This window comes from Lonchura striata, chromosome 3, assembly GCF_046129695.1.
Source record: "Lonchura striata isolate bLonStr1 chromosome 3, bLonStr1.mat, whole genome shotgun sequence".
Taxonomy (NCBI): Eukaryota; Metazoa; Chordata; class Aves; order Passeriformes; family Estrildidae; genus Lonchura; species Lonchura striata.
The window spans coordinates 75,226,952-75,299,040 of record NC_134605.1 but is presented as its reverse complement, the minus strand read 5'-3'; the positions used below and the strand labels follow the sequence as shown (position 1 = coordinate 75,299,040).

Genomic DNA, 72,089 nt, shown 5'->3' with positions numbered 1-72,089 from the left:
GTCAGGAAAAAAATATTATTTTAATAATAAATAAATACAAATTAATACCATTTACAGATATGCAAAAATCAACAAGCAGTCATGCATGCTATTATGCAAATCAGAATATTTCCTCCCCATTTATATTTTAATCATCCATGAATAGCTAGAAACATATTATGGATATTCTGGACACAAAATACATTTTAGTACCAGCAATTTAATCATCATTTGTGGTCATAGATTAGAAATGAAGATAGAATATGGGAAAAAAGATTGCTGTGAGGAATCATTCGAACTGGCTATTAAGTGGGTTTACTAATTAAGTGCTAAGCAGGAGTGCAAGGTAGTGGCCTACTGACTGGCTTTGGACATCAGTTAGTGCTGGTTCTGGTCAGCTCTTCAGGAGGACTGAGTAGCTAGAGAGAACAAGACAGTTATTTGGAAGCAGTCCTGTTGAATGGAGATGTAAAAAGCAATGAGTTACATTATATGACACAAAAAAGTCTGGAAAGATTAGAAATCTGTGCCAAAACCAAACAGAGCAAAATTATTTTCTTCTTCCGAAAAAAAAAAAAAAAAAAAAGTCAACCTAATAAACCTGGGAAAATCCAATTAAAACCAGAAATACTCAGTCTGGTGGAGAAGTGTAGGTAAGATTAATGATATAGTAGTCCCAGGGGCAAAATCTAAAAGTGAATGAGACAGGGTTTGGCAATGTGATATGGCTGCAAAACCAATTGTGCTGGGTCACAGAGCTTGTGAAGGGCCTTGAGGGGAAGCTGTATGAGGAGCAGCTGAGGGCACTCACTCTGTCCTGCCTGGAGAAGGGAGACTGAAGGGACACCTCGCTGCAGCTACAGCTTCCTCATGAGGGGAAAAGAAGGGCCAGACACTGATCTCTTTTCTGTGGTGACAGTGACAGGACCCCAGGGAATGGCCTGAAGCTGTGTCAGGGGAGGTTTAGGTTGGACATCCAGAAAAGGTTCTTTCCCCACAGTGTGGTTGGGCACTGGAACAGGCTCCCCAGGGGAGTGGTCACAGCACCAGCCTGACAGAGTTCAAGAAGTGTTTGGACAATGCTCTCACACACGGTGTGACTTTTGGGGATGGTTCTGTGCACAGTGAGGAGTTGGACTTTGATGATTCTAACGGGTCCTTTTCAGCTCAGAATATTCTGTGATTCTGTGATCAATTTTCTAAAAATTTTTAAGAAATTGGAGTCTCATATATAATATCTTCTACAAATATGATCTAATTAATATTTCAGACCATGATAAATGAACAGCACAGTACACATCGCTATGTGAACATAATTAGTGCAATTATAGTTTTCCATATTCTTATAGAAATCAGGGATTTACATCCATTTTTATAACTAATAACTTAATATTACCAGAAGAGACAGACTATAGAAAGAAAATTCAAATGTGTGAAGTTTGGGAAAAGTTAAGGATAAAGATCAATGTAGAGAAGGCTAAATCCTCTTTTTCCAGTTTACTTAAAATTATAATAGCAATGTGTGTAAAAAGCATTTCATTAATATTCTCCAATAAGTTTAAATAAAGAAGCAATCTTTCCTGAGTGAAACAACTGCTAATCAAAAGCAGCCTAAATTTTTATCTCAGCCTGAGTTTTCATCTTTTCACACTGCATGAAATTCATATTGTAAATCCTTGATATCAAGTGAATGAGTATACCATGATGATATGGAACTTCCATTACAATATTGAAACATTTTACAACGGAAAACAATATACAGTTGTAATTTGCTTCCCTGAACAATGACTCAATACAGGGCAAGTTTTCTGTGAGTTATACATATTTTCTGATGAAATCACAACTAATACTGAAAGTACCACAACAAATATTCTATTGATGGAAGCTTCAAATTGTCTTTTCTCAACTGCTCAATCCATTTGATAAATAATCTTTGAGACAATAAAAGGCACAGACATATGTGTCTTCTGCTGCTAGATTTTATTTTCAGTGGAGAATTGTTAGCCAAGATGATTTAAAGATGTTACATGAAGGAAAAATACACAGTATTCCCAATTTCCAGTAACAAAACTCCAGGCTTCTCTTGTATTCCTTAAGCTAGCTAAAATATTTTTATAGCTAATCACTAAAATATTTTTCCATATTTTTCTGCACCTGTCCATAAAGGAAACTGAACACTGTCTCATCATAGCTGAGAAATTGAACAGTGTATACTACTTGCAAGAATCTACATAATTTGGAAAAAAACCTTCTTGCTCAAAATAATCACCCCTGCCAGGAAGCTTATACCACCTGGGGGGAATAGCCTGTATGAAAATATGCAGGCATCTGAACAAGTTACACAAACATTGGCATGGGTGAAATGACAGCTGACTAATAAGGCACCTCACAGTTGCTGAAATGCTGGCTTCCTTATGACTGTGGAATCAGAATTCTTCACTTTCAGACAGGAGGATTGTATTTTGAAGGAATCTGAAGAGATAGGGAAGAGGTAAGGAAGAGTGGTAGGAAACAGTGAAATATTCTCTATTTTAATTACCAATACTCTCTTAAGAGTTTTGACGAAAAGAAAATAAAACATAAATGAAACTATATCCTCTCTTCAGTAGTCTTTACAGAATTTTATTCCTGCCAATGACCTTAATTAATGGTTAAAAGGAAAATTTCTTCAAATATGCCATCACTGCCAACAGCCATAGTCCACAATTCTCTTACAAGCTTGAAAGTATTCAAGCCATTTAAATAAAATATTATATTCTAGTTCATTATGTAGCAAAAGAAAATGCAAATACTATCAATAAGGGCCTAACCTGAGAAGATACAGTTATATCCCATTATTTCTATACAATTCAGAAGAGAAAAAAAAATACTTGTGTGGTTATTTACTCTATCAACAGCTCCCCCCTACAAGTCAAATTGAAAATATTATAGATTCAAATTCATGGATACGTACTTTGGTTGTATAGTGACAGCCCTACAAAACTGGACTTTCCTATGGATGTGCATGTAACTCGCTGAGAGTTAAATGAAAAGTGCTATTAACAGCAATAGAAAACTACTCACAAACAGATGATAAATCTAGTAAGAACTGTCATTTTATTGTAAGAAAAATTATTTTGCATACTTCTCTATCTATATATCAATGCAGCAAGTAGTGTTAATATTATTCAAAAAGCAGTATCACTTAAAGATAGTCCTTATAACCAAGTGCTGCAACATGATGGCCTCAAAACTGACTGATTTTAAGACCTGGCTGGAGGTGTTGAGGGCTCCCAAAATTCCCATGTGAATTATTGCTTTTCCTATAGAATGCAGCCCAGGCTCCAGATTCCTGGGGGAAAATTCAAGTCTCAGCTGTTCCTTTTCTTAGAAGATTTTTTAGTGTCCTAAACACAGCTATCCTACAGTTTACTGCAATTTTATTCCTAAATATAATCCCAAACATAAAATAACTCTAGGCACTTTCCTTCTTCATTTTACCCAGAAAAGGATTTTCTCCAGGGGTAGATAAAGCCCAGAGGGGTTTTTATTTTCAGACAGCCCTTCTTCTGCACCACTCAAGCTGTACCTCTAGGCTTTTTCTCTCAATCAATGGAGTTGTAAAAGGAAGTGACTGGTGCAAAAATAATTGTTTCCTCAGGAATTTTTCATCTTCATTGGCCTTTTATTTTCTGAGGTTCATTTTCAGGGTTTGGGTTAAGGTTATTTTTGACTGAAAGTCCATAGCTACATTTGATCCCATCTGGATGGCATCTGACAAAGAAACCCATGGGCAGACTTTAATATTCTAATATTCTAATATTCTCCTTGGGAGAACACTGCATCTTTGCATGGAACACTATTTTTGGTTTATGCATCAGTCAAGCATTTATATTAGTGCCAGAGGAGCTTTAGAGACAAAGAGAAATATGAAATGAAGCTATAGTGAGGCTGCAATGTATCCTCCATTGTTAAGTAAGAACTGATACTACAACTGGAGAATTGCATTGTATTTATCTAATTGTTTGTCTGAATGGAAAAGGGATTCGTCTCCTATGCCCAGGCTAGGCTTAAGACACTCTGTTAATGTTAGATGTGTTGAGGAGAAGAATTAGCTTAGGACTTCAGTGAGACTAAGTCTGGAAAGGAGTTGTCAGAGGGAACTGTGAGTTCAAACAAAAGTATTCTTTTGGCCAGTTTTCAGTATAGATAAAGTCCATCTGGTCTTTTGTGACATTCACGTGACATGTAGGATTTGGTGTTAGGGCTTTGGTTACTGTTTTGAGAAAGACAATAAACAAATGACACTTTGGAGATATCTTTTACAGTTAAGACTTAAATGTAAATTTTTTTTTAGGAATATTTATTCTTTTGGCTGGAATATTAGCCCTGTCCTAGATCAAGCTACAGTTTGATCAGGGGAGGCTGGTAATGAATAGCAAAAGAACCCTGAAATTCTCCCATGAGCAAATTTTTGTCATGACTGGGCTGCCATGCTTTTTTTCTGAGGTTCCCTTTGCATTGGGCTTATGTTGAAGGAAATGTAATTTGTTTGAACATGTAAGATGTTTCCATTTTTACTTGCCTTAACCAACAGAGGCATGGTGGATCCATGTGCTCTGCATGGTACCACGAGTAAGGATTTCTTGTGCTAACCACTGACTTGCAGAGCAGGCATATATTCACTAAGGCTAAATGCAAAAATTGTGCAGGACAAAGTTATAAGGTCCTCTGTAAAGGAATGGCCTTTTCTTCCCCCCATTTTCCAACATACAGTTACAAATACTCTTATATTGTCAGCATTATTTCAACAACAAAAATCCTACATGTTCTTGTTTTGTAGGACACCATTTTCTTGAGTGTCTGTTGCATTACATGCATGTTGACACATAGGTCTGCTCCAGTTTTCTTTCAAGATCTGTAAAAACTGAAAAACCTTAGAACCATGAGTAGTGGTTAGAACTAACTGAATTTGTATTCAGTGAGTTTTGAAGAAATAAACAAATTTTATATAATTATTCTACACAGTTATTTAATTGTATAATTTGACTTACACTCAGCATCACAGCATCTATTTGTTTATGTTTGCTATATGCTAAAGCAAAGCATCAAACCAAAAGCTTTATGATTGTAAACCTAGCACACAACATAGCTGATATTTGAGAGAACATAAATATAACTTTTCTGTTGCTTCTGGCTGCATGGATAATTTTCCATAAACAAATTGTGGATGACTGAACAATGCTAGCCTGAACGTGCCTGTTTAGGAGATTTTTGTAATAAACCCCTTCTTTCTCAGGGAGATGCTTATGCCTTAGGCTCTCTGCAGTAAGAACCAAAATTTAATTTTCTTTACTTGAGGGAGCTCAGATTCTGTTTTTCCGTTTAGTTCACTAAGAGCAAGAGAGACCAGCATCTAAATATGACCATAAAGATTAGTGCATCCATACCAGGACCTGATTGAGACCCATCACACCTTCCTGTTTAGGTATGAGCAAATCAGTATAAGTGAAACAAGGAATCTCTCTGAAAGGCTCTGACATAAATAAGAATGGTTATGGCAGCAATGGTTATGGGAATAATCCTAAGAGTATTGCAGAGACAGCTCATATTTGGTTAGCTTCTTGAGACTACTTTCCACAAAGCTGACCCAGTTTATACGTAAGTTGCTTCTGTTTTATGAGCAGAGCATCTATTAATCAAGTCAGAATTCAGACCACTGTTTTGCCTTCTGCATCATGCATTACTCAAAATCCTCTTTCACATTGCGCATTACAATCTTTAGAATTTCAGAGACATATTTTGAGTAAAGTACATGAAATTAACTTGTATATGAAATTACATACAAAACTGCTGTTTTGTATGACACTATTTTTTTTGAGTCTCCCCATTTAACCTATTTTCATTATTATTTAAATATATGCATGTACAAAGTTCTTAACATCCTTGTATTCAGTACTGAATGTATTCAAAGGAAAGCATAATATACATGCACTGCACTCCAAGTATAAAATGAATGGTATAGAACTGCACTGTATCACTGGTCATATCACTAATTATTACAATGAAATTATTACAGAACAAGAAAACATGACAGAGCAGCATTAGCTAGATGATATTGAAAAGTTCTTCAGACTGTTTTCTAGTTGTCTAGAGTATGAGACTGAGGCAAATGTAGATATGTGGTGATGCCTTAAAGACCTAGAAACAACAGAGTTCCAAGGCAATATTAGTATAGGAGATAATATAAAGGTTGGTCTTTAATGAAGACCTCTAGGGGTAGATGTGGAAGAATGCCCAGCCTACGCAGGGTGAAAACAGTTTTATACATTTACCAAATTACCATAATTGACAAGTATTCACAATTAGAAGTATAGGTGATGAGGGAATTCCCCCGTCTGGTTAAACCTTTTTCTGGACACGCCCTCTGCCCCCTCTTGATAGTAGCTGTACTTTGCTTATGAAAAAGTGTCTGGAGAGAGTAGTTCATCCTTGCTTCCCAGAGAATTTAGTCTTGGACCCTCACAGCTTAGAGCCTACAAAGCTATGAATATATAGAGAGGAAATACAAAACCAGAAATAATCCTGGCATCAGTGGTATATTCTGTTGTTCTGACTGCACAGGAATTCTGAGAATTCTGCTCTGTAAATGTGTGCATACGCAGCCATGTGCTAATAACAGAAACAAGAACATTACAATGGAAATTCTAAACACGTTAGCAGCCAGAAAAAAGCATCTGCACCATTTTTTGAAAGTCCCATTTTTTGAAAGTCCTTGTCTGTTTGGTATTAACAAGAAGTATAGATACCTCCTGAGACAAATGACATTTTTAAGGATAAATATGAATTTCAGTAGCTGTTATTTTTCATCTTTTGTAGGTTATACGGAGTAACTTTCTATTTACAGGGGTATGGAGACAGGTGAGTAGGAGTGTTTGCTGAGTGCAAACAAAGGTTTATTGATTTTGCTTACATATCAAGCTCACCCCCTTCTCAGGGCCAATTCTGAAACATATAGCAAGTACAATTTTATCCTCAGTTTTAATTATGTGTCTGTATATGTATTTACACACATAAGTAAGGGCTTGGACTGGTGACCTAGCTACTCATCTTTGGCTTTTAGTTTCCCTGAGCAACAATAGTGCTGTGCTGTATTGTAACACCAGATCGTTACAAAATAAACTATTTTGGGACTGTGCTCATTGCACTTGGGGATCCAACTGTTCAGGCCTCAGGCAGTATCTGTACAAATGATGTAAAGAAATTATTTAATCTCTACTGGAAAGTAGAGAAGTATCACTGCAAACAGCTGAAAAGAGCCCAGGTAGTGAAAATGGTCTGGCTCATTCTGTATCAGGGCACAGGCTTGTCCATGCACTTGCCCTATGGCAATGGGGCTATAATTAGAGCTGTAACTGCTGGGTTAAAAGAGATGCTGCTATACTCAAACTCCTATTATGGGGAAAGAGGAAGATAACATATGAATGGGACTCAGAATGTATTTTTATTCAATTAAAAGTTTCACTAGTCTAACAGTCTAAGTTAGATAATTAATTGTCATGGTCGTCAGCCCATCAATAAGTTTTAATTGCTTTGACCTCCATCCATGCCCATTGGTCCAGGAGATGCAGTTAAGCTCCTTGCCTGAATTATGCTGTAGGTATGTTTGTGCTCAGCTATCTTAGTTGCTTGTTGCTTTGTGTCTCAGATCATCATTAGACTGCAGTAACATCCACCACACCTACACTTCTCTTAGAATGAATACTGTCCCTCTGCACATTGTTGTACCCAGCTTGAATATTATTTTTTGTGGTGAAAAATACTTAAAGAGCCATAGCTCTTTAAAAACCCAGTCTGGGTTTTTACAACTCTGATAAGGCATCATCTGCTAAAGCCCAAGCAGCTGAAGAAGAACCAAGACACAGAGGCACACCTTACCTTCTATGGCAGCAACAAAAATGCATATTTTCTACCCAAACATTGTCTTTTCTGTTTCAGACTGTAATGGTTCAGCACCCTGTGCTGCTCTCCATCTGTGCCTTAAGCTACAGTAAAGCACTGAACTATCATGGAAGTTATGTTAACAGGCTGATATGAATTTTTTCAACACCTGTACATTAACCACATTGCTAAGTTTTATAGGATGAAAAAAAAGAGCAGGAAAAAAAAAATAAGTGCTTTAAGGAAAACTATTCTACAGTGGTTATCACTAAGACATGTTTGAAATAAGCAGTTTAGAAAAACATCTAAAATTCACTCACAGATGCTGCCACCTAGAGTCTGGTATTATGACACAGTGAACACAAGGATTATAGAGTAACTTTCAGGCAGGAATTTTCAATTTGTGCGGAGGTGGAAGTGTTAGTTTCTGGGGGAGTAGGTAGCAGGAAAAGGTGAAAGAGTAGCCTAACAAGTAGAAGGCAATTTTAGACCTTGAAATTAATGTCTTCCTTCAGTAATGGTCAAAGTCCAATCTTACACTGAAAGGTGGAACAATAGAATTTAGCATGGGAAAGAAAATTGGACCTACTATTCTGTCCATTTATCAGAATACTTAAAATATGGATTTATTTCCAGTTCAATTTCCATGTCTGAAAAATAATGGTCAGCAGAATAAGAGATGTTCTAGTTGTGCAAACTTGCCTTCAGTTTTGATGAAAGAGCCTGCCAGTTCTCAAAAAGTCATAGAAAAGCATATTTAAGCTTCTCTCTCTCTCCATCAGTAGAATATTGCAGAAGACAAAATATCCCCATGAGGCAGCCTAACTGGAAATCCAAGGCAGCCTGGAAAATGAGCTATCCTGCTATGCTTTAGAAATTGCAAATAGCAGCAACCCAGTTTCTCAGCTAACCTGAAGGACCTGGCAGCATTTGCTACAAGATGTCTAATTCCATGCCTGGACTCTCACACAGTGTGTTATTTGTTCAGAAATGAGCTACAAACCTGGATCTCAATTTGCTCAACAGGATATGGTTTGACTAAATGTGTCTGGATGCATTTATAATGGGATTAGAGATTTCAATTAGGAGTCATTACAAAGCAATACTTTGTCATGCATACTTTAGCAAGCAGAACTAGGGCAAAAAATAGGGTTATGATGGAAAAGACTCTCTTTTCCCTCCAAGACATTGTTACTGCTTCTTCACACTCTAGTACTGTTTTTTTTCTCAAGTTCATGTTATGTTTCTTTCCTTTCTCTTTGCTGGCCTGTTGTCAAATTGATGGCTTCTAGTTCCACTGAGTTCTGAACATGGTCCCAGTAACAGGCTGATCTGCAATTCTTCTTCCTGCTAGCGAATGATACTGAATAGACCTTTACTATATTTGATTAAAGAAGAGTTAAGCCAATTTTTTCCATGTTGGTAGGGGTTCAGCTTGACTGAACTAAACCGGCACTGCCTTACCTTGTGTCTGTGCTTCATGGTGGAGAAAGGCTTGAGAAGACAGTGTCTGTTAAGTGAGCACCACAATCCTCCTAGCTGGTGACAGCTGAAAGAGCCAAAACCCAAAACCTACTGCTCAATAGGTGAGTAAGCCTCACTTACATCTGCTTTGTCAGTCTGTATCCCACAGAATCATACTGCAGAACCATGCACACACAGATTCTCTTTTCTCCAGGAAGCACTAGAGCTATGGCTAGCTTGGCCCCTTTGTGCAAAATTAAGGGTTTACAATATGGTTTGTGGTCAGTTCTCTTCTAATGGGGATTCACATCTCTGCCACCTGCAGTAGAGACTACTGTCATAGAGACATGTAACAAAGTGCAACTTACAACCATGCACCCGCATTTTCCTCCCACCAAACAGGATGACCTCACTCAAAATGGAATTGCTGCATAGCCTGCACTGCTCTCCAGACTATGTCCTGGAAGTCTGAAAAGATATTACCTGGAATGGGCTAAAATCATGAAAGAAAGAGAAAATCAGAAAGAGAATTAACAGTGCTGGACTTCACTTATATCTGTGCCCTGGACTTGAATAGTCTTGTGTCATCAGAAAGCAGGAACTCAAGAAAGCAGTGAAAATAGGTGTGCAACTGATTCTGAATAGGATGCCAGTTTAACAAAATACTGATTGTTAACTATGATTTAAGTGCTCATATCTTCCTGCGAAAAAATAAGAATGCGGAATGGCAAAGGTGAAAACAAGACAAAGCAGCTTATTCTCCCAGACTCCGTCTAAGGACATTGTTACTGAAACAAAAAATAATCACTTATGATAGGCAAGAGAGCAAGGTTCCAATGGGTTTTACAAGCATGATGTCAAGAAATCTATTCAGTCCCATACGGAATAATAGAATCACTGAATCATAGAATGGTTTGGGTTGGAAGGGGACCTTGGTGATCATCTAGTCACAACCCCCCTGCCATGGGCAGGGACACCTTCAGCTAGGTCAGGTTGCTCAGAACCCCATCCAATCTGGCCTTGAACACCTCCATGGATGGGGCATTCCCAACTTCCTTAAGCAATCAGTTCCAGTGCCTCATCATCTTCTCAGTAGAGAATTTTTTCCCAATATCTAACCTAAACCTACCCTCTTTTATTTGAAGCCATTCTCCCTCATCCTGTCACTATATGCTCTTGCAAATCTTGCCCTATCCTTCCTTACTGGCTAGAGTTACCTTTTCTCCTTATCTATCTTTGTGGCATTTTGGACATCTGGCCTGCTACTGTTATGATCTGTCAGTGATTGCACATGCTCAGATTTTATTCCAACCTACAGAACCAGTCTGCATCAGTTTGCACTGTACTGGAAACCCCGTTTGCATACACTGCTGTGCACTGGCACAAATAGTATGGAAATGACTCACAGGCAATGCACTACTTATAATTTTGCCAAATGGGGCAGTATATTGGCAATTTTGTTGCATCTGCCATGATATTCAGGCCAAATTTCTCTTCTGCAAGGAAAGAAAACTGTCTTCCAGACCAGATGAATTTAAAAGGAACTATGACAAATTCTGCTCATTTGTTCCACTAACACATTTCTATTCAGTAGTTACTATTTTATTTACATCCTTTAGCATAGTGAAGATCTGGTGCCTCTTAGTTCCAGTATTTTGGATAGCTAATACCAACCCATGGAATTGAGTGCACTACTAAGAAAAAAACCTCTTTTCTATAGGAACAGCACAAAAATATGCAGTTACTTAGCCTGGACTGATCACCTAGTTCCTTGTTAATCCTTTATTTGATGGAATTTAATTATTTGAAATGTACAGCAAAAAAAAAGTAAAAAACATGCCAAGTTTAGAGTATAGACAGACAAATGGAAAACCAACTGAGGAAGGAAGCACAAAAGAAAGTGAGAAATGCAGGTAACAATTCCAAAGGCTCACAGCAGACTCACATGATGAATTATCATTTACTGTCAAGAAAGGAGCTGACAATATCCTACAGACATATCTGATCATATCATTCAGCAAATGAGAGAGTGGGAAGAAAGATTGCTGACAAGTTGCAGTGACCTGAGATTAAGTTACCCTGAAAACCAGTCCATAGGGGAAATAAATTTTAAAGTTATAGGCATGTTTCTGAAAAGCACACACCTTTATAGCATTTTCCAGGATCACAAAGCATTTGATGTTAGAGGTGCATTAGACATAATTTTCAAAGGTCATAATCAGAACAAGTCTTAGTTAAATATAGGGTTATTAGACCAGACAATGTCATTGAAAAGGTTTCCTTCAGAAGATGTTTCCCTTATGTCTGAAATTAAAACTTGACCTGCAGCTTTTCCATTTTGCCCAACTTTCTAAACCCTCTCTAGACCTCTCTGCTTCCCGCTGGTCACCTCCAGGAAACCCCTCCAGGAGAAGGATGTCAGAAACTTACAGATCAGGAGCAAGACTGAGTATCTGATATGTAGGGTGGTCAATGAGTTCAGGGCAAATCAAGCAACCAGCAGATTGAAAAGGAATGTCTTAAATAGCCAGTGTGATTTTTCTGTTCAGGGAAAAAAGAGAGTCAGTGGAGCCCATATTCACTCTTCCTTTTCTCATCAGCCCCACAAACCCATATTTCCTAAGATTTTAAAGCACTATTTATAACAGTGCTTTTTTCCAGAGTTAAAACAGGGAAGTACAAATATGGTGGGATTCAAAAAAGTATAGGATCAACATGTATACACCAAAAGGTAGCTGCCTGGGAGAATTCAATGCCAGCACTAATGAGCAGTGATAAATTATTTTCACAACACACACAAGTTTTAATGCTTTAAATTGGAATACATTCAAGTATTAGGTGAGAGTTTTGGGAGAGCTTTAGGGCTTCGAGTTTTTTGCTTTCCTGTTTAGAGAAAATAGAAAGTATTTCCAAGACTGCATATTGGAAGAAATATTAATTTCTCTTCATCTTACAAGATCAGAGAAAAGAGTATTAGGTCTATGTCCTCAGTAACATTACATTAAAGCAGACAAGTGTTACTGAGGACATAGAACTGATCCACTGAGCAGTGCCAGAGCTGCTGTATTCCACATGGCAATACAATGAAGTTCATTGGAACCTCAGACGGCTCATATTTATTTCAGCCATCATTTTTTAGTGCTGTTCTAGATAATCGTTTTGATCTATAATTCCCTGGGTGGTTAAAAGCCGCTGATGTTCTCATATTTTCTACCAGTGGCTGAAATCTACTAAACCAACAGCCACTGTGGGGTGTTTGCTGGATGCACGGCTGGGGTTTTTCAGCTGCCAGCCTTTGCAACCAACCCATGATTCAATGAAGCTGAAAGACATCTGACTTTCAGCTAATGGAGTGATGCAGAGAGCATTTTTCAAGGAATGGGAAGGCAATCCCAGCAGGATTGCAGGCACACAAATGAAAACATTACTATTTTTTCTTTGGAAAGACAATTCGTTATGTAGTGAGGACATTTCATGGGCATACACTCCTCCATTGGACTTCACTGCCCAAATGTCTGGAAAAGCAGAGGCAAATACTGCTCTGGGTTTTCTGAGCCATTATTCCTCAATAAGTTGACAGTAAGACTGTGCTTAAAGTGGAGATAGGTTCACACACAACCTAACTCCATAAAGGACTGTTTTCTTAGTGTGTCCTTATTAAAGCATTTTAATTGCTCTTTACCTGACATCAGGTACTTGCAAAGATTCCAGTACTTTAGCACATTTATTCTTTCCTTATATTCATATCTGTTTTGATTTTTTTATTCAGTTGAGAGCTGAAGAACAGGAGAACAATGTTAGTGCCTTCTGGGCTAGCCGTAAGGAGAACTGAGATGATCAGTAAAAATTCCTAGTAAGCACTCTGTCTACAACTGAAGTATATAAAAAAAAGTATGACCAACTTTCTGCTCTAGGCCAGCTGTGCCTCTTCAATGCTCACAGCTTTACTATTGCTGACAATGCAATACAGACAGGCAACAAACAGCACTTGCAAGCAGAGCATCCCTTGGCTAACAGTAGACCGCATGATCCATAACAATTCAGTCCCACTGGGAAGCATGGGCAAAAGGCACTGTTGCAAGAATTACAAATTCTAACTTTTGATTCAAAGGAACTTCTATGATAGGTCTTGCATTTTAAAAGATCTGTTCTCTGGGAATGTGAATCTTTCCATCATATTCATGTATAATTTTGCTCAGTATCTGTGGTTTCAGATTTCCCTTTCTATTCCTCTTACACAATGTCAGTCCATTTGATTTGGCATTCATTCTACTCACCTCTGGAGTCATCCTAAGGCAGCTGGTTAGCCATGGAGAACATCATAAAATTAAAAACAGCAAACAAAATCCCAGAAAGGAATAGGTTGACTACCTCAGGATATTTCATTTTATATAAATAAGCAATGCAATTTAGATTAATGGAATGTGAAAATCCAAGCTTTGCCTCCAATTTGCAGATGTTACTTCATGCAGAAAAGAAACATGTTTAAGCAGGTAATTCTTTTGATGTCAGAATTAACTTATAAATGTATAAGTTATTTGTCCTCTACTTTCAATCAGTCTTCACTACTGTGAATTTATATTCTAAAAGACAGATCTCCGAGTTTCTGAAATGTTCGGGAATGAAAACCTGTACTATCACTGTTAAGCTCAACTACTCAAATTCATTGGCATTTATTTTACAGATTTCTTCTGTGAAAAATCCGAGACTAAAATAGTGGAACTTATTGGTAAATCATCCTAGATTTATCGGCTCAATGGTTATAAACATTACTTTGATTTCTGTGTACTCTGCTTTCCAGTCTTTTAAAAGTTATTGCCTCAGCTACCTGCAAGCTGCAATTTTGTTATGAAACCTACACACCTCATAGCCCATTGCAGAATAATCAGAGGTTTGTAAAAGCATATTCAATTCATTGGCACACATATTTTCTTTTATTAGATATTTTGCAGTTCATGACATGATGTTTTTTAACTATAGGGAACTAGAATGACTGCTTTAAGGTCTAGCTCCCTGATTTCATTAGATAAATTTTTTTGCAAGGAGAGGATGAAAGGTTGCTGATTTCCGAGACTGGATATATATTTGAGTTCATTATACAGCACTTGGATTAAAATATCACTACTACTACTACTGACTACACAATTAAGATTCTGTGAAATCCACTTCACTTTTTTCTCCATTTTTAAAAACTTAATTCCCATAAGATGATTTTTCCTTCATATTATGGTGGATTGACCCTGGCTGGATGCTGGATGTCCACTGAGCCACTCTGTCACCCTCTGTAGCTAGACAGGGAAATTTAACAAAAGGCTCATAGGTCAAGAGAAGGCTAGGGAGAGATCACTCAGAAATTAACAGCATGGGCAAGAGTGCCTTGACTTGGGGAAATTAGTTTAATTTATTACCAAACAAATCAGAGTAGGATAATGAGAAATAAAGACAAAACTTTAAAGAGCCATCCATCTATGCACCCCTTTTTCTGGGCTTAACTTTAATACCAAATTCTCTTTCTCCTCCCCCCCAGCAGCTAGGCGGGACAGGAGATGGGGCTGTGGCCAGCTCATCACAGGTTGTCGCTGCCGCATCTTCCTCCTCCACGGGGAATTCCTCACACTCTTTCCCTGCTCCAGTGTGGGGTCCATCCCATGGGAGACATTCCTTAGTGAACTTCCATGAAAACTGGCATATTACTCAGACTTTCATTCCATGACTTTAAAATTCTATTCTTGAAAGAATATCAACCTCCATAGCTTCAACCTTCATAGCTTCTGAGAGCACGTAAAGAGTGAAACAAAAAAAGCTGTAAAACCAGAAGGCAAATAAAGAGCTCAAAAAATTATTCCTTTAATAAAAAATAAATTAAAAAATATAGACAGAAAAGTAAAGCTCATCATTTTGGAGTTAAGTTCAAGTTCTGCTCAACATTAGGGACAACATTTGCTCACCCATTTGTCAAGGAAGTTGAGTGCCAGGTGTCTGTTTGTGGCTCCTGCCTGTAGCACTCCAGGTCATCGCTCTCCTGAAATGCCATTTCAGGAAAAAAAGCAAAAACAGGAGCCAGGTATAGGCATCTCCCACTCTTGTGGAAGATGCCTTCTCCCAGCAGGGTCCTTCTTGTAAAACTAAACATGCTCCCCATTAACCTCATGAGCACAGCTCAAGTAGCTGTGTGCAACACCATTACTTCCACATGCTCATTCTGCCCATGCCAACCCCACAGTAAACTCAAGTAAAACCGTAACTAGATATTGGTTACCAATTAAATAGATATTTCTAAATTTTACCTGGGGTGGCAGTCTCAGTTAGTGCTGAATAATTAAATGCATCACATATTTTCATTGTCCAAAAATACATTTAAGCTGTTCTAAGCAGCTTTGTTATGGATTCTCATGGCTGAGTAATGGACAAACTTGAACAACTTCCTGTGATACTGTTTTGGAAGCAATACTGAAAGACCAGTAGACACATCTACCATCTGTAAGCTAAATAAGTGCAGATTTGATGAAAAGATCAAGAACTTGTTAGCATATTCACAGCATTCTACATTCCAATTACAAAAGGGAAGATTCATATAATCAATTTCAGTCAACTCAAAGTTGACTACTTCAAAAAGAGTAACCTTAAGCCCTGCATGTACAAAGAGAATGACTGAGGCACCTCCAGTGGGTAATTCATCTCCTAATTCATTCACCCTAAATCTGGTGTTTTAGACAAGATGAATCACTCCATGCAGACACTCAATTCATTTCACTGACTCAAAACTCAGTGTTTAAACTTGTACAACTTCCAAGATTATAAGTCAGATAGGATAAAAGCTGCATAAATCATCAATAGATGATGTAGATATCTGAACTCAGATATCTACATAGGCATTTTCAATGGGGATATATGTCCAGAAACACCTAGATTCTTTAGGTTTTAGGATTTTTAGTATGTTATAGATGCATACAAGATGGAGGGTACAGGGTGTTGTCTTGAGCTCCTTTCTTCTTTTTTCTTCCTTCTTGGGTTTGGGTGGTATCTTGTAATTGGGCAGAAAAATCCACTTTGCAGGACTTCAGGGGTCAGTTATTGGGTTAAAAAGGAAAATAATTTAGGTGTCACTTCTTAATTGAGTAGCTTAGCTTTTTATTAGACTTAAAAGGCCTTGTAACAAGAGATTGTTAGCCATTTTTGTGCTGTTTATCCTGCATGCAGAGTCTGGTGCAGACAGTGTGCTGAAGTTTTGATAAGATAACAATAAACAGCAGCTGAATATCGAAAAAGTCCAATGCATCTCTCGTTCCTGACACAGAACTGCTCCAGGAGGGTCTCCCCTACCAGGGGAGTCCCCAGGGAGTTGCCTAACTTGGGGCCTGCAAACTCACACCTAGGAAATATTTTTCTTGCACGTGTAAACTGACGACAATGGCTGCAATTCCACATGAGGTCAAGTAAACTGGAAAGTACAGACATCCAATGCATATAAAATGCTTTCAGCTATTCAAAACACCAGCACAGGGTGGGTAAACATGACACAATACTTGAGGAATACACATATTTCTACAGGGGCTGTGAGAAAGCAGAAGAAATATTCCACAAAACCTAAATGACACTAGAGATCTACATATGTGCAGCTGAATCCTTCCCAAAGGTAGGTGCCTACAATTATGCTGCTTACTTAAGGTCTCACTACAACTAATAATTCATGGAGCCTAGAAAGCTTCATCTTACTGAGTAGATATTGACAGCTTGATTTCATTGCCCATCAGTAGACACCAAGCATTATTTCTGATGTCATAAGCTATTCAAAACTCATGACTCCCAAACATGACACAGGCCTTGGGGAAGACCAGTGTCCTTCTGGAGTGGTGGCTAGAGGTCAGCAGGGTATTTCTTTAATATCTCAAACAGCACTCAATATCTGTACAACCACCTCTCATAGCTGTTCACCTGAAGCTTCCTCTGTACTCCACTGACAATATCGACTCATTTTACTTGACTAAGCATAAGAACATACCACCTGAGATGTTTAAAAGTCTTCCATGTGACTTTCAGAAAAGCTAAGGACTCCTTCAGGCTTTTTGTTATACTTATCAGATCCATACAGGTGACAAATGTTAATCTCAGGCTGGATACCAAGCAAGATTTCTTATCTAATATTTAAAGTGAACTAACTAGGAGGTTCCTAGAAGAGATCAAAAAACAACAACAAAAAAAAAAAGGCATAAAATCCTTAGGGACTTTCAGTTGAGGGCATTAATCAAGACTATTCTGTTACTAGTAAGACTAAAATTTGTACTTGTGTTATGGAGCCAGTGTTATGCACAGTGTTTCAAATGCATATCAGTGTAATTTCTGGCTCTTCCTTAGACAACAATCTAACAAATAAAATCTCTAAAACCCATCCTAAAAACTGAGGAACATTGTTTTGCTATTTTGTACTGTTGCAGTTGTTTAGGTACTCTTCCCAAACCAAGCGTCCATTTTATTAAGTGAGATACATATATACAAATATATATATATATATATATATATATATATATATATATATATATAGCCAACAAAAGGGCAAATTTCTGCCCTAGGAACCTGCAGTCTAACAAGAAGACAAGACACAGCAGATGGAGACCAGTGAAACCATGACACATATTTATGTGTCAAGCGCTCTCTCCACACCAGCAATCTGTTAACTTTTTGTAAGAAAACAAAATTTCTATGAAAAGTGCATAGGTCGCAAACTGATATAAAAGCTTTTTCACTATTTGAAATTAAGTTGAAAAATCCATGCTCAGGATGGAGTTAAATAGGTTTGGTTTTTTTTAATTTTAGATTGCATCGAAATTGTACAATCTACTAATCTTGACAACACCTCCCAGTCCACAGTGAATGGGTAAGATGAATTAATGAATCTATGATTTTTTCCCACTTTTCCTTTTTGCCTTTTAATTCTCCTATTACTCACCAGCAGCAGTTTTTCTGTGCCCTTTAATTAGACTAACATTAAAAGATGGTGACTTCTATAGGAAAAGAATAAACTTTTTGTCCAAAATATTGAGACCATGTACAATGTGGAGATAACAGAAGAGGAAAATCTCTACAAACTAATTTTCTGAGATTTAACATTTACATTGGTTCTGAAAAAAGCAATTCAATAATAAATACATTGTGCGGAATACCAAAATCTAAGGCATCATTTTTGCCCTATATATATGACTCCTTAGGTTCAGTGGTTATCATTGGAGCACTTAGGAATATTATTCTACACAATTTTTGCAGATGCACAGAAGATTTTTTTCCTCAAACCTAATATCTGCAAATGTACATTTCACAGAAGTACATGAATTTAATTTTCTTTTTTTTTTTTAACTGTGCTGTTTCTAGTAGAAGGAAGAATTTGCTTCTCGGTGTGCATTGGTATTTCATAAAGATCCATCTAAAATATCTATTTGCAGTGTGCACAACACAAATGCACCCTCAAATAAAACAACATAGAACTGAATGAATTAATATGTTGAGCTAAAATAGGGTTGTTTTGCTTGAGCATGCCTATAATTTCAAAGGTTAGGTGCTGCACAAAGTTGAAACAAAGAGGAAAAAAAACTAAAAATCAGACTTCTAAGGTTCTCTCTGAAAAATACTTCTACTTCTTTGAGTCTGTTTAATTAGTTTTCTAGAAAGATATTAAAATTAACTTTTTCAAGTGATTTTATTGCTCAGTTCACAAAAGAAAAGTCAAAGAGTAGGATTGTTTATTTCAGTTACAAATGTAAGAGCAGTCAGGAAATAGATTAGTAAACAGCATGCAAGAACACAATCAGAAGCATTTGGCTACTGCAACCTGGCAGATTACCACACAGGATAGATCTCCTACAGTGATCTACACGCTGGACATTTTAGGCAACTGAGTCTCATCTCCCTTAGATAATTCCAGCTAAAACCAGTTCAGTTGTTTGCCTCATAACTCAAATCTTGAAATAGTTACAGAACCTCATTGTTATGTTGAACCAAATTTGTGTCTATCTTAATTATAGCTTTTCCCTATAGATCAGTTTTTTACCTTCTGATTAAAGGCTCCATCATATTTCAGGCTTTTAAAATTAAAGCCAGATCCTTTTTGTAAAACAGACCCTTCATTCCTTTGTCATAAACTGTACTTAGAGATCTTACAGGTTTTTTTCCTTTTTAACTTGGACAGTTAGAATTGTACATGATTATGACAAGCATTGTCCTTCACCAGGGCATTAACACTCCCACCTTTACCAGAAATATCTGGCCTCAAGCATCCTTGCATCATAGTAATCCTTCTCATAGTATTATACATTTTTAGGCCACGCTGATTCTGTGGACTAATTCAACTTAAGTGCTATGGTGACAAAAACATTGATGCTCATTAAGCCAATCTGGAAATTAGATTAAATCATACAGATATACTGATTCCAAAACATCTTTCTGGATGGAAGAGACCATGAGTGAAGAAGACAGTTACTACTTGTACTTTGAAATGAGGAACATGTAGTCTCCTGTGAAGTGGTATGAGCAAAGGCAAAGCAGTGATCTGAAGTTTCTATTCTCATTCAGAGATGAAAATATCCCAAGGAGGATGGGAGAGCGAGAGAAACTGCACTCAAAAGCCTTCTCTCCTGTAAAGTGATGGAAACCACATGGTTCCAAGGGGTAATTTCAGAGGTCAAGGCATGACAGAGAGACAGGTAGGCTTGAAACCTGGTTCCTTCCTTTCCATTAAAATTCCCCCTCCTGTGTGAAATACAGAATTCCATGTTTTTATGAAGTTCTCTCCCATTTTATGGCAACGGATTCCCAGCACCTTTAGAATCTGAACCCACACTGTGCTCTGAGCTGGCACCTCTGCTGATCTTTTCATACCTGTCAAGAAAATGCAAAACCTCAGTTCCTTGCTTTAGGATGAGATTAGTGACAGCTCAACTACAACATAATCCTCATACAAGTGAAGCATCACATAAAAGGCATTTCAAAACATACCACAGAGAAAAAAAGCACTCCAGGAATAAAAAAAGTTTGGTTTTCTTTTTATTTGTGCATTTGTCCACATTGCATTTTTAAATTATATTAACAATAAATCTGTACTTCTCTTCTGTCTTTAAGCACTATTATTTTAATTCTCCGGTTTTAAGTGCTAATTAAGTATTTGCTTGCCATTGGATTTTGAGACTTTCCGTCAACAAACTCCTTAAAATTTTCTCTGTTCCCCTTGATAGCATAAATGCTTGTTTATTTATGCAGCAACATATATTTTCTATTGTTGCAATACTTCACAAGGGCTTCTAACACACTATGAATAAAAATTTTATATACTACTTCAGTGCTTTGTTCCATAATAGCTCAGTATATCAGAGGAAGATATATCTAATGTTTGCAGTTTCTCACTATGACATGCTATGCTATTACTGACAAATCGATCCGATCCTCTATTTAGCATTATTCAAAATATCCAGCTAAATGACAAAATGAGGATTTTTACAGTGGCTTTTGTTTTTTCCATTTTTTTCTACAAACATTTAATTTTTAACTGGGCATATGGCTGAAAACTGCAGGAATACATGTCTCTTCCCTTGAATTATGTTCACAGATCAGGTCAAACAAATGGTTACTCTAAATTCTACATATTATGTTTAACCATTCCTCAGAAAAGATCAAAGGCAGTTTTGTCAAACACAATGTGGGAATTTGCTCATTTGAACACTTCAGTACATTTAGTCTTCTAATCCAAACAGAGAGAACTACCTTTCCAAACAAGGATATAAACTGAACTCAGTACTTCAAAGCTTAGCAAAACTCATTAGCTCTATAAATATATTAACAGAAAGTGCTAGTTAAAATAGTAAAACAAAACCATGATACTTATATGAATATAATTTTATGAGCACACATCTGAAACACATTAATAAAGTGTATAAATAAGGCTGGTGCTGATGCATTTAATACTCTCACTTGTGAGATTTTCCACATACATGTACCGTTTAATACCCTGTACGTCTAGAAATATTTTGTTCAGGGAAGCTCTTATTATTGAATATTCACTGCAAAGAAAGAAACAACTGAGTACCAAATTTCCTCTACCTACTGTTAGGTAGGTAATCACACTAATTAATTGAAAGTGGGTTGTTTCCTAACTGAACCAATTATGCAGAAAAGGCTGCCTGAGGTTGAGCGAAGCACCCTCCCATTAGCACAACTACAGTGCAAATAACTGGAAAAGAGAAAAGAGTGCACTGAAAACCAAAACATTATGCTATTTATAACTGTGCATTAAAAAGGGACTGTGAAAATGAAAAAAAAGCCAAATCTACACACAGCACAAACAGCCAGGGTGAAAACCCTTCTTCTAATGAAAGTCCAATAGGCAGTCACCATTTAAAAAAAAGCTCGTGCTTTATCCTGCCAGCTCTCTCTGATAAAAGAAGGGATCATTAGGCACCTGTTCCTTCATCAGAATCATCCTTATGAGTCACCACATCAAAATGGTTACTAATACTTTGTATACAATAAAAAAAAAATGAGATGAGAAGTAACCTTTTTGATTGCTAAAATCAAAATAAACACATTAATGAGCAAAACATGATAGCTAAACCATTCAAATTCACAAACTCACCTGTTTGGTAGGAAAAGATGTCCAACAAGTTTTGAAGATAATATCATGACATATGCAGAAGGAAAGAACCATTATCAAAATTTCTAATTTATACTCCATTTCATTCTCTGTATCAAAACCACAGACTGCACACAACCCAATTCCCCTGCAAATATCAGGTAAGGTTCCATTATGAGGTGTGACACTGCTCTTTCCGAGGAAAAGGAAAATATACCGTGCATATCAGAATTCCTCCAACTCATTTTTTAGGCCAAGCAAAAAGTTTTGTGATAAACCATACCTCTTAGAAACCTTGTTCTTCTCTATTTTTCATTACTCATTTTTCTATGTATTTTCTATATACTCCTAAAAATACCTGTTATATTACTATTAATTATTACATGAATACTAGAATACCAACCTTCATAATGTGCTTTATGTCATACAGGCAGCATTGATTCATTTTGAGAGGAGTAAGAACCTTATCTTTTGCTTTTATTGTCCCCAATTAAGACAGGGTAATTGATATTCCTAGAGTGAATCCATGCAATACTGTGCATGGCTTTCATAAGAAATTATTTAATTTGTGTCAATGGAATATAGCCATCAATCCATATTATAATACATATAATATTAAAATATTATATGTAAAAGTCTATTTAAACTTTTGCCCTCATTATAGCTACAAACTCCTTCACACTCATTTTATATACCTGTAACAATTAAATAAAAACATTTGTGCTACTGTGATAGTTCTGGAATCAGTGAACTCTGGAGACCTGCCGAAAAATAAGTGGTATCAACTTCATTTTCAGCATTATAGCCACGCATAAAACAGATGCTAATAACATCAGAGCTCAGTTAACTGCAAGAGATTTGTGCTAGTAAAATGAATCAGTTACTCTATTTTTAAAACAGGATTTAACTTTATTTATAAGCTGTCTAAAGAAAATGGATTTCTACAGAAAAAATAAATCTGAATTGGTACTTGAATAGCAATTAGGTATAGAAAATAGTAATGCATCTGTTGTGCATGTGTACATATATCTCAAAAGAAAAGGGTCCTTACAAAATTGTTTTGATTGTGGACTCAGAACCTGCAATTTGGAAATATCATATGCTTATAACTGTTGGGTATTTATGATTCATCTGCTTCTTTGCATGCTGGTGGAACATACCTCTAAGCGTAATAATTTTTTTAAAAAACCAACACAAAAAAAACCCCAACCCCCCCCACCCCACCCCCCCAAAAAAAAAAACAACTCATAAAAACCCAGCTCTGTTTACCAAAAATCTGGAATCATGGCTTGAACTAAAGTCATACACAGACAAGTGAAGGTCCACTTTGGAGTCTTAACTACAACACTCAGATTGGCCAGTCCAGAGATTTAGCTGACAGGGATTCCCTATTGCCTGGTAGAGTATACATATAATTAAAGGATTTCAAATCCATTTAAGATTAGGTAGGAGGAATACGGTTCCAAGTCCCTAGTTCTTTTTCCTGTTTTTCCCTATGGTAACCTGTTTCTATATCATCTTCATAAATACTGCACCCAAAATTGCCATCACATTTTTTCCCTATTCTTCCACTACACCCAGCTGAACTTCAGTCCAGGTTTCGCTAGCGGCAGCTCCTCGAGCGGTCACGCTGAGAGCTGGGCTCACAGCAGCGGCGCTGGCCCCGGCCCGGACCCGCCGCCGCGCCCGCCCGGCCGCGGCTTTTCGCTCCTTTTGCCGGGTTTAGCTTTTGTTCGTTCGAGTTTAACAACCGAGCCCGCAGGGGCGGCTCCTGGCCGCGGCTTTTCGCTCCTTTTGCCGGGTTTAGCTTTTGTTCGTTCGAGTTTAACAACCGAGCCCGCAGGGGCGGCTCCTGGCCGCGGCTTTTCGCTCCTTTTGCCGGGTTTAGCTTTTGTTCGTTCGAGTTTAACAACCGAGCCCGCAGGGGCGGCTCCTGGCCGCGGCTTTTCGTTCCTTTTGCCGGGTTTAGCTTTTGCTCGTTCGAGTTTAACAACCGAGCCCGCAGGGGCGGCTCCTGGCCGCGGCTTTTCGTTCCTTTTGCCGGGTTTAGCTTTTGTTCGTTCGAGTTTAACAACCGAGCCCGCAGGGGCGGCTCCTGGCCGCGGCGCGGCGCTGCGGGCGGAGGCCGGCGCCGCTCGCTGCCCGCCGCCGCCCGGCCGGGGCTGACGTGTCGCTGCGCCATGGCGGCGGCCTGGGAGGAGATCCGGCAGCTGGCGGCCGATTTCCAGCGGGCGCAGTTCGCCGAGGTAGCCCACAGGTGAGCCGGCACCGCCGCCTGCCGCCCCTTCCCCGGCGGCCCCCGGTGCGCGCACCCCGCGGGGCCCGGCCCGCCCGCTCCGCTGCCGTTCCCTGTGCCGCTGCTGGAGCTCCGCGTCCCCTGTGGGACCCCAGAGCACGGGAAGGCCCAGGGAAACGACTGAGTGTTTCACCCCTCGGTCTGCTTGACTAGTTGAGAGAACTTGCTGGGAAAACGTTGCCCAGAAGTTGTTTTTGTTAGAGAAAAATGAATCCGAAATGCGCAGAAGTAAATCAAAAGCGCACAGAAGTGTCATAGGCACGAATTCTTTAACTACAGGCGTTCCAAACTCACTAGCAGGAGCGCTGTCACAGCTGACAGGGCTGATAGCTGTCCAGGAGCCGAGTAAAAGTGTTGAGATAACCTGCTCGAGTGAAGCCATATGGATGATTTGGTGGGTGGTAAGCAGGATACAGACATTAATTTCTTTGCCTGAAAAAGTATATTCGCAAAGAGCTGCAAGCAATCTTCATTGTACTTCCTGTGTTTAGTGTATTTGAAACTTTAAAGGTAAACTTAGCAAGTACTTCCTTAGAATTAACCGCTGACTCCTTCTGCTTCTGAAAGATTGTCAGAACGGAACTGTATAGAAATTGTCACAAAGCTGATCGCAGAAAAGCAGCTGGAAGTAGTGCACACGCTTGATGGCAAGGAGTATGTCACTCCAGCACAGATTAGTAAGGAGATTCGTGATGAGCTTCATGTTTCTGGTGGTAAGTGTGGCATTTTCCTTCTTCCTTTGGATTTGGAAGTTAATTTTGAAGTCTACAGAAAGAATTTGACAGCTTTCAGTACCCTTAATCTTTCAGAAAAGGTCAGTTTGATTGATCCACACATTAATTCATCTGCTGCTCTTTTATTTTCAGATCTGTGTCAAGTTTTTAGATAAGCATTTCAAGATATACTATTTGGTTTATTTTTTACCCATGTGGAATATCTGACATAAAAATTCTATAAAAATCCTTTTTGAAGGAAATTTGGCGTTTTAATGCAGTTTAGTACTAAACTGTATTAGGCCAAGATGTTTGGCCTTGTCTTGGAATTTCAAAGTTATTCTCCTCTCACACCATTAGTGATAATAGTATTTGTAAGTTGTCATTGAGAAGTTCTTTTGATTTTGCCAATGTGAAGAGCCACTTGTATTGGAAGGTACGACTTAGATATATCTAAGGAAGCAAGTAAGGAAGTTCAGATAGCTTTTTGTCAATGGCTTTAATGAGCAGGCAGTGTATTGTACTTTGAGTTATTCTTAAGGATTAATTTCACAGTGTCATATGTTTAAAAAATTAACTTCTTATTATGTCCATACAGATTAGCCATTTTCTGACTGTTACCACAGGTTTGCCTCAGTTTGTGTTTTGCCATGGTGTATCATACTAGTGGGACAGCTTGGACTGAATTAAAATTTGCTGGGCTTTTTGTTAGTAGCATCATTCAAAAGTAGAAAGTTTTAGCAATCTCTAGGCACTCATGGATTAGTTTAATTGGTCTACAGAAAAAGAAATTTTATGCATAATGATCTGTACTTTATTCTAAATCTGTTCAAATATGTTTCATGTACTAAAAGTGTGTTTTAATTTTTCTTGAAGGTCGAGTTAACATTGTTGATTTACAACAGGTAACATTAGTAATAAAAACTTTATACTTCTTTCTTTTCTTCACTATGTATAGTGTGAATATGGAGTCCATTAGTTATACTCCAGCTAAATTATTTTGTTAAAGCAGAACAAATTTTATGAAGAGCTGGTAGCTCATGTCCAGGTAGTCCAGATTACTTAATCTGTCCATTTATTGCTTTATTGAAACCTCTCTACTTAGTGATAATCTAGGACTCCTGAAATCACTACTGATATATGCTGTTTTTGTTTATGAACTCTTTCTTTGTAAACTAAGGAGGGCAGAGAGAAAATAAATATGTTATCCATTTAAATTTAAAGGTGCAGGAGCATGCATAATTAACTTTGCATGCCTCTTTGAATCTACCCTCTTCCTTCATTATTCTTTGTCTCCACTAATCTTTGTCCTGCAGTAGTCTTCTTCTGGCTAATTTTTCCTTCAGGCTTGAACAAAATTACTTGGAAACAGAAAACCTTTCTGAAACCCAGTTTCCTATTTTATCTTACTGCTTTCTGGGTTTTTTTTTTAATTATTTAGGTTTATTTTAACCTTGTAACAGTTGCAAAGAGAGGTTTTTTCCCTAATGGATTGCTTCTTTAGTCCAAAACACAGATTAAGTGTGTTTGTATGCAGTAGTATAAAAAAATAAGAGCAGCTTTCCTCAAAACATAGGAATATGTAACTAATATCTCAATGTTTGAGAATTATTTTCAATTTAAAGTTCTGATAAGAGGTTTTGGTTTTTTTTTAGGTAATAAATGTGGACCTTCTGCACATTGAAAACAGAGCTAATGACATTGTTAAATCTGAAAAAGGTATTCAGCTTGTACTGGGACAGCTTATAAATGAGTGAGTACCTTCAGGAGAAATATGTATAATTCATACTGTGTTTATTTTTTAAAACACAGACTAAAAATAATGTCCAACTTTGTTGCTTCTGAAGTGAAATACATTTTTCTTGGCTGATCTTAGAGCTGCTACTTTTGGCAGGTGAGACCTATCTCAGCAAAACATCCAATGAATCCACGGTGTAAAGGCCCTATTGAACGTCCGTGTTCAGTGTCCTACATTTAAGAGGCTTCATTTCTCACCCAGTGTCTTTGTGTAGAGCAACCAGATCTCATTTGCTCTCTGGCTTTGCTGTCTGCCTCGGCTATTGACAAACCTTCTCCCTCTTGTTTTACCTGACAAGCCTAAGATGTTTGACCTAGTTTTTTCATGGCTTCCAGCACACTTAAAACCACTGAAGTAGTACTCTTACAGGGTTGTCCTTTTTATTGATTGAGCTTCAGGATCTGTTCTTGTCAAAGAATATGAAGTACCTGTCTCTCTTCAAATAGTTAAGACCTCTCTCACTTAGTTAAGGTGTTTCCCAATTTTCATCGACATGTTTTCCTCTTTCTCTTGCTTGAAGTTTTCATACAAGTAGATAGATGCCCCACCTTAATACTAGCTACCTGATTAGCAGGCTTTTTAAAAAAATATATACTTTTCACTTTTTACACATTTTCACTCACACTGTTCTCCTTTGTTCATTTAAATAACTTTTAGTTTATTTTTGAAAAGATGTAACAGAAAGAGGTATATTAAATGAGGTCAGTTATTCAGTATGTAATCTTGAGGCTGACTTTCAATGTCACACTTAACATGTTGTCTTCTTTTTTTCTTCTTTTTACTAAAGGAGTTATCTGGATCAATTAGCAGAAGAAATAAATGATAAACTACAGGAAACTGGCCAGGTGACAATTTCAGAACTCTGCAAGGCATACGACCTTCCAGGAGACTTCTTGATACAGGTGATGAAAGCCACCAACCTGGCAAATACAGGATTGGTTGTTCTTTCTTTATCTTTGCAATCCTTGGCCTGAAGTCACTATTTTGTACAAAATTAATACTAAGGTTAAATCCTAGTTTTTATGGTACATCTGCAAACTATACTTCAGTTTTCTGCAAAGTTTTCTGTCATTAGATACCCATATATCTGATGGAAGAAAGCATGCTTGGAGAAGCTCAATTCTTCTATTTACAGGCGTTATCCAGGCGTTTGGGCAGAATTATTCATGGACAACTAGACCAGGAAAACCATGGGGTGATTTTTACAGAAGCCTTTGTGTCCCGCCATCGAGCACGCATTCGTGGGCTCTTCACTGCGATTACTCGGTAAATTGCCATGCCTGCAACCACATATTAAAATATTTTTGCAACAAGTCTTTATGGGCCAGATTCACTTGTGATTGAAAAACAAAAGAAAGAAAAAGACCTATGGATAGATTTCCCTAAGTGTAGTTCAGTTCCTGGGACCAATTCTCAGTTACTTTAGACTCACTTGTTGGAAGTGGGGACTTTTCTTTTGAAAAACAAGGGAAGTACAACAATATACCCTATACAATATAAGTTAGTGTTTTGGCTGAAGAAAATGTTACTGTATAGTTCTTTTGTTACTTTGTGTAATATCTGTTCTCTTGTCACTCCACTGCTCCTTAGTCAGTTATATATTGATGTGGTCACTACATGTGATTAGAGATACGTTTTTCTTACTAAATCAATAACTTTGTGTCACTTCATAGGAATAGGAAAACTCAACAAAGCAGAAGTTTCCTTACAATAATTACATAGCTTTTGTGTTATCACTTCACAGAAATTCAGAATTAAACACTTGTAAGCTATTTTAAACATCAGTGTAGTACCCTGAGGCTATGTTAATCTATAGTAACCTCTGTCATTTCGGGATTGTCTACACCAGTTTCATATCATTAATTTATATTGCTTTGTTTTTCTTTTTTTTTTTTCCCGAAGGCCTACACCTGTAAGTAGCTTGATCACTCGGTATGGATTTCAAGAACATTTACTTTACTGTGAGTTTCATTCAAAATATTTTGTGTGTTTGTTAGGAAATCCATTCTTCTTTATTAAAACTGTGCTTTCAAAGAAGCTTTTTAGCACATAGCCTTAATTCTGAAATACAGAACAATGGGTTTCTCTTTAGTGTAGGAAGTATTAAACTCTTTGTGCTATCCGTAACTGAAGGGATGTTCTCTGTATGCAAAGCAATGAAAACATTTGTTGACGAGATACCTCTGGGGGCAGAATGATGCAAGAAGTACAGTACTTATTTATTCATCTCTTTCATTATTTGCCCTTAGCTACTGGCAGTTTTATCAGTGAAGCACACAAAATGGGACAGATTTTATGTAGCCAAATGGCATTAATTGCTCAGGATTTTATTTACTGACTTTTTCTGTGATCATGCAGGCTAAGCTTTTGTTATACTCTTAGTTAAATTACTTTGTATGCTGAGAGATAAAGCATATCCTTAAACTGTTTGCTTTTATTTTCCACAGTTCCTTTTCTAAATAGAAATGCATAAAGAATCCCTATTCAGCTGCTGAAATCTTTAGGCTCTACTTGTTTGTCACTTTGTATGCCCTCTCCTATCTCTCAAAAATGCTGCTTCAAGCATCATTAGTCTTCTGTGCTGCCTGACCAAGTGCTGCTGGTCTTTTAAAATCCTTTAATCTTTTTCTATCTCTTCTCATGAACCTTAATGCTTCTCTTGATTGAGTCTTTTTACTTTCAGGGCATTGCTCACTTAACTCCACTGTAGTATCTCTCTGCTTATCCTGTGTTCTCCACCACAGGCATATTCATTAAAAATTTAAATCTTAGCAGTTAAATAAAATCATATAAACACTCTACTTTTGCACGATCAATTTAAAATTTCCACCTTTTTTTTTCTTTTACGTGCCTTCCAAGTTGTCATAGATGGAAGAGAAAATCTATGAAACTGAATTATAATAATGTCTCAGTAGCCATCACATTTCAGTATTTGCTTACATCTATTTCAGATAACTCTTCCAAGTAAATCATCATGCTTTGATGATGTATAGTGTTAATTTGAGTTGAAATTCTGGTATTTTCCTGACACCAGTGAGCATCACAATAGGTAGATTGTAGACAATACTAGAAGTACTTCCAAGGGATTTATTTAGTGAGTTTGTTCATCCTTTTCTTTAGTTTTTCTTACTTTCTTTCATTAACACTGCAGTTTCTAAGTTTCAAAGAGCGTTTTATCTTTTTATTCACTGCCAGATTTTATTATGTCCATTTGCTGAGATACCATTTCCATTTCACAAATGTTGGAAACTTGAAAAAAACCTTTTAATGATGTTCCTTTTAACTTTTTATGCCTGTCACTGTTAGCAATGTGTTTAAAAGTAGTCTTCATCAATTTTCTGTCTCCTCTAGAATAAAAATGTAAGTTCAATGTAATATTTGTGTTATTTGCAAACAGCTAATTATTTAATCAATACTTGGGTTTAGACAAGATAAACGTTTTTCTGTGGTTCTTTCACATAGGTGTGCTGCAATTAATTTTAAGCTCTCATAAAAGTTACAATAAAAAGTTTAAAAAATGAGAAATTCTTAAAGGTAAAACAATAATTACAAAGCATAATGAAATCACAGATGTTATTAATTTCTGGACATTATGTTTCTGGTATAGAACTGACATTGAAGGACACTTACTATCTTTGTCAGACTTCAATGGAGACATAATAGGACCCTACAAGCTATTTGGTCACCTTTAAAAATAAATGAGAATTCATGTTAGTTCTACAGGGATCCTGTTGTTTTAAAACAAAATACTATCTAGACATAATTGTAGCAATGGTCTCTGAAATCACTGAGAGCACCTCCTATGCCCTGGACTTTTAGAACTGGCACTTGATAAAAGACAGAATTTAATTGATTTCTTAATTTCACCTCTTTTATTCTGACATCTTCTTTCTATAAAGAATAGATTTTTTTTCTTTCCCTTCATGAATATATTTTCCAATCAGTTTTTTGGAGTTCTAGGAAAGTCTTAATTATTTTTCCTAAAATCATTGAACAAAAAGAAGTTGAAATTGCAAACAGAGAGCCATTCTGTATTATCCGACAATTGCTTAGGTGGAATAGACACCTTGACTCTATTTTCTAGGGCAACTAAAATATTAGGAAGTATAAAATAATAATTTTATTTCCTGAATTGGTCTTAAAAGTTCCACTCTATTTGATGCAACTGAACCATGGCAGAACATGAATTTCTGGCTTGTTTTAAATTACATAAAGCTATATCTTGTTTAAATCAGTTTCTCTTTCTGCTGCATTTTTTTCAGTGTAAGTATTGTTCAGCTTTGCTAGTTGCAGTTGTGTTCAATAGTTGCTAGTTTATAGAAGCTCCTCTACACTGGGCATATCTGACAAAAACTATCATGATTTGCTCTGCACTGTTTCTTCTGGAACTGGGCTTTCAGGTAAACTTTCCTGGATAAGTGAGTTAAACCTCTGTGTGCTGTACTAAGCATGTTGAAGTGTTGATTGCTGCTTCTATTTAATAAGGAAGAAGCCTTGCCATGTAATACCATTTAATGTCTTGTTCCAGAGCAAAACTTGTCTTTTAATGAAATAGAAACAAACATAAACTTAGTCTTTAAAAAAGCCATCTGGCAAAGCTCTGGAAATCAGCAGAGTTAGCAGTTGATGTTACTGATTTTTTAAAATATATCTCTTGTATTACAAAAAGGCAGAAGCAGATCAAAGGAGGCTAATCAGATATTCCTATGCAACTTAAATGGATTTCAAAAATCTTATTTAGTATCGAGAAGTCTTAGGACTTTGGTGCTACCAGTTACCAATATGTTCTTTGTCAGCAGTATTTGTGAGTTTTCAAGAGGTTATTATTGGCAACTGTGTTATGCAGTTTAGGTCAAACTTTTCATGTCATTTTCTGCGTTCAGATCTTTTTTTTTTCCATTTTGGTTAACATGCAAGCAGTGAAATCAAATAGAAATTATTAATAAAATGCCAGTATATTTTACTCTTCTGTCCAGAGAGAGATTCTTCTATGTCTGCATTTTTTAAATTAAAAGCTAAAAGTGACCAGGTATATGTTCAATAAAAATGTTTTGATCCTGCCATTTTGGCTCACTGTTTGGAAACATTGTCTGATTTCCAGAGCTTTTGTGAAGAAATTCTCTCAAGTGTTAAAAATAATAGATAGAGCTTGGCAATGTTTCACTAGAACAAACACAAACTGATTGGTGGAAAGAAAGAAGAAACAATCCAGGGAAAATAATTACTATCTTTTGATTGATGGATACACTAACTTAGGAAACATTTCTTCATTTCTTTTCCTTTTGTAGCTTTGCTAGAAGAACTTGTTAATGCTGGTCGTCTAAAAGGCACCGTGGTTGGTGGGAGACAGGATAAGGCTGTGTTTGTTCCAGACATCTATTCCAGAACACAGAACAAATGGGTGGATTCCTTTTTCAAGCAGAATGGTTACTTAGGTAATTAATCTATATTCCTAGAGATAAAATAGCTTTCTAAAACTAGTGCAGGTAATTGGTCTTACCCTAATATAGCTAGTGCTTAGGGTGAAGCCTTACAAGAAGAAGTGGAAATCAATGCAGTGGCTGATACTCCTTTGCTGAAAGACCATCTTGCTCATAATGATGTCTGTTTCTTTATCACAATTTCAGCAGAGGGGACCATACTGCTAAACAGTAACTATTTCTCACAAACAATTATAAATGCTGTTTTTGTTACTGCTCTGAGGACATTGTTTAGCCTGTTCATTGTAAATTTTTCAGACCATTGTGGCTGGAGTTTCAGGCCAAATGTCCAGATTACAACCAAACTTTGCTAATAGTCCAAACATGCAGTGCTCAGGAATAATTTTTTTCCAAACTAATAGCTATAGAACTGGAATGAGTAGCACTAGTGTCCTGATTTTAATCCAGACAATTCTATCTAACTTCAAGCTGCGTGATGCTGGATTATGGTGTTTTGAAATGCCACAAGCTGTGGGAAAATGTGGATCTGAATAAAGAGAGGAATGTCCCCTTATGGTCCCAAAGGGCCAAGCCCTAATTAGCAGTTACTCTTGAAGATTGAAAAGGTTCACATTAACTTAAAATGACAGTATTGTTTCTGTGATACTGCTTGACTGTCTAGAGTGTCTGACAGTCTTTGAATGTTTTCCCCATATCTTAAGTATAAACTGCTAAATAGTTGAAAACAAAACACTGTATGTATTGTAAATATTTTTCATGCTATATTAGAATACTTTGCAAAGATATGACTGCAAATATAAACTTCATGGTATAAGAATCCAAAAAAAAAAAAAACTATTTTCTAAACTCAGATCAAAGTCACATCCATGATTTAATCTTCTATTAACAACATTTAGATGTAGCTTGTACTGAACTAAGTTTTAGGTCAGCATTTGCTTAAGGCTGCATTTACTTGTGTAAAAATATGTGTAACTCTTCATTTCCTGCTTTCAAAATAAAGGCATCCCATAAGATCTTTTATGTATATGAAAGAACTAAATAAAAGGTATCTAACTATTTTATAGAATTTGATGCATTGTCTAGACTTGGCATCCCTGACCCAGCAGGCTACATTAGAAAAAGATACAAGTCGGCACAGCTCTTATTTCTGAGAGCAGCTTGTGTTGGTCAAGAAATTGTGGATCAAGTTGAAGCCTCTGTGGAGGAAGCCATCAGCTCTGGAAACTGGATAGATGTAGCAGTAAGCAATCCTTTCAGTTGTTGTTGGATTTATTTTTTTTTTCTTACTTTTGTGTCAAATGATACTTTATTGAAACTACACATATGTGTAATGAAATTCTGTGTTGTCGAAGAAGAAAATTCAGTATAATTAAAATAACAAAAGACCATTATTTGCCTTTGATCTGAACAAAAACAGGAAGGACATACTGGCATTCAACTAACTTTCATTTAATTTCAACACTATTGCATTTGTCTGCTAGAAAGCAATATATTTCTGTTGGGCTTTTTTTTTTTTTTTTTGAGAAGATGCCTAAACTAAATGCTTACAACACTTGGTGAGCAGAGGGATCTTAGCCACTTACTTTTTCCTATGTCCTGATTTTAGGTCTTATAGCACTGCCTTTGTTGCTCTTTAAGTATTGTTCTGTGTTTGGTGTTGCTTTGTAGCTGTTGAGCTTCATTTTTAAGAAGTTGCCATGCATTTGCTCAGAGGCAACACATATTTCTAGAGCAATGTGGATTTGCCATGTTAGATTTAAAATAGTGTGAACTCTTAAATTATAGCTTAATTTGAAAGGCACAATGCTTTCTAAGTAGTTAGCAGATGTCAAAAGGCCTGTGTCTATTCTGATTATCCACTTACTAGGCTGTTGTATTTTAATTTTCTTTACCCTAGACTCTTCTGCCCAGCTCATTGTCAGTAGAAGATGTTGGGATTTTGCTCCAGCAAGTGATGAGATCTTTAAACAAAAGCTCTTCAGGTTTAGTCTTCAATGACACCATTGCAGTCAGTGAGAAATTTCTAAGCAGCTGTGCCGACCTTTTTTCTGATCTGATGCAGCAGAAAGCAGAAAAGGTACAGTAGGTTTTTTATTGGTCAAGATGTAGTGCATATTGAGAGAGTAAAGCTCATAGGACTTAGCAGTCATTGTTATGGTTTCTGTACATCTCATCTGAACTACAACTAGAGAAGAAGCAAGACAAATGAACAACAGGTTTCTATATTTAATAGGTATAATTGATATTGTGGTGCACTGAGGAAGTCCAGTCTTATGAGTTGCACTTGGAAAACATGATGTTTGATTCGTGTACTTGAAAATGGCCATATGGCTTAAACGTTTCTTCCATTGCTGTGTGTATCTTTTTGCTATGATGTGCATGTTCTTCATTTTAGGAAATTAAAAACAACCCTGTTAATTTAATCACTGAAGAAGATTTAAAACAGGCTTCTTGTTTAGAGAACCCATATGCTAATAAAAAAGACAAAAAGGATGAAAGAAGAAAAAAGGCAACAGGTAAAATATCAGTATTCAGCTTAAGCTAAAAAAAACCAAACCAAAACAAACTTGTTTTATCTTTGAAATACTCTAGTATAAAGTTAGTATATTTTTTAGTCCATTACCTGCTTCCAGTCCATTGCTTAAGATATTTAAGAAATAATCCAGCCACTTACCATTATACTCTGCATGTGCATACATCTCAGCTATGCCCATGAGAACAATTTCAGACTTAGAAATGCAGAGGAAGTACTATAAAAGTCTCTTGAGTTAGTTCAACACAAGGTAACTGTTTTTAGTAGCAAGAAATACTGTGTTCATTTATTATTTTATACAGTATGATCACATAAGTCTGAATAAAACCAGTATTAGCTCAGGGACCTCTGAACCATGTTGTATTGCACAGTATAGATAAAATTTTAGTCTCCATTTCTCAGGGGCCCAGGAAAATTAATATGTTTCTTATTATTAGTCTTGAGATGTTAATTCCAAAGTAACTTTGTCTAAATTGAGAATGAATTTTTGGGGTTTTGTTTTAAAGAATACTTGTAATTTTTTCTGAGAAAACCATGCCATAGAATTTTCTGCTTTTTTCACATGTAAGAGTTACTTGGAGATTAAGACAGTTTACTTTGAGGTATATTGTCAACCAAATTATTCCCAAACCTTACTCCATTTGTGTGGTGACTGTTCGGAATAGATTTCAGTTGAACAAACAATAAAAATGTGTGGATTTAACCCTTTGAAATCTTTCTGATTTTTAAAACCATATTCAGTCTGAAGACTGTGAATCCCAAAAACTTTATGGGGCTCTCGTGCTACTGCAGCACAGCTGAGCAATCTTATGTTGAACTCACTTCCAGAGTGTTGCTGTACTACTGAAAGTAAGAGAATTAGAGCACTGATACATCTGGCTTGATTGAATATACTCATCTGCAAAGTAGAATGTTCTACTTTTTAAAAAAAGAGCATGAGTAGGCCTGAGTTGACATGGAAATTAAACTTATTCTTACCACAAGAGATGGCAGATTTTTCTAGGCCATAGCTAAGGTAGAGAAGCATGGCTCTTTAAATGAACTATCATAATAGAAAGACTTTGGTTTCCAGCCCTCTGAGGAGTGAGACTACTGAGCCTGTACTATGTGTCTAGACAAATTCATAACCACAGGTAACATGCTGTACCATCAGCAAGCACTACCTTGAAATGTTTTATTATGGACTGTTATGTGCATTACCTAAAAACACCCCAACATAAAAATTTTATGTAATGTAATTACTGTAAGCAATCACATTTCAAATAAGTTTGTGAAAAGCACTATTTTTTTTTTTTTGGCTGTTCCTGCAAAGTAATGCTTAAAAATCCATCTATGACATGTAACAGATGCAGTTAGCTTTTTAAGTAAGAGCACTATGTCTTTGTGTTTCCTTTTCTTAAAAAATATAGTTACATAATGTATTTACTTGAAACATTAAACCATATTTAAATGGAAAAAACACCGACTTTCTCAAGGCATAGTGTACATACGTATGGCACCATGGAGTCTAAATTTCTTCCAAAGGAAAAAATAACAGAAGAGGCTGTGCAAAAGGGAACAAAGAGCAGAACAGCTTGCCTTGGTGGAGAGGGACTGTATAGCAAGTTGAGATTCTGTCTGCAGGTGCATACATTGATTGAAGGACTTCTGAACAAAGTAATTTGTTACATGTATCAGAACTGGAACATCCGGTTGCTCTGTAGTCATCTAGGAAAAGTCAAAAAAGATTGAGTGCTCTAGTTAATTGAATGTGTGCTTCCAATATTTTGTGTAAATAGGTATATTTATGTATATAGTGTAGGATTCTTTCTCTGCAAATTCACAGTTACCTTATCTAAAATAATTTTTATACACTTAGTTACTTAGCATCATTGAATAAAAATGCTAAATGCTTACTAAGATGCTATTTTCAGCTGACAGAAAATCCTCCACTACATTGTAGACTCTGGTATCTCATCTGTTTTTAGCTGAAGCAAGATACCGCTCTTTTTTTTCTTTCTTTTTTGTGCATTTTTCTTTATGTGCATTTGATATTAGTGTTCATATTTATTAATAACATTAGCTTTAACAAAGCTTTGCCTTGGTTGCTTTTTTTCTTAAGAATGAAACTTATGGCCCTGAGTGTCTGAAATATGTGTTCTAAGTTGTGTTTAGAATCAGGTTGTGGTTTTCAATCCATCATTAACAAGTAACATAGATAAATGACCATGGTATTGTAAACTTTTTAAGTGCTACAACTTTCCTGTGTACTAAGCAAGTAATTCCCCACCAGAGGGCAGTGGAAGCGTGAGAGGCGGAGGTGGTGGGAATGCCAGAGAGATAAAGATTAAGAAAACCAAGAAGAAAGGAAGAAAGGATGCTGACAGTGATGAAGAGTCACAAGGGACTGCCACAGGTTTGTCATTTTATTTTAGGCACTGTCTATTCCTATCTATTCAACATGGTTTTACTATTTGCTTTTTTTTCTACATGTCTGTTCTTCCCCCAATGTTTAGATAAGGTCAGCTAAAATGTCAAGAAAATTAGAACACTATCTAGTTAAAACTGTATTTATGGGTCTGATGTTGCTATTTAAATGAAATGGACATTAAATGTTGACTGAACAGTATAACTTAGTCTTTAAAAAAGAAATTTAAGTCAAGGAAATAATACATTTTATATTTTTTATTTTATTTTATGTAGGAAATGCTGTAGATTTGCACTTTATTTTGTAACACCTGCTGCATAGTGTGTGATAAATGAATGGCCTAAATTAACAAATCATAGCAATCAAACAGTTTTTTTCTATACAGGAATAAAATATACAGTCAAAACTAATGTTTTGATGATTTTAATATCACTCCTTATTGGTGCCTATTTCCCTACCTTCACTATTAAAAAGAGCATGAATGCTTTGCTAAGTAAAAGCCAGCATTGTTAGATTTAGAACAAACAGTGGTTGCAAATGAAGCAATTGTATTCTTTGTTTTGTTCAATGGAGAACCAGAAATGTGTGCTTCCATTTTATATGTAGGGTCCAGACTTTAAATACTGGCTGAAAAATACTTTGAAACATGATATTTGACATGTAAAGTATAGTAGTAGTAATTTTGTTTGATACTGCTCTGTCAGAGTACTGTAATTCACATATAAATGTAATTATTTTTCAGGACTACTCAGTTATTGAGTTAAGCAATGTTCAGTCGCTTTTCGTTTTTGGTGTAGGCTTTCTGTTTTGCCCTTATTGCTGCTTGTATTGCTGTATTATAATCAATAGCTTGAACCACGATCTCAAGGTAAACTCAGATGAAACCATTGAAATGTAAATAAGATCCTTTCTAAAATCTGATTTAGCCTCCCATTTCACTTGTTTATAAACGTTGTATGTCTGTTACTGCTGTGGCACAACAAGGAACATCATTGATCTCCCTACTTAAACACACAATAAGCCTGTTTTAAGGTGCATCTGGAACATGTCCTTTTCTGGTTCTCTGTCTGATCTGATTCTTATATGTAAAAATTCTACAGCCCCCAGGAAAAATTCATGTTTTGTGCAAAACCTAAATACAGATGCACTAAATCGTATGCATGTAAGTTGCTCTTCTTACTGAAACACCTTTTCTGGTTTAATTTATCATGTTTCAGATTTTATACTGTAACCTCAATAACTGTGTTTCATGGCTGTGTACCTTACTAAATGGACTTTAAAAAAATTAAAATAGCGTTGTGAAATCCTTCAAGTAAGAACACTATTCAGTTTTGGCACTTTTGATTCTACTTGATCTTGGCATTATGGTTTCAAGAGTAATGGGCTAAGCAGACTGAAAAAAAGTGTCACAAAAATGTATATCCTCATACACTACTTCAGTTGTCTATTACAGAAACTTCCAAGTGATCAAAAGAGAAATTCTGTCAGTTTTTCATATGTGTAAAATTCAACTGTCATATATAATCATCCCAGTTTTTCCAGTGTTGAAAAGCATTTCTTCTATGGTGTTTGGACTTTGAGGCTTTCCAGTGTCTTGTGCCACAGAGTAATTGCAGCAATACTAAATGGAATATTTTCTCAGTAAGTGTTGTTTATGGCCACTACAGGTAGGAGTAAGAAGCTGGAGTTCTCTTTCATGTCTCAAGAGGAAATTGAGGACGTTTTAAAGACCCGCATGCAGGATTGCCCTGAAGAGCTTATTACAGAAATTGCTGAACATCTAAGAAGGTAATTTCAATAATTTAGCTGGAGTTAGAAATTTCGTGATTCACTTCAGATGAATCTACACTTCAGTCTGTTTTCTTGCTTAGAAAAGAGGGCCTTATTGATAGATGTGAACCACAATATTCTTTTTCTGTACAGCTCCATGTTACACATCTTATGTATTAGAAAGCTGTGCTAACACAGAATGTGCTTCTGCTTAACAGTACATGGTCCTGCAAGCTCATTTTCAGCTTCATGGGTGTATTTCCACCCTCTTACACTGATCCATGCTGAGGTTTCACTTGTCCCATCTTCTGGACAGCCTTTGGTATATGTTCATGTTTCCTGGCATCTGTGTCTCTACTGGTACCCAAGAGAGCTGAGTAGTAAGTTATGTCAGCAAGCTGAGCTATGCAAAAATTACTAACATCTTCTAAAAGATGTTCCATACCAGAGTGAATGTGAATATATATGTTCAGAGAAAAAGGAACATATATTCTATATACATACAGTCTTCCTTAATAGCCAAGCTTGAATAAACCTGGAGTGCCATAGTAACTGCATCTTTAGAAATTTGTCCAGAGGCCCCTGAAGGTTTGTGAATAGCATTGCTTCAGGAAATCCTTTCTTCTTTCACCTTATTTCTATTGCGGAGTTGTGAAGAGTTCAAACCTTGGCATACATTTGCATACCATACATAGTATAACATTACAGCATCTGCCATTAAGTATATTTTAATTTTCTGATAGGGGTTTTCTCTGATTTCCATAATTTGCTTTTTGTTTATCTCACCATTCTGTAGCATTCATGTCCCCGTCATTTACTATATAATGAGGTTGTCTTCTCTGTGTCTGATATATTTGGGAAAACCTTGTACAATTTCAGACTTTGCTCAGTGTTTTCCCCTTTCTTCTTTCCTGTTTTAAGACCTTTGACAAAAACTTACCAGGAAGTTGTGCGTTCCGTTTTTACATCTTCAACATCTTCCTCTGGAGCCAACAGAAGACAGGCTATGAAGGACTTGCAGGAGGAATTCTCAAACCTGTACAACAACATTCGGTTATTTGAAAAGGGAGCAAAGCATTTCACAGGTACAAAATACATACTTTGAAAAATGATTATGCTCCTTCAAGGTTGTTAAATTTATTCCAGAATCTACATTAAAGTTCAGACAGGAGCAAGAGTTTAAAAAGGAAAGTATAGAAAGAAAAAACTAGAGATGAGTTTAGTATGCCTAGTAGTGCCTTTATGCTGAAGTGCATAGCTTTGCACAGTAATTGAAATGCATCTTCTTTATTTCATAGCCATATTCTATCTTATGTCAAGGTAACCGTGTTCTTGTCTTTCCTTCCCAAGTGTTTACATTCCTTCCAATTTTCACTGTCCTGATGGAAAAAAAGGAAAATATTAGTAAGCTCATTTTATTCTGTCAGCTGTGCCACTAATGAAAAAATTGAATACCACCTGATTCTAAGAAGCTGCTGTTAATACCTCAAAGGTTTGATACTGAAAGGAGCTGCTGCTTGAGGATAGTCTTGTCAGGTTTGTTTTGCAGGGGGTTATTTTGTAAGGTGTGACAGAAAATTTAGCATTAGGAAAATACTGTAGACATTTCCAAGATTCTCTGCTGTATTCAGCTTTCTCCTGGAATTTTCCCTGTGGAAATCTTCTAGCAGAAGGAAACACTAGCAAAACAACCTGATATTCCTGTATTTTGTAATTTATAGAATTATTTCCCATTAGTTTTTGTTCTTGGACATGTATTCTATAGCCTCTTTTTTTTTTCAAATTCTAGTATTTCAGTCTTAAAGCCCCATGGCTGTTCTTCTAATTAACTGCTTGTCCTGTAGAATTTTCCTTTGTATACTCTTGACTTGATCAATAGCAGTGGTTCAGGAGGATTGTACAGGGTTGTTTACTGCTTATACAGATACATCTTTGAAATACTAGCAATACATTAAAATGTTCTTACAGACCTGAAAGCTTTTTCACAGACATTTTTCACTGAACAACATTCCATAAGAATGTAACAGCACATGAAGGATGTTATCTTCATGTATCCATATAACTTTCTCATAGTACTCGTGGTTGATAGAGTCCATGGGTTGGAAGGTGCTGTGATGACATCATAGGAATCAGATAACTATAATAAGTTACTTTGATCACTTATTTGTTTTAACAGATGATACTCAGACTAACCTTGCCAAACACCTGTTGAAGACTCTGTGTACAGACATTACAAATCTGGTTTTCAACTTCTTGGCATCTGAGTCAATGATGACAACAGAAAATTACTCTACAATCACAAATGAGGTACAGAAATAATAGTTGCTTTCTAACGGTCTCAAGTAGATCAGTGATGTTTGTTCAATAAGTAATTGCTTCACTTGAAATATGCCTGCATCTAAAAAGATTATTAATATTACAGATTATTTCCATTCTTGTTCCATACAGGGCAGAATCAAGATTTTAGGTAAACTGCCAGAAGATACCAAAGGTCCTTTAACTAAACTGCATACTTCTCTGAATGGCAAGGTAAAAATCAAGTTCAGATTTTCTGGTTTGCTGATATAATGCTAATAAATAGCTGACACACATAGAGTAGTACATAACCACTGCAGCTGTGAAGGTTGAAGGTAAAATAATCTTCTGTATTTTTGCAAGGCAGTGAGAGAAAGTGTGTTTTTGTATCTGTGAATTTTCAGAGATGAAAAGGTGATCTTACATTTTGATTCTGATAGTCACCTTTGGCTCCTTGCTGCTGTATGGAATTCAGTGTGCCTTCTATGGGCAGGTGAGAAGAGTGAAAACTGAGCAAGACTCTCCAGTAGTTGGCGTTTCTTGTGTTTTGTTCCCAGAGTTCTTGCTTGTTCTCCCATGTATTTCTTACCTAGTAAAATTATGGATATTAAAAAAAAAACCTCAGAAGTTCAGATTATGGCAGTGTAGGCACAAGGAGAGTTATTTATTAATTTTTTTATGCAAAAGGCCATACTGATGTGTTTATTAATAAATATATATGTAAATAATTGTAGAACATGTATTCCTTTTTAATTTTATTTACATGACTAATTAATTACAGTGTGGGTTAGTATTTAAGTATATGAACTTTTGTAAGATAAACAAAGATAATTTCTAGTAAATATGTTTCTTTTTTCTTCTATAGTTCTAGTGTATTCAGTCATCTTTTGTGTGATTAATTGTGAACAATAATTAAACCTGTTTATAGTTGCAAACACAGATTAAATATTTCTAATATTTTTAATAGAGTATAGAAGATTTTCTTTCATGCCTTGACTCTGCAGTGGATATTTGTGGTGTTATGGTGAAAAAAGGAGACAAAAAGAAGGAAAGGTACCTTATTTTTTTTATTCTATGAAATGTGGCTATAGTGCTGCACAAACATGGAATGGTTAGTATGGGAGCAGTCATACTCAGTGGGTGAGAGGCAGTCCTTCTTTCCAAACCGCTTAACTGAAAAATAGAAAGTCAAGCAGTTTTAGATCCATGGTAGGAGAAGAGGAGAATTCAGATTTAGCTAATTTTGTTGGCTCGCTATTTTTCTGTAATATAAATTCCCTAGGGGTCTTTCAAAATCTGAGCTATGGCAGTGATAGTTTTTTGGTTTGTTTTTTTTTTCAATTAACGTTTTGGAATTCCATGTAAACAAATGGTCAGAGGAGAAAATTAAAATTAATTTATGTTAAGTAAGTTTTAGCATCTATGATTCAACTACTATGTGATAAAATCATATAATCATATTTTTGTTTAATATATTCTTGTTCCTTAGGCAAGTCCTGTTTCAGCATAGACAAGCTTTGATTGAACAGCTCAAAGTCACAGAAGATCCAGCTCTTGTTCTGCACCTGACATCAGTATTGTTATTTCAGTTTTCAACTCACTGCATGCTTCATGCACCAGGAAGATCAGTACCACAGATCATTAACTTCCTAAGTGGCAAGATCCCAGAGGTATTCATTTCTAGCTTTTTAAGAGGAAATTACCTTTTTTCTATGACAGAGCATGAAAGTTGTGCCTTACATTGTTTTTGTTGCATAAACCTGACCTGGATTTCATGGCTAAACATTACTTTATGTGCAGAATATACAGTTCCTCTGATCTGTACTGAATTACCAATCATTATTAGGCCTTAGAGCTGTTTTATGGTTCAGTCATTCTTGGGGAATGTTATGATCCTTACAACTGAACATTTTTACACCTTTTCTCTGATCTAGAGCATGGTTGCTTTTTAAATTTTTCCTAATCCAGTTTTAAAGAAAAATGTACCTCTTCAAGAGCAAATACATTGAAATTCTGTATTTCATACTGCTGAAACTGATGATGTTTACTAACTGCAATGCTTTCATGCTTCAATGGCTTATTGTCCTGTTTTTGCAGCACTTGCATGCACTTTCAGTTTTCTGCCTCTTTGAATGTCTCTTGGAATCCAGGTTGTCAAATACTTCATTAGAAATATATTTCTGTATCATTAACTCTCTTTACCCAATATGGGGTGATGCTATTTAAATAAATTACATCTTTAATTATAGGTCTGTCTACCTTTTATGTAACATTGATATCCCCTGGGTTTGTTCTCGTTTTTTGCCCTCAGGATCAGTATTTGCTGATAGCCAAATACCATGGATTAGTGGTGAAACAATTGACCAGCCAGACTAAGAAAACTGAACACGGAGAGAGTGACACAAAAGATAACATGGAAGAGGAGGAAGGAGCAGAAAACATTCGAAAAGAGCTCCAGGAATTAACTACCTCTATCAAAGATGTTGTTCTCAGACCTAGAAAATTTTCTGTAACAGAGGAATAAAACTGTTATTCAGTGCATTCACCTCCATGATAGAGTCAGACTTTATTTTCTTTTATACTGAAAGAAAGGGACAACAGAAAATGCTTGATAGATTTTAAATTTGGCCTCTAGCAGTTTGCAAATCACAGCCAGGGAACACAGTTGCTGGGTGATAGTAGCAAATGTAATTTTGTTACTTCTACAGCGTACTTTTAACACACATTAATGTAGACATGGCAGAACACGGTTGTGGATGCTTTGGGTACAAAATCAGTGGGTTTTTATTGGCATCCTCATGTGAAACCTCAAGAAATTATTTTTCAAATAACAGTGTATTTCTTTCCATACACACACAGGCTGATAGTTTTACTTCTCTGATTTGGATTTGTTGTGAGAAAGGATTGCATATAGACTTGTCTATCTTGATTTCAAATACTAGTTTTAAAACATACTCTGATACATAGCAGCACAGCAGCAAAGGCCTTTACTCTGGTATCATTAGTGGATGTTTTCAGTTTCTGTTCATTGGTCTGCAACAGTAAAAACAATTTGAGTATGAGTGGATATTGATAAACTTCAGGGAAGTGACCCACTACTAGTGTGAGTTTCATGAACATTCAAGTTCATGAACATCAGCACACTGATACTGTGTGATATTCTGCTAATGTCTGAAATAGCTGTTCATTTAAAACTTTTAATTCAGAAAAGGTGACTCTCTTTTGCATTGGCATTTTGGGAGCAGATAAATCCTGTTACACTTGCCATACTGTACATGCCATGTGTTTATTCAGCAGACTTCTTGATTGTTTAGTCCACTTCCCATAGCAGATAATAATATTTGCTTTCTGTCAGCTGTTGAAAGAATTTGTGGTGTTGTTTATCCTGAGTTTTTTGAAAATTATTCAGTTCATGATCTTTCTACATAAACTTCATAGACAGAAATATAGCTTCTCTCAAGTTTTTTGTGAGCCTTATTTTTACATGAACAGTACTTTATGTCTTCAGGAAAATACAAAAAATGTGAAAAACTGATTTCTTTCACTATTAATGCCATAATTCTTGTATGGCAGATATACTTCTAAATTTATTTTTAAGAGATGATTTTCAAAATAAAATCCTCAAAATATCTAAATTCTATTACTTCAGTAATACCCATTGATTTCATGTATGTAGTGTTGTGAGGGGGTTTGCATAACATCAAAGTTGAGTAATAAGAGATGAAAAACTCCTTTCACTAAAAATGTCATTCACCCATCCTTGCCAAAATTAGTGCTCAAAGAGAGCAAATTTTGTGCAGATTTTGCTCCATTCAAGTTTTCTGTTTTCAACAACTCATATTCTTGTGAGCTTAATCATAAACATATCCAAGCCTGAAATTGAAACAACTGGAAGTTAAAGAGGCCAGGTATGGAACCCCAGTAACAGAGTAACAAATGTTATGGTAATTTTGGTGATGTAAACAATATAATTTTATACATATTTAAAAGGCATTAATGTTTTACAATGTTCATGCCAATGCTGATCTTTTATCAGCCATGAGGCAAGAACAGTTTGGAATTTTAAGGCAGAAGCAAAGGTAGTTGTTTCTCTTTCCTTGGCGGGAGGTTATAACAGCTGAAAGTAAAAGACAGTGGGGAATAAAAGACAGCAAATATTCAGGTTGTTGAACTTTGTTTAAGAAATAGTTTGTATACCAGGAATAAGTTTGATTTCATGTTATTTAGCCAGAATAATTAATAAGTTCCAATAATTGAATGTAAACAATTTTATATGATGTTGAGCTCTTTTGTAAATAATATGCTATATGAAAGTCTGTATGCAAGTAAGAAATTATTTTAATAACATTAAATTATGAAGTGTTTGAAGAGCATTCTGTTGACTTCAGCAGTGTTTGATCATCTTGCAACTTGCAGCTTTCAAACAGCAATAGGTCATATGCACTGTTAGACTTAACACATGGTTCTGAGTGTCCCTGTATTTCTGTTTGATACAGTTTTATGCTGATATGATAATGAACTTACTACAGAAATCACTTCATCATGTGTTCAATTTGCTATATTCCAGCCTATGTTATAAGAAGGAATAAAAAAATAGATTCTTTGAAGTAGATACAATGGAAACACTACAGTTCAGCAATGTCTTCTAGCTACTAACAGAATTCAAGGAGACATGGTTGGAAAACTGTCCCAGATTTTCCAATTTTTTTCTTGATTTGGAAATTCAGTCTTTAGCTTATGATATGGAAGTATATATTCTGAAAGAAAAATAAGGAGTTTTGTTAATTCACAGGGTTTTTTCCGCTACCTAGGATGAATGTATGTGTAAGAGAGAATAATCTTGTCTTACAAATTAGAGGTGCAGTTTACAAAACAAAAATGTCCTTTGGAATGTCTAGGAAAATGAAAGGCACTACAAATTAACACTTTTACTCTGGTTTCCAGTGTTAGTCAGCCACTCACCTTCACTTATGCTGTCTAGGTAAAGGAATACCTGTTTCAGCCTTGCATTTCCTTCTTTTTAAATGGCAAAGTCTTGCAGATCTGCTGGAACTGAGCAAATTGTTGCTCTGTTAGAACTTTCAACTCTTCATTGAAATTCTTGCAGCTTCTAAAAAAATTTGGTACAGGTTTCTAAATAATATCAGTGGGTTTTTTTGTCAGCGTGAATCCATCTGAGAGCTCATTCGGATAAAACTTGAGTAGTTCTGTTCTCTGTAGGCTCAAGTAAGGCTATTCAAGCAGTGGTTTCTCCTAAAATGTTTTTCCTACTAAGTAACAGTAGGCCAAGGAAATGGAAATTTCTACAAATATGGGTACATTGGGGTTTCTTGTTTAACAGGAAGTTTAATATTCTTGCAGATGACAAAAGAGTGACTGTGGTGGGTCAGACTGAAGGTCAGTGTAGACTAGAATTGTGTCTCCAGCAGAGGCCAAAGTGGGTGCTTAGAGAGGAATATAAGAGCAAGATATTTTGTCAGGGAAACAAGGTTTTTCTTTAGGAATTGTTGAGGAATGTGATTTTGTTTTTTAAACTACGAATATTCTAAATTGGAACAAGAAACCCAAGTAGTTTAAGGAGAACCACCATTTGCTTGATGAATTTCCCAAACCTTCAACATGAAGAAGAAGGTAGGTTAAGACCGGTCATGTTGTGAGACAGATAAAATAAGCTGCTTTGTATTTCAGGAAGTTCAAGAAGTGCTGCAGGAGCTGTAAGAGACATCTTCTAATTGATAGTCCAGAGAAACAGGATTTTGCTGACCTCCTCATTTGTACTTAATTTGTACCTGTTGGGAAAAACCCTGATTCTGTTTTAGATGTTTATCTAGGCTTGTTATCTCTGTTTACAGCTTAGACAAATTTGACGGTAGTCTTTGAAGCATAAGAAAAGTGCTATAGGACATGTCTGAACTTCTTATCCTTGATGGCAAGAACATACTGTGTTAGTATTTCTAAGTGTCATTAGCTCTCTCAACAGATCTGCTTGAGAAATACTTCTGTCTGGATCTGATTTATGAACTTGAAAAGGTACTTGGTTAAGAACTATACTATCAGGGGTTTTTTTCTTTCTGTAAGGAAGACAAGAGAAAACTATTTACGATTCTTGTTCTAGACTCAAATTCACACCTAACCGTTCCTCTCCTCAATCTGCTAAAATCACAGTCTTGAAATGAAAGGTGCTTGGTATAAATAAAGCTTGTAGCACAAATTAAAATAGGAGGAAAGAGATCAGTCTTGTTTAAGTAATGACTGCATGTCTGGAGAGATTTAACAAGACTACAGTTCTACAGCTTGTAGAACATCAGGTCTTGGCAGTAGTAGTCAGGGGATCAGTCTTAACTGTGAGACACTATCTAGACACAGATAGCCTCCAGAGAATGTCCAGATTTGGCAATTTTACCAAAGTACTCATAACGTAATACATATTCAAACCATTCAAACATTTCCTTCTTTCTTCTATCTGTGATACTGAACAGCTCCCACCCATTTGACATTGTAGACCAAGTGATTTAGATCTATTGGCTCTTGGTTGTGGAAAATCTGCCTTGAGGTCAGTTGTGGTTCATACTGCAAGCAGCCATCCTTTCTTCATTCTGCCCAACTTCAGTCTGCTTTTTTAAATGGACACAATATTCTACTTTCAGGTGCATTTGGTTAAGGAACAGCATAGAATTGTATGCAAATATAAGGACCTGTGAATGCAGGAGCCTGTCTGTGAAAACTGGCCCCTATTGGGCCCAAGTAGAAAGTAAAGGAAGTGACTCAAAAGCCAGAAATACTGGGAAATACTGAGAGAAAGCCTAGAGGAGTCCATTTCTACCACACTGATAGTAATCCTCATAAACACCGTCCCACCTGGTGGAAAGCAGCAAAATTATAACAACACAGAAAATTCTTAAGGCATGTCAGGATTTTGAGTTCTGCTGTGTCCCTGAATGACTTTCCTAAAACTAGAGGAGATTTTTTCCCTGCCACCCCCCCTCCCCGAGATTGTGTCCTGTGCACAACAATCAGACTTTAGTAATTGCAACTTTTCTTTTTCTTATCTGATTTACAAGCCCACATGAGGCCTTTTGGATTCATTATGCATCAACCAGTGTGTATCTGGGGACAAATAATGTTCCCTCTTACTTTCTTTTTGCCCTTGAACTGAACAGTTTTGTCTTTTAACAGAAATGCCTTTTTTTTTTGAGAGCTCTCAGAAATATGTTCCTTTAAGAACCTCCTACATGGTATGTATTTGCCATTTGTAAACACAGTATGTCAAAGAATGATTTGATTCAGAGGCGAGGCAGCCAGATATTTGCATGTCATGAGGTCTAAGGGAAACAAACTGACCCTCAGCCTTCCCCCATCCAGGCAAATTCTGATGGGACCCTCAAATAGCTCTGGCAAAGTGTTCTGTTTCTTTTGGACTTGATAAATGCTTGTTTCTGTGAAGACGTGTAATTATTTCTTCCTTTATTTTGCTGTGCAAGTTACCAAGAGAAGGAGCTTAAAACTGAATGTGAGTATTGAGGCTTTTTTCCATTATTCCTTTATCTGATAAGCTTTAAACTTGTTAGTATAGAAGGTACTTAATATTTTGAGCAAGTATGCAGGAAGTTTTTCCTAACAAAACTGCTGAATAAATTAGAGGCAGACTTCCACATATATATTATGTTTTTAATTTTGTGTACCTAAAGAGATAGAGGGGTTTTTTAAATCAAAATTATTTTTTATTAATTCTTTTCATTGTGGTAATTGGCTCACCCACTAATTTGCGGAAAGATTGTCTGAGGTTTCCTTTGTAAAGAGATTAAGATGAATTTTGTTTACTCCAAAGAATCACCCAACAAAAAAATTAGTATGCTTTTTCCTATTACATTTTTATCACTTACCAAGATTTCATTTGCTTTTACAAGAAAAAATTCTGGATAGTCTCTTCTGCTAGGTCACTTGTTTCTAGTATGAGTACTTTTAACACCTAATGTGGATTGTTCTTGATTTTGGAAGAAAAACAGTTTCCAAGCCAGCTTTTATAAGAAGTCAAAATATTGCTGTAAACAACAAGTATCGTCTCCAAATTCTCCCTCCAGAAGACACTCTGTGTTATCTTTCTTCATTTTTAGGATCATAATTTTTTTTTTAAATTCAAATTTAGAAATTAAGTTTCAGGTGCCATTTTTTTGTTTATGTTAATATTTTTCTTCTTTCTTTGCAACAAGTTGTTATTTGTACAAAACAAACTGTAATGGATTCGATATATTAACATTATTACAGATTGCTGATGGTTATCCCATGTAATTTTACTTCAGGATCAGAAAATCACTTTGACTCAAGGGTGTTTAATTGGTAGAATATTGGGATGATACTAACTGACTTGCAGGGTTAGAGAAAAATTAATTCAAAAGCTGCTTGAAAGAGATTCTGATGTATCATGTCTCCAAATTATTTGCAGGCAGTCATAATTTATAAAGCATGTATTTTTTGGTTAACATGGTAAGACGTGTTCTGTCAGCTCCGTACTGATAATCCCAGCTTTTTTAATTTCCTTTCCCTACCAGAGTTTTATTTCTTGAAAGATTTGCTACAAACTTTCAGTATTACCTAACCATGGACAGATGGAAAGAAATATTTTAACCAGCATGCTTCCAAACACCAAACCCAAAATCAGAGGGTGAAATTCCAAACCTGTTGGAAGGAGCAGCCCTCCTGCCGACTCAAACTCCAGGTTCTGTCAAGGCTTTGAGATCGCCTGGAGAGTAAATCCAAGTGGAGTTTTACTTCACACTTCCCTGCCAATTTAGGGTAAATGATGCTCATAAATTAATCATTTCTAGTTCAACTGTTCTATTAAAATCTCTAGAGGCCTAAGTTTGGAAGCTGGTGTGGTGAAATGCTGCTGATGTTCCGTTCCACTTGGGCTACTGCAGCTGAGTTCTTTCTTTTGGGAACAGGGCATGCAGCTCTTATGAGAAAGGAGGCTGTGAGTTCCTTTTTTCATACATTTATGTTTTCCTGTAAAATGTCAGAGGGATCAAGTAAGGACATTTTTGTGGAAATATGCAAACATGACTCCAAGAAAACAAGTTAATAAAACCCTATTATAGAAATTCTGTAGCAGAGATTAAGGGAAGGACAAGACTCACAAAGGGAAGCTACACTGCCTTAGTTCCTTCATAATGATGACTAAGTTTAATTTCTGCTAGAAGTCACCCCAAAAGAGGAATTTGTATCTGTCTTTTAGCTAAAAAAAGTGCCTTACTCATTAACTTCACCAGGTTTAAGCTAGCTTTTGTGAATATCCCCATTCTCTGTTGCCATGTAGTACATGTCAGCTATCGTCCCTACTTTTTCTCCTTTCTTAAACGTAGGAGGTTTTTTTCATTCCACTTTATTCAGGCTAGCATGTTACTTTTCTTCCAAGCTATGAATTCAAAGGCTTCTTCCAGCCTTTGAATTTGTTTAAGGTCCATGCAAAAGGACTGGTTAATTCTTACACATCTCAGCATAGTGTGGGTAATGGATCTGAACAGGCTGCCCTAGCTGGTCGCTGGCCTCACACTTAAGAGGCTTTATCAGTCAGAAAAATATTAATCTTCCTGTAATGTGTCTTTGTGCATAGATAGCAGAATTAACAGCAAGAATGGCCAAGTGCCAGAGGATGGTGTAGTTGTTGACAGAACATTTTGCATAAGAATATTCATCATAACCTCAGGGTTATAACAGACAACTGCAAAGTGTGCAACTGGAACATTTTATTGCTTTAGCTAAATTTGGAAGTGTTTTCTACCTCTAGCACTGGGAGTTGATCAGTTGGCAACATCTGTACACTGCTTTTAACTATCCCGGCCCAGTGCCATGGATACAGCCTGATGAGCAGACCCATCTATGGCAAAGGTGCAGTGAATGGCTTCTTTTGCTCCCACTCCCACAGGTTTGCTCTCTGACCTTGAGAAAGTCAATTTTGCTTTGAAAAGTATTAACTTTTTCTGTAGACAAGTAACTCATAAATGTGTTTTAGGATTACTTTATTACTGTTGTTAGAAAAGCATTCGGAAACCTTTGAAAGGATGACTGTAAAATACCTCAGAGGTTTAGGTTTAATTCTATTTATGAGAAACCCATAACAGTATTAGGCTTAAACATGCTTATCAAGCTCAGTCTTTCTCAAGTGAGCTCTTCAAGTTTTGAATTCAGCCACATCATGATTCATTTATGTGCTAAGCATGCAAACTGTGGCATAATTAGAGTTCAAAAATCTAACTTGCACGGGAAAAAATATTCAGAGTAAAAACTATTTCATGCTGGTCTCCTAATTGGCAATCTTTTTTTAGTTTAATGTTTGACAGTTGAAGAGCATTGAGAAATATTTCAAATTAAAAGCTCAAACAGTTTGGGCTTTTTGGATTTTTTAAAAAATACAGTAGCAGAATTCTTTAATTGCTTGATCACTTGCTTAAACTTTTTACTGAAAACTTTTAATAAATTTTACATAAATTAGCAGAAAAGCTTTGGATTGTATTTGTTCCTTGGTTAGTTTCTGCCACTGTGTTCCACTCTCCCCCTCCTCAGATGAACCTTTTTCACCAAAGCTGGTCAGAATTACAGTCTCTGAGCACCGTCCTCTACCAAAACCAGTCAAATCCATTCGAGGTTTGCAAAAATGGTGGTTGCTACATTCTTCACATCATCACTAGAATAAGTCCACATCAATCAAACTCTACTGGTATCAGTGGGCTCACTGTTCCACAATGTCCTTGAGTTAAATTACATGTTCTTAAAATGTTCCTCGATGTTAGAAAGGAATTCCTTCATTCTTACCAAATTTCCTCCAGCATTCTAAGATAAACTTTAGCCTCAATTTTTCCTTCAATCAGATTAGGTCAATCCTACACTGGAACTGATTTTTAGATAGTGTGTATTTATAATCATAGAAAGAAATTCACTCTGAAGTCATGGTATCAAAACAACAGCAACAAACACTTTTTTCACATATCAGGACATTACAAAAATCCCAGCTGGGCAGTTACTGAAGGGTCAGTAACCTGACATCGTAATAAAGAAAGACAAAATACCATGGTCTACTAATTTTAATCATAGCCACTTCTAGACTATTTTAAGCAGGAAATGATTAAAGTGTGGTGCAGAGACTGTAAGGCTTGAGGGAAATTTTAGGATACCCAGCCACATAATTATTCTGCAGATTTTATCTTCCAAGAAGGCAGAACAGGTAATGTAAGAGTCACAAAGGCTTCACACAGGGGGCAAATGTCGCTGATGGGAACCCAGGGCTGAATGTCTGTAAGGACTGGTCATCGTTGCTGCCACAGGATGTGAAGATTCAAGTTAAAACTCAGTCAATGCCATGTTATCCCCTGCCTTGTTTGACAGCACTTTATCTACTCAACTGCTCAAGACTCCAGAGGTCTTTAAGTAACATTTTTGCCTGCTTAATGGATGATACACAAAGCCACATATTTAAAGAGCAAAAAAAGGAAAAACACCAACCTTTTTTTTTTGTATTACTTGTCCTAGTGACACTGTTATTTTTCCTCCCTGGTAGAGGACAAACAGAAAGCCAAAGATCTCTACTCCCTGCTCTTTTTTCTACCAGTCTTCTACCAGTCCCACTCCTAAAAGGGTTCTCCTAAAAATGTTCACTGTGTTCAAAATTATTTTTCTGATACCATTTCTAAAAGTGTTTTTACATTTTGAGTCCATATATCCTTTGACTGTGCTACATTGAAATGTGCTGGATAACTATCAACATTGAATATAGGACATGATGTAAAAGAATGTGTATATCTGAATAATAATCTTTTTTTTTCCCCAGCCCAAAAGCCAGCAGCCTGTCCTTGATGCATCTGTGTAGATAAGCTAATAAGGTTTTCCTGTCCACAGTGTGTTTAAAGCACACAGGGCAGAAATTAAAAACAAAAAGCCACCCTGCTATAATTCCACATCACTGGTGGTATGCACGCACAGCTGAATTGCAATATCCATGGTGCAGATGCTGAGACTTCATTACAGAATTGTGCATAGCACTGCCCAATAGATAAGAGCAAAACCACCCTAAACTGTAGAATTATACCCTAATCCAGAAAATTTTAAATCACCTAATTTGACATCCATGAATTGAGATAAATTATTCAGCTACATTAATTTACACACAGATGCCAGTGTTCTACGTGTTTTAAGAGAAGACACAGCAGGTGGTCATGTAACACTTAGAGGGAAGCAGGAGGATGGTAAATAAGTCTACTGAAGAGTACCCACAGCATATTTTCATGTTGGTTGTTTGTTGTGAGCTCTCCTAGAAACCTTTCTCGCCATCTGTCTCAGTTATATCATTTAACCAGTTTGCTGCTTGGTAGAATACAAAGAGTGACATTTCTTTCAGATTTTCTTTACCAGCTTCATGGTCTGTCTACTAGAAGATACAATATATGCATATGTATTTTAATATGCTTCTGCTGTTATTGTTATATCTCTGTATTCCCAAAACAGTGCAACTGCAGAGATGATTAATGCTAAATGTCATAAATATACCTAATGTGGTAATTGTCATTAAAAATCCAGAGTCCATAGGTAGACATCAGGCTGTTTCTAGCTCTCTTCAATGTTTCTGCTTACCCCTCCTCTTGTTGTTGCTTAGAGAAGCTGTGGGTGTTCCATCCCTGACAGATTTAAGGCCAGGTTGGATAGAGCTTTGAGCAAGAGCTGGTCTACTGGGAAGAGTCCCTATCCGTGGCAGGGGGGTTGGGAATAGGTGATCTTTATGGTCCCTTAAATGGTTTTGTGTCCAACCCGAACCATTCCATTATTACTTGATCCTGCCTCTTGGAATTGCCCATCTTGAAGTCTGTTTTCTCTTGGGAAGCATTGGAGAGTGAGTGGCACAGCAGTGGTCACCCCAAACACCTCACATATAACGGGAAGATATCTGCAGTGGCCAGCACTTCTTAAACTGTACAGCAGTGGTTTTACAAACAGTGATTTCTTTTGGTGTAATAGCACCTTAGGGCTTGTCTGCAGAGCCATATCATCCCTATTTTCAGAGATGAGTTTGATAAGAAGGTGGCAGCCTTCTTATCAAGTCTGAGGAAGCTCTGCAAGCAGCAAAACTGGCCTATGGAATATTTGGCCTACAAATCAAAATACATGGGAAAAAATGACAATTGAAGTAGGGATGTTACATACCAGTACTACTGACAGTAGCATTTGCTTTTCCTAAGCTGTAATGCCATCTAACTCATCACAATCTCTTAACAAGGCTGAGATTAGAAAGTTTTAGATTTGTTTCATTTTGATAAGGTGTCATCCTTTTATTAAAAGAGTGCTGTTTCTCGGTTTATATTTTTCCTCAGGAAATTAGGTCAGGTTGGCATAGCACAGCTGAAGGTAAGAGTAAAAGCCACTGCAGCAGATGTTTCATTATCATTTGGGGGATTTGTGTTTGGGTTTGGGGGAAGCAAGTCTTTCTTTTTTTAAATAGGGTAAAAATAGGGTAATGAAAATCCTTTCCAATTTTGGCTTGTTGCTAACAATGCTGCTGCTGATGATGATCTTTATATTTTTGCTTATTTTATTTCTTAAAGGAGTTCTAAGTAGGTCACAGGCTTTTAAACAACCCTTCTAGAAAAAGTTGTGCTGTGTAGTCATTTGTAGTTTTGGTTTTTTTTTAATGATTGTAATTCATGTGATGCACCCCTTCTCATACAATAGAGTAATATTCATCCACCTTGCTATTCATGAAATAAAATGTAAGGGTAGGGAAATCTGGTCTCTACAACTAGGAGATCTGCAAAGATGAGAAATTACATATTTTTTCATTAAGATCTTAAAGATTACTGTCAGAATCAGCATTCCCTATTGAAGTTCTGTTACTTCTTGTTAGTGGCAAGACTGTTTTGATTGGTGACCTCCAGGCACTTCACTCACCCTTGTATAACGCAGGTATCATTTCTTATAACAACTGTTTTCCCTGGGAAAGATTTCAGTCCCAAAGGCAGGCTTGTGTCACTTCCAGGCAGGTGTGTCCCTGCCAGGTAGTGTCAGTGTATGGCTGAGATGCTGCTTTCCTTGGGGCACTTCTGCCCAGCTGTGCAGATGCTGTTCTAGCAGAGATGGTTCCAAAGTGCTTCTCTGATGCTGCTCCCTACTGGTATCCAAAGGGGGCCTGGTGGGAAGCTGGAGAGGGACTCTTCATCAGGAACTGTAGTGATAGGACAAGGAGTAATGTGTACAAACTGAAAGATGGGAAACTTATTATAGACATTAGGAAGAAATTCTTCACTGTGTGGGTGGTGAGGCACTGGAGCAGGCTGCTCAGAGAAATTATTCATGCCTCAGCCCTGGAAGTTTTCACAGCCAGATTGGATGGGGCATTGAGCAAGCCGGTCTAGTGAGAGGTGCCCCTGACCATGGCATTTGAGTTGGAACCAGATGATCCTTAAGGTTCCTTCCAACCCTTAAAATTCTATGACTCTATGATTTGCACAACAGGGATGAACTCACTAGTGGAAGTCTCAGATCAGGACGTCAGTGCATGTCTTAATTTTTAACTTCCACTTTCTCTTTATTTAAACACTTTTTGAAGTATCATTCATGATTCCCTAATCCTGGATTGCAGGTGAGTGTAAAGGCATGAAAGGGTACTTGTCAAAAACAGGCATCTACAAGAGAACTGTTTTGTTGTGATGAGAATGTCCCCATTCCTATTCTAATGCCCATAAAAGAATATTGAGGGTTTGTGGAGAATTTTACCCTCCCTGTTTTGTCATTCAACAGTCATATATTTTCTGTATCACAGAATCACCTTGCAACTGCCCCTGCTGAACCTCACGAGCCTCCTGTCACCCCGCTTCTCCAGTTATGGGGAGGGCTCCCTAGATAACAGCACATCCATGTGGTGTGTCAGCCTCTCCTCCCACTGTGGTGTCACCTGCCAGTTTGCTGTGGGTGCCAGTCTGTCCCATCTAACTCACCAGTCAATTTGAGTAGTCTTTCTCAGATGACCCTTTGTAACAGATGCAATCCTCAAACCTGTTTTCTGGTTCAATAAGGAAAGTACAGCTAAGAATACTGACAGGATTTTACATTGAAAGTTACAACAGTGCACAGCCAAATTATTTCATCACTTCATTTTATTCCATACATTTGACAGGAGTCAGAAAGGAATGAGCTCCGTAATGACACAGGAGAAAACTCTGGCTCTACCAGACTATGTGAAAACCTGTAAAAAATGTGGGTAAGAATTATTTCAGAAAAAAAAAAAAAGGAAGAATTTAGATGACTACACCATTTGAGCTTGTATGGTGTAAACAAAGCACACAGCAATACCAATTAAGGAAAAAATTACAAAATTCCTGAGATACTTGTTCCCCTAGTTAAGCCATAGCTCTTGCCCTTTTTGCTTGTGGTCATGGGGTGTGTAAACACAGTACAATTCAGTACCAGACCAACCTCTAAAATATTTGCTTTGCCTTGACATCCCACCAAAACAGTGTCACTTGTGGACCATGAAGCAGAATATTTGGATTCTTACAGCTGTGTCCTGTTTGGCATATGTCCTGGCTGCTTAAAGGAGGATTTCAACAGTGAGAACTCTGCACTCACTCAGATGCTTCCAGGACCTGACGCTGTATTACTGTCCTGTGCCACAGAGATAAGATAGCTCAGAGTTAATATCTGTGTCTTCTTTCCAGTAGGTTCTTGGTTTGCCTTGATCTGTAATATATGCCCCTAGTTTCTATTGCTTCTGTAGCCATTTTTAGAAAAGCAAATATTACAGAACTCTTAATGTATGTAAATGCATGAGACAAAAATAGAAATAGAGAAAATTGTCAGCAAATTCATGTAAATAAGGCAAATAGCATTAGAAGATAAAAGAATGCACTTACATGAAAATGAACAAGTGCCTAGGGCAACTTGCAAGGGTGTCCTCATCATAAGATATCAAATTGTTTTTCTTATCCTTCAGTGCTGTTCAAAGGATTTTTTCCCATCTTTTTTTTTTTTTCTTTCTGCCTCTCTAAGAAATAGTTTGTTGTTAAAGAAAAAGATCATGGAGTTCAGTGGTAGATATATTTAGATTAAGAAATATTCCATTAGAATTTCCACAAAGTGAAAGATAGAACACTTTTACCTGTATGTACATATCTACATCCATATGTATATACTAATTCTTTTCTCAGTAGTATGAATGTTTTTGGGCTTTTTATTTTTTTATGATGTCAGGAAGATTAACATATATTTATAGAAAACATCAAGATTAATTATTGAAATGTATATTAACCTTCTGGCTCTGCTTTTTAGCTCCAATGGGAAAAAAACCAAAACATTCTTTTCCTGATGGTTCCATATTTATCAGGACTCAACTTCACAACCATGTTCTTACAGCTGTCTTCACTGGAAGTCTTCTAGTGCATTTTATGTGAAATAATTTGACTCTCCAGAAAGTCCCTGTCTGAATTTGTTGTAGCTAAATTCTATCTTAATCTGCTTTAACAGCAGGCTGACTGACTTTTTTGTATTATCATCTCTTTTATCATTCAGTCCATGAGACTGCTGCATCCTCAAATCTGACCCCAGGGACTCCAGTTACAATGTCCTCATGTCCTTGGCAACATCTCTCTGCACCTTCTTGGAATATTCTTAACCTTTAAAATGATAGCTCGTATCCCTGCTAACCAGGTACATAAAAATCAACAGTATTTAGCTTCCAATTGAAAATGTTCCAATTTAAATAATAAAATCATCTTTTCCCAAGGAAGGGCAACATGGCAGTCTTTCCCTGTGCCTAGGACTGGAGTTAGCAGCTGGAATGCTGGAGTCAGCATTTCATTCCACGAGAGTGAATAACATCAGATCTCCAGAGATTTCTTAGCTGACCTTCAAAACACAAAGTCTAGCTTCCAGCAAACTTAAAGTAAACATATTTCTCTAGAGATTAGGATCAAAGCACAAGAAAAACATTCTACTTCACTGTGTGGCGCTCGTACCATTACTTATTTATTGGAGCATGGATAAGTGGTGCTGGGAGTGATGAGATTTACCTTTTTTGTTGCATTTTCTAATGGTAAAAGTAGTTCTCAAAGGTTACCCATATTTTTGCCAAAAGGTTTTCAAAAAAATCTTCATTCTTTTGCATACCATTGCTGCTTCATTCCCAAACATGGTCTTTTATGATGATTCATGGTCAAACTGAAGATTTTCTGAAGAAAAGTCTTGGGCACCTTGAGCATTTTACTAGAGAAGCAGCCCAAGGACACCCTCAGGCTTTGACTCTGTTCTTGGGGTATTTTATTAAAGTTCTCAAGCAACAGCTCTCATCTGTACAACAGGATTAATAATACTTTGTTCTTATATCCATATAGGGGTTTAAGAGAATAATCACGTTGCAAATTCAGTAGTTCTGGAGTATTACAGTAGTGGGTCTTGTTTGTGCACACAGCCTGTGCTTCCTGGAACAGACTGACTTTCTGGGGGAGAAAAAGCATTAATCAAGATAGCCACGTTTTAAAGAAAATTATTTGGAATGCAGAGGTTTTGATAACTTAGAAAACCTGATTGACATTTATTAGGATAAAAAAACAGAGATGTTTCTACAGACATGGGAAGCTATTTGTTGGTGAGCTTTGTGTAACAAAAATGTGCTATAAGTAACAAAACTTTTATGAATGCCCTGTTTGGATTTTGCTGTTGCCACTTTTAGACTGAGATGAAACTCTGTCAGGAAGCAGGAGTACTGATCCAGCACGGAGGGGATCAGAAAGGTGGTTCACTTGGGGTTATCCTCCAAGGCAGTTCATAACTTTAATTCCCACTAAAAAAAATGAAAATCCTCTGAAACCCAGTTTTCAAGCCTTTTCTGTGACCTTAACTATGGAGTTAACCATAAACACTCCTTGATTGTGTCCTTAGACACCAATTCATACTTCTTCCCCAATAAAGAGCAAAATGGGCAAAACTTAACCTTGACTTTGGTCATGACTGTGATTGTGTATTAAATGAACTGAGCTCTGCCTGGTTTTATATGTCATGTTCTGTAAATGTACAAGCTGATGGATGTAATTTTCTTATATAAATGGGTTTATTTGTTACACATTCAAATCTGTTTGATCTTAAGGAAATGGAAGTCCTGATTCAAGCCCTGTTATATTATTTTTCCAAGGATATCACATAAAACACATCAGAAATATTTTTAAGAAAGCATGTTTCCCACTGATCTGGGTTCCAGATTATTTCCTTACTACACACTGTCTTGGCTGACACAAATATTAAGGGCAGTAAGAAATACCATATATCAATTCAACCCCAAAGATTTTCAATTTATAGGAACAACAAGCTTTCTAGCCAAGTCATTACTTTTGGTCTGAAATTAGTATGACAGCCGCTCTCCCTGCCCCCTTTTCACTTTTTTACTACTACATCTCCCAGAACAGATTCATAAATGCCTGGCCTTATGCGTTGGTGCTAGGGGAAACCTGCAGTAATTGCTTTTTTCTCACAGCTCAAACAACCATTTTGGTTTAGAGCTTACCAAAGCAGAAACCCAGGAAAATATTTTATGCCTTTTTAAAGCTCAACTGTAGGTATGGTTCAGGCCATCAGTGAGTGCATAAAAACAAAGTGTGAGGTTGCAACTCTAAGTGGGCTAGATGTAGGCTTTGTCATGGATAAGAACTCCCTCAAATTTTCTCTATGTTCTTATATTGTCTTCTGCATGTTCTACTTTATTCTCAGGCTCTGCATCTGGTTAAGAGAAACTAATTTGCCCTGTTATTCAAAGTGCAAAAATTTCAGCTGCCCAAAGTCACTGACACATAAATATTTTAGACCTTCTCCAGTTGTTTTCAACTCCTCTAAAATTAATGATTGCTGGTGCTGGCTGCAGATACACTCATTGAGTTTAATGAAGAGTGCAACCCAATGAGCCCAGCAGATGTTTTCGGTGTTGCTTCACTATGAACTTTCTGGTTTCTTCTTCCTTCATTTCCAAGAATCAAGACCCAATTTTAGCAAAGAGATGATGATCCAACCAGCAATAAGAAGACTGAAATAGGGCTTAAAATCCACAATTCTTAAAACATCTATTATTGCAGATCTATAAGCAGCTGAGGTTTGGATGTTTGTCCAAGCCTCTTAAGCCTGAAAAACTGAAGGATGGGAAATTCATACAACTGATTCTCAATAGATTTGTGGTATTTCCTGCACTTGTCTGGCACAGAAATATAAACTATTTCACATTATTTTGGTACTGCCAATGTGGAATCCAATATAGAAATAAAGAAAAATGTAAGAAAAACAATCTTTTCCAATAACAACAAGGAAAACTTTCTTTGAGTTCTGATTTTGTTTGACTTGCTATTTAGTTTATTTTTCTTTATATTTTACTCTTTTACTCTCCGGGAATATTTGTGTGACTTTAAAATGTCGCCAAATATTAGCAGCACAGTTGGAATAATGCAAAAAACAGTCATATATCCTGGAGCCCCTTGTCTTCCTTCCATTGGGTCAGGTAGATGTGGGGGTATTTTGAAAAGAAAGGAACGAGTAGAAGGACACGAGTATCAAGAGCAAGTCAGGAACACACTACAAAGTGCCTGCCTCTTCTCTTTGGCCTTTTAACTCTGCAGTTGGTTTCATTTCTGAATTATTGCTTCTATCTCCATTACCCAATTTCTGGATGAAGTATATCTCAGGATCCAGTACATAATGCTCATAATGCCAGTAGTTTTATGTAGGGAATGTGAAGTTGGCTTCATTTTCAGGTGTCTGGCCTGAAACAGCGTTAGAATAAGCTGAAGCAGCCCTCTTGCTCCTCATCATGTAAGTGATACAATTCACAGTATATGTTGTTAAAGGCTACCATTTTGTTGTTGAACAAGCCAGCATTAAGAAATCCAGGGCACTGCAAATGACCAGGAAATGCCTGTCTTTCACAGGTAATGCAGCATTACTTAGTATTTGAGCAAGCATTATGCACTGAATTACACGACTTTTCCATCTTTTGCAGATCACGTGGAGGGTCCCAGCAGGATGACCAGCAGCCACACAGATTGTCATTTCTGCCTGCAGTCCCTCCGTGGCAGGAAATATGCACTAAGAGAAGAAAATGCTTACTGTGTTCCGTGCTATGACAGCCTGTATGCCAACCCCTGCCAGGAGTGCAAGCAGCTCATTGAGTGCAACTCCAAGGTAAAGATTTGGCTTGAACTTTTTGTTCCTTGTTAAATTATACACAAATCAAATTTCTTTAATGGTAGATTTGATATCCACCCCTTTTCATATCCCTGTATTGCTGAAGAGACCTAGCCATAGCTGTTGTACATCCACACACAGCAGTGAAACAGTGCTATTTTCCATGAAAAAGGAAAGCTCTGGGATCAAAGATGAGGAAATCTGCACATGCATATGCCCCAGGTTTACAGCAAGGCTGTGGTGGGTGTGTGGACCTCAGCTAAGCTCCATCCTTCACCTCCAGTCACTCATTGGCTGCAGGGGCTGCACAGTGCTGGAGGGGTGATAGGGTGGATGGTGCAATTCAGTGTATCAGGTTGATTGACACCTCAGAATTTCTGAGACATGTTCATTGAATAAATGTTTTGAGCATTGAATAAATTACTTTTACTGTAGGTGTTGACAAGCAGATGCCAAGCTTAGAAGACAACGTTTATAATTTGCATATTCTCTCTCTCTCTTTTGGAAATAAAGTATTTTTTAATTTCTGCTAAATTCCATGCTTACCTTGCTCATCTCACAGATGGTATATTAGTGGCAGTGTTTCTGCTGCCTGTCTTTCACCTCTCAGTTTTTTACAATATTAATTAATAATTCAAGCTCTTCTGTGGTTTTTGACAGGGTTTCTAGTACCCCATACTTCAATATAGAGGACATACACTTGACATTGAATTTTAAGGTCAAATGAAACCTATCAAAAATCATTTATTTTGCCAAGTTCAGTGTGTACTGGTCACCTTCTCCCCATGCTTTCTTTGCCTATGTTCCTTAGAAATAAAAGGACAGAAATATATTAAAATAAACATATTGGAAGGCTTTCCCAGCCCAAGCACTTCAAAGCACATAGTCTACATCCAGGAATCATCTAAGGAAAATGCTGATTTGGTTGAAGACACTCCTCAAACTCTCATCAGCATTTCACCCACAGCAACACTGTACACGTAGCAGCAGTCAGATTCACCAGGAGAACACATGCTTTGAGTTCACTTAATTTCATCTTTAAAATTAAAAATTAAATAAGTGACAGGATTACTCTTGTTGAGGATCATAAACAAAAAGCCATGTCTTTGGACTGAATGGAAGGGAAAAATGAGAGGAAAAAGCAGACGTGTAAGAAAGGAGTGCACCTGGCTAGAGACATCTAGAAAAGTGGCACACAGAGATCTACAGCTGATTGTCTCACCTCTGCCAAGGGGTTAGAGCTTGGTTTTCTTCCTCTCCTCCTCACTCAGTCTTTGCCTCAGGCTGCTCTGGGCTGACAGCCGAGTTCCTGCAAGGTTCAGAGTGCTAACGAAAGCAAATGCAACTGGTAAATGCTCAGCACCTCCTGAAGTGAAGCATGGTATTTCTTTTATTTTTAGCTCTTTAAAAGGCAGGGACATGATCAAGGAGAACAATGAGATTGGATTTGTGCCCTTTCATGTTTCTTACTTATAAAAGAGTCCTGGAAGGGTTTGTTTTTTAAGCTGGGAGGGTTTTTTGGAGGTGCATTTTTCCCTGTCTTTTCTAACGGTGGGGAAATTAAATCTGCTGTTTGGTCTTTTTTTTTTTTTTTTTGAGTTCTTAGTCAGGATCTCATATATATACTGTTAGCTCTTTCATCCCTTAAGCCCACTGACTCTTAAACAAACATTTTTCTGCCAAGTTTTCAGGGGGATTTATATCAGATGTATCAGATATATCAAAAGGAATTTTTTTTAATCTTGCTAATAATTATTTTGTTCTCAATAAGATTTTAATTGCTTGATTTCTGACATAACAGCATTCTGTCATGTCAGCTGGAAGTAGTAACACTGAAAATATTAATTTCAAATTCTATAGAATATGGACTTCCTCTCCAGTGGTCTGTGCACATTAAAAATGTTGATCACTCGTTTCCCCTTAAAAGACAACTGTAATATATAATGTTGTTTTTCCAATACAAACATACCTCTGTGTTACATAAGGAAGGACATTCTGTCAAAGAAGCTCCTAATGGCATCTGCAAGAGATCCACACAACAATGTGACACTGAGTACCTGCCTCTTCCCTGAGCACACTTCTGGCTGGGTCCGCCCCTGCGATGCTCTTCCTTTCTTGTTTTAGTTCTGGAAGGAATTGAAGGATAAAACCACTGTAAATAAATATTCTCACTAACATGGACTTACTTTCTCCAAGGATCTGGCCTACAAAGGCCGCCACTGGCATGAGGGGTGCTTCAGGTGTGCCAAGTGCAGTCGCTCACTCGTGGAGAAACCCTTTGCTGCCAAGGACGAGGTCTTGCTGTGCACCGAGTGCTACTCTGATGAGTACTCATCCAAGTGTTTTCACTGCCAGAAGACCATTATGCCTGGTAAGACAACAGGGGCCCTTTGCTGAGAAATGGAACCACATTTTTAATGATAACCACCTCCTGGAATAACCAAGTTACAAGACCCTTGACTTTCAGAACAGCTTGGAGGAGACTACTCTTCCTTTGTGTGGAATTCTCCCAGCAGTGGGGAGAAGGCAGGCAGACACTTCTGATCACTAACAGGTCTTATGAATCCTTTTAAAAATATTAAGAGTTCAATGCAGGGTAAAATGTGTCCATGTGATGTCCTTGATTCTGTTGCAGTTCTTAGGAAGCATATCCCACTGTGAGCATAAGCAGACAAACAGAGCTATTGTGAGCAGAAGTGCCAGATTAGATAAATCATCTGCATGTTTCCCACATTGACCAGACCCTGTGTTTGTGTTCTTTATCCTAGTGCTTTCACTCAGAAATATTTTTTTGTTTAAATTGTCAAAACATGACAATTTGCTTTCAGATCATTAGCAGCATTTTTACTAAAATGAATACAAGTCCATTTTACAATATTGTCCATGTTTGCAATAGGCTTACTTCCTGTCATTAGCAATCTTGAAAATTCTGCACATTCCACTAAACTGCTTCTCAGCTTCTGATTGTGTCTGTTCAGGACATGCTCTAGACTTTTCATTGTTACCACATCAGTAAAGCTCATGAAGCAGAGTGACTACACAAAAGCTGCCTCTTCACAGGCACCTGAGAGAAGCCACAGCACCATTTGTTGCAAAAAGAAGCTGATTGCTTAGGAAAGTGTGTCCATAACGTTTGAAACAGAGAACATTGGTAAATTTTGCAGTTAGAATTTTATTTTTCAGTATTTCTTAATGCTGAACAGTAAGATTCAGGCTGTGCAAAATTATAGTTTTACTACTGGTACTAGATTACTCAGGTTGTATACAATCTGTAACACTAGTTTGTATTTTTACAGTTTGTTTCTTTTTCATTACAAGTAAAACCTGCATTAGTGGAAACAAATATTTTAACAATATAATTGTGTTCATTTTAAGCATTATAAACTACTTGAATAGTATATGGTTTACAAAAATGTTGTCAAATAGGCATACCCCACTAGATGTGGTCAAAAAGGTGCCAGAATACACTCAGGTTTGTATTATTATCTTCTGGTGTATATCCATGCTTCTTGTTTTGTCACAGAGTCTAAATCCTTGCAGCAAGTGCCTGAAGGTGTGAGAAACAGTGCAACAGTGGCATGGGAATGCCAGCCTGTCTCAGTATCATTAACTTCCTTCTCATCAGTTTGCTAGCTCTGAGTTGTGAAGGACAGTGAAATTGTCCTTCTGATCACTGGGATGAAAGTGTAAACCTTTTGTATCTAAATACAGCCAGTAGTTTCTCCACTGGCCCCACTTTTCAGGAAACAGGTACAGTGGAACTCATCAGTTATAGCAGCAGTCTTCTTCATGTGGAAAGGATGGTAAAGCACCTTGCACCTCTAAGTTCAGTCTGATGCTACTCACAGATAAGAAATTAAGGATGGAGATCCACTGGAAATATTTCTCCCAGATATATGTGCGTAACAGACTTGTGTTTCTATATGAAGATAGGACACCTACATACAGTGATAAAAGCTCTAAAACTCCTCTGACAAACATTTAACTGAGCAACTTTCTGTTCTTGTGCTGTATCAAAAGCATCTAGTTAAATATTATAAAAAGAATTGTTGGTCTAGGACAGAAATGGTGAGCTATAGGAGAAGGCAGTAATGTGCAATAATGTGCAGTAATGTGCAGTAATGTGCAGTATCACAGAAAAAAATATTTCTTTTTAGAAAGTTGCCAATTTAAGCTGATTAAGATAAATAATGCATTTATAAGTAAAGGAGCCTTAATTTAAGAAAGAGAGAAGATAGGACAATAATAAATATACTAAACATCCAACAAGTTAATCTCTAATTTATAAAAGTGCTGTGTACTGAACATTATCACTGAGTTGGCTGCTTTAAGAGAAACTGAGTAATTCAAGCATATCACAAAGAAACCCCAAAAGATTCTTATAATAACAGACTCTAAAAATCACAGCTTAGGCAATTCAGCCTATCTTTTGCCAGATGAATATATGGCACTGGATGTGTTCTTGAAATTTCAAGTGCATTCTTCAAAGCACTATTACATTGAAATTTACTGTTTTCTTGGGTAATCCAATGCTGAGGTAGAAGGTTCAAAACCAAGAGCATTCCCAACATTTAAAACTTATATTACAAGGCTATATCTGAGAGGATTGTTCACTGTGGTTTTTTTCAGGTTCACGTAAAATGGAATTTAAGGGAAGTTCCTGGCATGAATCCTGTTTTGTTTGCCAGTATTGTCAGCAACCATTGGGAACAAAACCATTAATCACCAAAGACAATGAGAATTACTGTGTGCCCTGTTTTGAGAAGCAATTTGCTCACCATTGCTATGCTTGCAAAAAGGTAATTAAACACGCAATACAAAAAATGCCCTAATGAGGCAATATTGCTCATGGGAGAAAGGGCCGGATTATGTGAAATATGTGGTGAACTAAGAGTAATATCGGAATCTTCCCATTGACACTGGACACTGAAAGGCAACTGTGACAGTGTCTGCTGTTCACTCTTGTTAATCTAAGATCGATTATATCTGCCAAAACAAATGCTTTGGGCTATTGATTATTAGTTATTGATTGTGACTTTTAGAAAAGATTAAATGGAAAGTTATACATAACCCTTCTTTCTTGAAAATACCTGATTTTGCCTTTGTAAACATGCCTCTCTTTCCATAATTTTTCAGATTTATTCATATGCATAATTAGCCACCTCAAATGAGCAAATCATCCACAATCTTGACTATTTTTTCTTGAAATATATCAGGCAATTAGCAGATCAAGTAACATTCAATTGTGATAACACTAATCAGGAGTTCCACTGATGCAATATGTGATGATACCTTTATGGGCACCAGAAAACTTGATTTGATTTCTTTATTCTCCCAAGTACAGATAAATCAGTTCTTCCCTCCCTTGACTTCTCATGTTTTAAGATTGCCTGTTGTTGATGAAAAGCATCATACTATTCAAGTGTGATACTTTTCTCTAGAGAAATGTTTTAAGCTGTTTTTAGGGCAGAATTTTATTTATTCTTTAGTACCTGCATTACTCTGGAAGTTATTTTTTTTTCTGCTTCATCAAATTTCCTATAGTTATGTAATTACCTGCAAACCTTTACCTCTAACAAAATCTTTTAATTTCAGGAAAATATTCTGCCTACTTTTTCTTTCAGTAGTTAAACTTTAGAAAGTACTTTTATATATTCCCATGTATAATTCCTATAATTATAGGAATTATATTCCTATAATTTCCTATAGTTATGTCATGATTACCTGCAAACCTTTACCTCTAACAAAAGCTTTTAATTTCAGGAAAATATCCTGCCTACTTTTTCCTTCAGTAGTTAAACTTTAGAAAGTACTTTTATATATTCCCATGTCTCTACATCCAGGCTTTAACTTGCATTAAATGAACACATGGCAATTATAGTAATTATGCTTGATGTTTATTACAGGCATTGATGTTAGCACTTCCTACATGAAATAATCAGGATTTGCTTCTTATAATTTCTAGGAATACAAATAGTCCCTCTACATAACAGCTAAAACCATTTTTTTTCTGAAACTTGCATCTATTCCCATACATGAGAATTGAGCCCAAATAGATTAAATTGCCAAAATGAATCTTGAATTTTTGTCAGTGATTTTTAGATTTTAATGGAAAAGTAAAGGTAACCACAAAATAGCCCAAAACTGGAACGTTAAAGGGATTGGAAACTGTTTAAATCTCTTTATTGCTTGATCCTATATTATTCTTGATTTTCCTGAAACTGTATTCCCCAGGGAAATTTGATGATACCACTATTTTTACTTAAGTTTCTTCAATTTCTTTCTCCTATTTCAACAGTATTCATTCATTCATTCATTCACTCATTAATTAATTTCCTGTCATGCATGTGACTTGATAGTAGAAACACTATCTTACAGCTCACCTTTATAGAAATTTCTCTGTAGTCTCTCACAAATTCTGTGAAACCAGCTCTTTACCACACATATGGGAGCCACAGAACAACTGGAAATTTCCCTCTTCAGAAATAACCAGTGCAGAGCTGTAAGTGTGTTGCTGGAAAACAGAAGTTGATGACACTGATAAACATGATTTTTTTCTTCTTCTGACTGTGTAGATCTCTGTTCTATTTTACTTCTGTTTCCTTACTGTCTTTCTTCCTATTTAAAATACTGTTGCACTTGAGAGACAGAAAAATACTGGTGGGAGATTAACTATTATCTCAGCATCAGTTCTCTTACCCACTATCATTGAGAATTTATTTTCTCAGAGCATGCCTGATTCTAATCTAATCTAATCTAATCTTATCTACAGTATAATAGAAAAAATTAAAGATAATATATTTATTACAAATTATGAGGTTATACTGAGGTCGAAAATTGAAAATAACAAACAAGTAGCATATGGACTTCAACTGCAGTATAGTTAAATGGATAATCCAGATGAAAAAAGTTAACCACCCTCTCTTCTCTTGTGCATGTTGAAAGAGAGAAAACAAGTGGAAGTACTTATGTCATGATTCACACCATTGTTTCTTTGCTCTGCCCTTCTTTGTCAATACATTAGGTTATAACTTCTGGAGGAGTGACCTACCATGACCAGCCTTGGCATAAAGAATGCTTTGTGTGTGCTGTGTGTAAAACTCAGCTGTCTCGACAAAGATTCATTTCCAAAGATGAGTACCCATACTGTGTAGACTGCTTCAGCAAATTTCATGCCAAGAAGTGTGCTGCTTGCAAGACGCCTATTACAGGTGAATCTCATCTTCTAGAGGGGACCATACAGAAATGAATCATCAGTCTCCTCCCAACAAAGACTTTCACTTTAGGAAAAAAAAACATTAAGATTACTCCCATCATAATGAAAGACTGAAGGAGTTAACTATCAGACTCTCTCTGTGTCACATGTCTTGTATCTTGCTAGGACATACTGATCACACATGCTCCCTAACGGATGAGGAGTTGCTTTATGTGCCCAAAGGAGTTCCTCCGTTTTTTTGAGGTAGTGTTTTCTGTAGTAAAATTCCTCCTTAAGAATATTTTAAAAGGTGCTTTTTTGTTCTTCCCAGGACAGTACACACAAGCCCCTCTGTGATTTCTTCAGTTTTGTTTTTAAATGCAAATTTGATCAAACTGAACACAGATTAACTGCCTGCTGGTAAGACACACCTGTCAAATTAGAAAGCTTGCCAAATGCATCAGAGTTCTATTTCATGAATCCTTGTATACTTATATATGATTTATAATTAAACATGTTTGTCACTGGCCTATGATAGCTGAAGTTTTCTGAGAGCATTTGCTGGTGTTCTGCACTTTAATCCTATTATGTGTGGAGTCAGCTGTTGAAAAGTACTTCCTGATTCTTACAGGTGCATGCTGCATATGTCACTGGACAAAGAAATCAATGAATACCCAATCACATATGCATGATTAAAAAAAAAAAACAAAACCAAAATTATTAAATTTCATTCAGAGTTGTATATAAACTATACACATATTGCAAATAGCTTCCATGAGAGTTTGTTGGGAAGATCAGCAAACCTGAATGGACTTTCTGATAAACCCATTGTGTTCAGATCTCGTAATGGGATATGCAAGCGACTTGTGGCTTTGCTTGAAGTATTTCCCACTGTTTAAATTTTAAAGTTATTTTTCAATTCAGCCAATAAAGAGTATTTCACACTATTGTACATTAAACATTGTGTTTAATTTTAATGGATTTTTGTTCATTTTTCCATTTGCTATGTGAATGACAACCTGATCACGCATCCGAAAGTCCTCTGTTGCATTACTGAACCATGCCTAGAAATACTGGATTCAGATCTTCTTCCTTTTTTTTTTTCATACTGTTTTTCAGCTCTCGGAGGTGCCAAATACATCTCATTTGAGGAGCGTCAGTGGCACGGGGAATGCTTTAGCTGCACAAAATGCTCCATCTCCCTGGTGGGCCAGGAATTCCTCACTCGGCAGGATGACATCCTTTGCCACAAATGTGGCTCTGCTTCATAGTTCTGTGGAAAGCTGTACAGCTGCATTGTTCTCACTCTGTAGCAATGTAGTTCATTGATCTGCTATAAGAAAACCAGATTAAATGTACTACACTTATTTAGTCATTCAAGTAACTTTCCAACAGCAGTTTAAGGTCATCATAGTTCTCAACTCTTTATAGACAAAAATTAAACAACCCTCCATACTGGTTAATAAAACAATGCAGAAAAGATTTGTATATACTTAAAGATGGACTCCACTAGGTTTTCCTTGTAACACACTGCACTCTGCTGTTAGAAGCTTAAAAATTTATTTTTTTATCACCTCTGAACCAAGGAGGATTCTGAAATGTCTGTTTGGCATGTAAATAAAGATGAGGCATTAGCACTGATTCACAGATGCAGATCTTGGCATAGAAAGCTGGGCACAAGAATTTTTCTCTTGGATCATAACACTGAAGTAAGTTGAAGTAAATATATTCTTCGATACTTTGAGCAAAAAAGATGCTGACAAAGCAGGCAGAACTTGTGAGTAGGAGATGCTTACACATTGAAGAGTACAGAGTCAGAAAGGTCTATTCCAAGGGCCAATTCAATGGAAAAAATGTCACTTTCCTTCCCTTACTGGTATTGCTCCCCAAAGAAGTCACCCAAAACACTACAGCACAGGTTCTTTCCCAAAAGTGGGTAACCGTACCTAAATTTTTAGGCATAGCTGCTCTAGAACATAAATAAACCCATATTTTCAGCTACTGCAGGAGTTAAGGAGTGCCCAAGATTGAATAGTGCTGACATACATTTTCCCATAACTAATATGTCTTAAGAGTCTGTTTCCACTGTCTTTGCTATACCTTCAAATACAGGTCTAAAATATACTTTCTTTATTAGTTGATGCAAGAGTCAACTCACACAGGTCCCTTTAACCTTGTACTTTCCTTCATTCAAAACTTCATTTGCCGGCAATTAAGCCCTATTAAGGACCCTACCTGCTTGGTCTTTGAGTACAGTTCATTCCTCTGCTTGCAAATTCCTGTTTCTGGACAGCAGGCTATCAACTCTCCAGAACTAATTCCTGATTAATTTCACCATTAGCCACATGTGTTTTTAACAGTATGTCAAGAATTAGTAATTATCACTGCAAGCCAGGCAGCTCTTGCTTGTACTACAAGGCCTTTGTTTCTAAGTGGCCACCCTTTACACCTGCTTGCTGAGTTCCAGAACTCAAATGTCTATGATTAAAGGTCATCTAGAGCTGAGTTACAAACACCTATCTTCTTCCTTTTTCCACAGTGTTGTTGCAGTGGCCTGGTTCCTGTACTGGGCCATTGTGGATGGATCAGTGATGTTAGGAATGGCAGGTTCTGCACTGTCCAGCAGAGTTTGAGTCCTCATCTTGGATGTCTTTAAGTCATTCTTCTTCAGACTCTGACCTTGAGTGCATAGAGTTATTTGGCTGACTTGAGTGGCCTTTATTCATATTGAAGACAGCCATTACTTTAGGTAGAAAAACGGAAAAATAGGAAGAATATGTGTGCATGGCTAAGCCAGGGCCGAAGTGCAGTGGCATAAAAATCAATATGGATAATGACTGACCAATGAGTACATAGCAGTCTGTTGTCAGTCGATAAAATATTGATCTTTTCCTCTGTGTGGTGTGAATTTTTGGTTTTCATTTTCTTCTTTCATGGCAGCTTTTATTGCAGTCTAGAGTTTGATTAGTTTATGTATTTCATTTTATCCCCGCTGCTTCCTTTTCTATTTACACATCTCCCATGGCTGACACAGGTTCTTGGTAAGACTTAAATTCCCATAAATAGAAATATGTTTTGTTGCCTTATATGTATAAATATATATATATACAAACACACAGACATAGTGGTTCACAGTTATGTATGATGCTCTAAAAATTTGCACTGAACTATCAGTAATTAATAAATGTTAATAATCTTGAATTTTTTAATTAAAATTATGAGTCACAACATTTGGGCTTGTCTGTGAGGTGTACCTTTTGTTTGTTTGTGTGAAATAACATTCAGCACATCTCAAGCATGTGGTTTGGGCCCTTTATTCAATCTCCTCTGAAAAATCATACATCTTAATTACAAATTGATGCAGGAATTACCAGGCAGCCTCCTAAGATATGAGAGGGTCACAGGTCAGACACACAGATCATAATAATCCCAGTCTTCCAGCCTTAACATTTATAAAAATTAAATTCTTCTC

General features: G+C 36.8%; 2 protein-coding genes across 3 annotated transcripts; both read left to right on the top strand.

Annotated features, from left to right (window-relative positions):
* Positions 1-24,107: 24,107 nt before the first annotated feature.
* Positions 24,108-45,602, top strand: UFL1 (UFM1 specific ligase 1). 2 transcript variants are annotated; one of them, XM_021545219.1, is made up of 19 exons: positions 24,108-24,233; positions 24,840-24,985; positions 25,862-25,890; positions 26,641-26,738; positions 27,571-27,685; positions 27,919-28,049; positions 28,686-28,744; positions 32,072-32,218; positions 33,289-33,464; positions 34,122-34,301; positions 34,620-34,740; positions 37,030-37,152; positions 38,832-38,952; positions 39,856-40,019; positions 41,111-41,241; positions 41,383-41,463; positions 42,197-42,282; positions 42,719-42,899; positions 43,541-45,602. In XM_021545219.1, exons 1-19 carry the CDS (start codon positions 24,157-24,159, stop codon positions 43,751-43,753), a joined length of 2,379 nt encoding a protein of 792 aa, XP_021400894.1. In that variant the 5' UTR covers positions 24,108-24,156; the 3' UTR covers positions 43,754-45,602. The 2 variants fall into 2 exon arrangements, with proteins under 2 accessions (XP_021400894.1, XP_021400902.1); XM_021545227.1 differs by lacking the exons at positions 24,108-24,233; positions 25,862-25,890 and having other exon boundaries at positions 24,892-24,985.
* A 15,646-nt stretch (positions 45,603-61,248) lies between these two features.
* On the top strand, positions 61,249-70,254 carry FHL5 (four and a half LIM domains 5). The gene is made up of 5 exons (XM_021546238.3): positions 61,249-61,419; positions 63,619-63,793; positions 66,052-66,221; positions 68,447-68,633; positions 69,737-70,254. Exons 1-5 carry the CDS (start codon positions 61,261-61,263, stop codon positions 69,886-69,888), a joined length of 843 nt encoding a protein of 280 aa, XP_021401913.2. The 5' UTR covers positions 61,249-61,260; the 3' UTR covers positions 69,889-70,254.
* Positions 70,255-72,089: the final 1,835 nt, after the last annotated feature.

Coding starts and splice junctions, on each gene's coding strand:
- UFL1 (XM_021545219.1), top strand. CDS start 24,157: ATGGCGGCGGCCTGGGAGGAGATCCGGCAGCTGGCGGCCGATTTCCAG. Junction 25,891..26,640: donor ACATTGTTGATTTACAACAG/GTAACATTAGTA, acceptor GTTTTTTTTTAG/GTAATAAATGTGGACCTTCT. Junction 41,464..42,196: donor ATACTTCTCTGAATGGCAAG/GTAAAAATCAAG, acceptor TATTTTTAATAG/AGTATAGAAGATTTTCTTTC.
- FHL5 (XM_021546238.3), top strand. CDS start 61,261: ATGACCAGCAGCCACACAGATTGTCATTTCTGCCTGCAGTCCCTCCGT. Junction 66,222..68,446: donor ATTGCTATGCTTGCAAAAAG/GTAATTAAACAC, acceptor TCAATACATTAG/GTTATAACTTCTGGAGGAGT. Junction 68,634..69,736: donor TTGCAAGACGCCTATTACAG/GTGAATCTCATC, acceptor ACTGTTTTTCAG/CTCTCGGAGGTGCCAAATAC.